Source organism: Phyllobates terribilis, unplaced genomic scaffold, assembly GCF_046119375.1.
Source record: "Phyllobates terribilis strain yellow unplaced genomic scaffold, ASM4611937v1 Scaffold_1__5_contigs__length_1240528914, whole genome shotgun sequence".
Classification (NCBI taxonomy): domain Eukaryota; kingdom Metazoa; phylum Chordata; class Amphibia; order Anura; family Dendrobatidae; genus Phyllobates; species Phyllobates terribilis.
The window spans coordinates 343666071-343738159 of record NW_027362761.1 but is presented as its reverse complement, the minus strand read 5'-3'; the positions used below and the strand labels follow the sequence as shown (position 1 = coordinate 343738159).

At 45.4% G+C, this 72089-nt stretch overlaps 1 protein-coding gene across 1 annotated transcript; it reads right to left on the bottom strand.

Moving 5' to 3' along the window:
• Positions 1-27751: 27751 nt before the first annotated feature.
• On the bottom strand, positions 27752-57972 carry SLC15A4 (solute carrier family 15 member 4). Its single transcript, XM_073676142.1, has 8 exons — positions 57288-57972; positions 43505-43791; positions 42280-42442; positions 41764-41835; positions 39933-40101; positions 39276-39431; positions 36937-37095; positions 27752-30142 (listed from the first exon to the last, which is right to left on the bottom strand). Exons 1-8 carry the CDS (start codon positions 57858-57860, stop codon positions 30009-30011), a joined length of 1713 nt encoding a protein of 570 aa, XP_073532243.1. The 5' UTR covers positions 57861-57972; the 3' UTR covers positions 27752-30008.
• Positions 57973-72089: the final 14117 nt, after the last annotated feature.

The following is a 72089-nucleotide window of genomic DNA, read 5'->3' as shown; positions in this document are numbered from 1 at the left end:
TTAATCCTCCACTAAGTATGACAAATCTAACCCAAGCTGGGGTACAGAAACGCCTCAGTAACATTAAAATAAACAAATCACCAGGACCTGATGGCATACACCCACGGGTACTAAGGGAACTAAGTAATGTGATAGACAGACCGTTATATCTTATATTTAAGGACTCTGTTGAGACTGGGTCTGAACCACTTGATTGGCGACAGGCGAATGTAGCGCCAATATTCAAAAAGGGAGCAAAAAGTAACACCGGAAACTATCGGCCGGTGAGTCTGACGTCCGTTGTGGGCAAAATTTTTGAAGGCTTTATTAATGAGGCAATCATGGAGCATCTTGATGCTAATAATCTATTAACCCCGAACCAACATGGATTCATGAGGAATCGCTCCTGCCAAACAAACCTGATTGACTTCTACGAGGAGGTTAGCTCTAGAGTAGATCAGGGGGAACCAGTGGATGTCATGTATCTTGACTTCTCAAAAGCGTTCGATAGCGTGCCACATAATAGGTTGGTATACAAAATGAGAATGATGGGGCTGGGGGAAAATGTCTGCAAGTGGGTAGCTAACTGGCTAAAGGATAGAAGGCAGAGGGTGGTTATAAATGGAATATACTCAGATTGGGTAAGCGTCACTAGTGGGGTACCACAGGGGTCTGTACGAGGCCCAATGTTATTTAATATCTTTATTAACGACATAGTCAACGGGATAAATAGTAAAATATCAATATTTGCAGATGACACAAAGTTATGTAAAACAATTAATACAAAAGAGGATAGTGAAGACCTACAGAGGGATTTGGATAAGCTGGGTAGGTGGAGCATTAAATGGCAAAAGAGGTTTAACGAGGAGAAATGTAAGGTCATACATATGGGAAGGAAAAATGGAAGTCACCAGTACTCACTGAATGGGAAATCATTGGGGAATTCAGAGATGGAGAAGGACTTGGGCATCTTGATTGATAGCAAACTAAATTGGAGTGCCCAAAGTCAGGCCGCTGCTGTAAGGGCAAACAGGGTAATGGGATGTATCAGAAGAGGTATAGCTGCAAAGGATGAGAACATTGTTCTTCCACTGTACAAAGCACTGGTCAGACCACACTTGGAATACTGTGCTCAGTTATGGGCCCCAATATATAGAAAGGATATAAATGAGCTTGAAAAGGTACAAAGGAGGGCAACAAAATTAATAAGGGGAATGGAGGGACTGCAATACCCAGAGAGGTTGGCAAAACTAGGACTATTCAGCCTGGAAAAGAGAAGGTTGAGGGGGGACATAATAAATGTGTACAAATATGTTAGGGGACAGTATAGAGACCTTGCCCGGGATTTGTTCAAAAGGAGGGATATTACGGTAACAAGAGGGCATTCACTAAGACTGGAAGAGAAAAGGTTTCAGCACCAGCATAGGAAGGGGTTCTTTACGGTAAGAGCAGTGAGAATATGGAATTCACTGAGTGAGGAGACGGTAATGTCGGATTCACTAAACCAGTTCAAGCGGGGACTGGATGCTTTTCTAGATACCAGGCAGATTTCTGCATATACTTAAAAATAGAATAAAATAGTAGGTTGATACAGGGATTTATTCTGACTGCTGGTTTCAGAGTCGGGAGGGAATTTTTCCTCAGGTGAAGATTGGCTAAATCATTTGGGGTTTTTGCCCTCCTCTGGATCAACTTTAGCAATTACAGAACTAACAGGTCGAACTTGATGGACGCAAGTCTTTATTCGGCTTTACTAACTATATATATAGTGTTGCCATGGCAACGATCATATCATAGTTTTGTCATGGCAACAATAGTGTCATAGTGTCATCTGTTGCCATGGCGACAATGTTGTCATAGTGTCAAGTGTTGCCATGGCGATGATGGTGTCATAGTGTTAAGTGTTGTTATGGTGATGATGATGTCATAGTATTGAGTGTTATCGACAATTATGTCATAGTGTTGTCATGATGACGACAATAATGTCAGTGTTGTCATGACAACAATGATTTCATAGTGTTGTTTGTTGACATGGCGACAATGATGTCATGGTGTTGTGATGGCGCCGATGATGGCATAGTGTTGTCATGGCAACGATGATATCAGAGTGTTGTGTATTCATGGCGACGATAATGTCATAGTGTTTTCATGGTGATTTTGACGTCATGGTGTTGTGTGTTGCCATGGAGACGATGTTGTGTTGTCATGGCAATGATGATGTCATGGTGCCGTCATGGCGAAGATGATGTCATAGTGTTGTGTGTTCATGAGGACGATGATGTCATAGTGTTTTCATCGCAACAATGAGGTCATGGTGTGGGTTGCCATGGCGATAATGGTGTCATTGTGTTGTGACGGCGACAATGATGTCATAGTGTTATGTGTGTCATGGCGCCAATGATGTCAAAGTGTTGTCATGGCAATGATGATGTCATACTGTTGTCATGGAACAATGAAGTCATGGTGTTGTCATGGTAATGATGATGTCATAGTGTTTTAATGGCAACTATGATGTCATAGTGTTTTCATGGCGACAATGATGTCCTGGTGCTGTCATAGCGAAGACAATGTCATGGAGTTGTCTGCTGTCATGGCGACAATGATGTCATAGTTTTGAATGTTTCCATGCTGATGATGTCAGTGTTGTCATGGCAACGATGATGTCATAATGTTGTGTGTTGTCATGGCAATGATATTGTTCTAGTGTTTTGATGGCAACGATTATTTCATAGGGCCGTATGTTGTCATGGTGACGATGATGTCATAGTGGCATGTTTTTTCCTGGCGACAATCATGTCATAGTGTTGTCATGACAATGATGATGATGTCATAGTTTTGTCATGGCGACGATGATGTGATTAGTGTCTTGTATTATCATAGTGACGATGAGGTCATAGTGTTGTTATGGTGATGATGATATCATAGTGTTGTCATGGTGACGATTGTGTCACAGTGTAGTTTGTCATGATGATTGTGTCATAGTGTTGTCATGGCAATGATGTTGCTATAGTGTTGTTATGGCAATAATTAGATCATAGCGTTGTCATGTCGACTATGATGTCTTAGTGCCATGTGTTGTCATGGTGACAATGATATCAAAGCTTTGAGTGTTGTCATGGCGATGCATATGCCATTGTGTTATCATGGTGACGAATATGTCAAAGTGTCGTGTGTTGTTAAGGTGAGAATGATTTCATAATGCTGTCATGGTGACGATGATGTCAAAGTGTCATGTGTTGTCATGGCAATGATTATGTCAAAGTGTTGTCATGGCGACGATGATGTCATAGTATTGTCATGTCGACGATGATGTCATAGTGTTGTCTGTGGGCATGGTGACAATGATGTCATAGTGTTGTCATGCGATGATGATGTCATAGTGTCATATGTTGTCATGGCGACGATGATGTCATAGTGTTGTCATGGCGATAATGATGTCATAGTGTTGTGTTGTCATGGTGACAATGATGTCATAGTATTGTGATGGCTATGATGATGTCATAGTGCCATGTGTTGTCAAGACAACAGTTATGTCATAGTGTCAAGTGTTATGGCGATGATTTCATAGTGCTGTCATGGTTGACGATGATGTCATAGTGTTATTTGTTGTCATTGCTACGATTATGTCATACTGTTGACATGGCAATAAGGATGTCATAGTGTCAAAGGTTGTCATGGCAATTATATCATAGTGTTGTCATGATGTCATAGTGTTGTCATAGTAAAGATGATGTCATAGTGTTGTGTGGTCATGGCGACAATGATATCATTGTGTTTTCATGGCGATGATTATGTCATAGTATTGTGCGTTGACATGGCGACAATGATGTTATAGTGTTGTGATGGCTATGATGATGTCATAGTGCCATGTGTTGTCAAGGCAACAGTTATGTCACAGTGTTATGTGTTGTTGTGACAAAGATGATGTCATAGTGATGTCATGGCAACGAAGATGTCAGCGATGTATGTTGTCATGTCGATGATGATGTCATCATATTCTCATGGCAACAATGATGTCCTAGTGCTGTCATGGCGATGATGTCATAGTGTTGTCATGGTGATGATGATGCCATAGTGTTGTCATGGTGACGATGAAGCCATATTGTTGTGTATTGTGATGGTGCCGATGATGTTATAGTGTCTTGTGTTGCCATGTTGACGATAACATCATTGTGTTGTCCTAGCAAAGATGATGTCATAGTGCTGTGTGTTGTCAAGGAGACAGTAATTTCATAGTGTCAAGTGTCATTAGTGTTGTTATGGCAATGATGATGTCATAGTGTTGTAATAGCAACAATGATATTATAGTGTTGTCATGGCGACGGTGATGTGATAGTGTTGTGTGTTCATGGCGACGATGATGTTATAGTAATTGTTCATGGCGACAATTTTGTCATAGAGATGTCATGGTGACGAAGATGTCATAGTGATGTGTGTTCTCATGTCGCCAATGATGTCATAGTGTTGTCATGGCGATGATGATGTTATAGTGTTTTCATGGCGACAATTAGGTCATAGTGTCGAGCGTTGTAATGGAAACAATAATGTCACAGTGTTGCCACGGCCACAATGATGTCATAGTGTGTGTTGTTATGGCGACAATGATGTCATAGTGTTGTGTGTTGTCTAGGCCACAATGATATCATAGTGTTGTCAAGGCGAAGATTATGTCATAGTGTTGTCATGTCAACAATGATGTCATGGTGTCATAGGGAAGATGATGTCATGGTGTTGAGTGTTGTAAAGGCAACAATTATATCATAGTGTTGTGTTTTGCCATGCCGACAATAGTCATAGTGTTGTCATGGCAAAGATAATGTCATTGTGACGTGTTTTGTTATTATGGCGATTATGTTATAGTGTTCTGATGGCAACGATGATGTCTTAGCCCCTTGTGTTGTCATGGCGTCAATGTTGTCTTAGTGTCAAGTGTTGTCATGGCTACAATTATATCACAGTGTTTTTATGGCGAAAATGATGTGTGTTGTCATGGCGTCTATGATGTCATAGTGTCAAGTGTTGTCATGGCGACAATGATGGCATAGTGTCGTGTGTTGTCATGACATGGTGACATGGTGACGATGTTGTTATGGCAATAGTCATAGTGATGTCATAGGGTTGTATGCTGTCATGGTGACGATAATGTCATAGTGTTCTGATGGCAATGATGATGTCAGTGTCGTGTGTTGTCATGGCGAAAAAGATATTGTGTTGTCATAGCGAAGATGATATGATAGTGTTGAGTGTTGTGAAGATGACGATGACATAATGTTGTCATGGCGATGATGATGTCAGTGTCAGGTGTTGCCATGGCGAAGATGATGTCATAGTGTCGTGTGTTGTCATGGAACCGATGATGTCATAGAACCGATGATGTCATAGTATTGTCATGGCAAAGATGATGCCATAGTGTCGTGTGTTGTCTTGGTGACGATGTCATAGTTTTGTTTTCTTTGCAAAGGTGATGTCATAGTGTCATGAAGAGGATGATATCATATTGTAATGGCAATGATGATGTCATAGTGTTGTCATGGTGACTATTGTGTCATAGAGCTGTCATGGCGGCTGATGCCATAGTGTTGTATGATGTCATGGTGACAATTATGTGATAGTGTTGTGATGGCGACAACACCATGGCAACAATGATGTCATAGTGTCGTGTATTGTCATGGCAACAATGATGTCATAGTGTCGTGTATTGTCATGGCAGCAATGATGTCATAGTGTCGTGCATTGTCATAGCGATGATGATGTCATTGTGTTGTGTGTTAGGGGGACGGTTGCAAATACTTTATTAAATAGGAACGCAACCGACCCCGGGGTCCGCGATGCAGCCTGGTGGACTGCTGCCGAACTCTTCCCGGGTGAGAAGAGAAGACAACCAACTAAAGATAACCCTTCCGTGTTAACTTCACACCAGACAGGGTATAGCGGTACGCTCTATCTCCGTTGACTGCACGGAGGGAGAGCGACTGGCGACGCACCTAACAAAAATCTTAGCCCTTCGTGTTAAAGCACACAGAAGGGTAAGACGGTTCGCACAATCTCCAAGAACCGCAGGGAGACGTGCAACCGTGGGAACAGCAGTAGCCCTGTCTTTGATACAGGCGCTACGCTATGGGGATTGGCGCTAAAGCGGTTCACACTATTCTCCAAGAACCGCAGGGAGACTTGTGACCGGACTAGGAGCAGTAGCCCTGTCTGCGATACAGGCGCTACGCTAAGGAGAAGACGCTAGTGTGCGGGAGTGATTTCCGCCAGGTACTCGTGCACTCAGACGGCGTGCCACCGGACTGAGCCGACCTGCTCAATATGGCTCTTAGAAGAGCTCAGGAGAGATGCGTGCACAACCAAACAGCTAGCTCAAATGATCTGAGCGCGCCACCATGTTTGTGGGCGGACCTTTTAAAAACTAAGCCCTGCCCCACTGTCGCACCATTGGTAACGTCGCCTGTTACCAATCAGGCGGTGCCAGGTCACCGGGTCAGCTGGTTCCTGAACCACCAATCATGATGCGCCATGTCACGGGCATGCTCAGTGCGATGCATTTTAGACTTAGGCTGCGGTGGCCTAGTCTCTCTCCACAACCTGTGCTTCATGTTGCTAGGCACAAATACATGAGATACCACTTATACCTCTCGTGCATTGGCTAGGCGTTGGGACCGACGGTGATGCTGAGCAGCATCAGCCCTGGCTGAACCAGAATGGGAGACCACAGAATCCACTGATGATTTAGAACCCATTTCTGATCCAGCAAGCACCCGGCGCCTAACATTATCCCCCCTTCTAACCTCCCCCTCCACTTGACGCTCATATTCCTCAATGAGCAGGGGGGCATGAATGTGGTCCACAGGCTCCCAGGAGCAATCCTCAGATCCATGACCCCTCCATTGTACGAGGTAAAAATTTTTCCCCCGAACTATCTTAGACCCCACAATCGTCTGTACCTCAAAATCATCACCTCTGGTGTCTGGAGCAGATTGGGGTTCCGAAAATTTGGTCAGACGAACCGGCTTGAGAAGCGACACATGAAAGGTGTCGGGAATCCTCATGTGTCGAGGTAATTGTAACCGGTACACTAAGGGGTTTATTTGGGCCAGGATTCTGAAAGGACCAATAAAACGGGGAGCAAACTTAGCGGATTCCCCGCGTACTCTAATGTTGCGAGCCACGAGCCACACTCTGTCGCCCGGGGAGAATACGGGGGCTGGACGACGATGAGCGTCAGCCAACTCTCTCATCCGATTCTTGGAAGCCAAAATAGCCTCCTGGGTATGATCCCAAACCTCCCGCGCCTCCTGAGCCCAATCTCTGACCCCAGGTTCCACAGAGGAAACCGGCATAGGAACAGGGACTCGCGGATGTTGGCCATTATTTAGGAGAAACGGAGTCTGACCCGTGGAATCCGCCACTGCGTTGTTTAAGGCAAACTCTGCCCAGGGAAGCAATATCGACCAGTCATTCTGGTTGGCCGAAACAAAATGGCGCAAGTATGTCACCAGCGTCTGGTTAGTGCATTCCACCAGACCATTGGTCTCTGGGTGATAAGCAGTGGAAAGATTTAGTTCAATGTCGAGCAAATTACACAATTCTCTCCAAAACCGGGAGGAAAACTGTGGTCCCCGATCACAGACAATCCTATCAGGCATCCCGTGGAGACGGAAAACGTGATGAATGAACAATGATGCCAGAACCCGGGAGGAAGGAACCCTAGGCAGAGGGACCAGGTGAACCATCTTAGAGAAATGGTCAGACACCACCTATATAGTCGTGTTTCCCCGGGACTTAGGCAACTCCACAATAAAATCCATCCCAACCAGCTCCCAAGGTCTATCCGCCACAGGTAACGGATGAAGAAGACCAGCTGGCCTCTGACGGGATGGTTTATTTCTCGCACAGGAGACACATGCTTGGACATACTCCTTAACGTCCTGGGCTAACCGAGGCCACCAATATGAGCGTTGGAGAAGCTCTGTGGTACGCTTGACCCCAAAATGACCTCCGATCTTAGAGGCATGTGCCCAGGACAGTACCTCGTTCTGTAAATTTGGTGGAACAAACGTCCTCCCAGGAGGAACCTGGTTCAGGGACACTGGAGCCAGCGTCCGCATACACTCTGGCGGAACAATGAGCCTTGGCTCGTCCTCATCCTCAGCCATATCCATGGACCGGGACAAAGCGTCCGCCCGAGGGTTCTTCTCTCCTTTTAAGAAATGAATGGAGAAATTGAACCAAGAAAAGAAAAGAGACCACCTGGCCTGCCTCGGGTTAAGACGCTGCGCCGACTGTAGGTATAACAGATTTTTTTGATCGGAATATACCACGAACGGATGCTTAGCTCCCTCCAAGAGGTACCTCCATTCAGAAAAAGCCATTTTAATGGCCAGCAATTCTTTGTCACCAATAGTATAATTCCTCTCTGCTGGAGAGAAGGTCTTGGAGAAGAAAAAACATGGTCTTGTCCGACCCTGTTCATTCTTTTGGGAGAGAACCGCTCCTGCTCCGACAGAAGAGGCATCAACTTCCAGGAAGAATGGCTTCTCCACATCCGGGCGATGGAGAATGGGAGCTCTAGCAAAGTAGGATTTAATCTCCCAGAACGCCTCGGATGTCTCCTGAGACCAGTTCTTGGGATTGGCACCCTTTCGGGTTAAAGCGGCTAAGGGAGCCACCAGGGTGGAAAAATGTGGTATGAACTGCCGGTAGTAGTTAATAAAGCCCATGAAGCGTTGTACCGCTTTAAGAGAATGGGGCTCCAGCCAGTTCTGTACCGCCATCAACTTTTGTGGATCCATAGCCAATCCCTTACTGGAAATGATGTAGCCCAGGAACGGTAACGACTCTCGTTCAAATTGACACTTCTCCAGCTTACAGTACAAGGAATTTGCTCGCAAACGCTCGAAAACCCTGCGAACATCCTCTCGGTGTGTGGAGAGGTCCGGGGAAAAAATAAGAATATCATCAAGATAGACTACCACGGAAGATAGCAGCAAATCCCGAAAGATATCGTTGACAAAATCTTGAAAAACCGCGGGGGCATTGCATAATCCGAAAGGCATGACGAGATACTCGTAATGGCCATCACGAGTGTTAAAGGCTGTTTTCCACTCGTCACCCTCACGGATTCGCACCAGATTATATGCCCCTCGCAGGTCCAGTTTAGTGAAAATACGAGCCCCTCGCAACCTGTCAAACAGCTCAGAAATAAGGGGCAGAGGATATTTATTCTTGATGGTGATGGCATTTAATCCTCTGTAATCAATGCAGGGACGCAAATCACCCCCTTTTTTCTGAACGAAGAAAAACCCCGCTCCCGCAGGAGAGACCGATTTTCTGATAAACCCCCGAGCCAGATTCTCTTTGATATAATCAGACATGGCCTGGGTCTCGGACAGAGGGTAGACCCTACCGCGAGGAGGCTCAGTACCGGGGACCAGGTCAATAGGACAGTCATACGGTCGGTGGGGAGGTAAAGTCTCAGCAGCCTTTTTTAGAAAAGACATCAGCAAATCTCCGGTATTGCACAGGCAGAGCGGACAAGTCGGAAGGAGGCTCAGAGATGGCTCCTCGGGCAGCTGTAACCATACACTGGGGCACACAGTCTTTACCCCAGGACGAAATTCTCCCTGTACACCAGTCAATGTGTAGAGAGTGATGGCGTAGCCAAGGAAGGCCCAATAACACCTCATCTAATCCCCCGGGGATAATAAGGAAGGAGATAACCTCCAGGTGACCCTGAGGAAATGACATGGTGAGAGGGACAGACTGGTGGATAATTTGTGTATCCAGCAGGGACCCATTGACCACCCTGATGTTCATTGGCCTAGGCAGTAATTCCATAGGAATGGCATGTCTCTGGGCAAATGCTGCAGACAAAAAGTTGCCATCAGCTCCAGAATCCACCCACGCCTTGGCTGTGACCACGGTTCTTCCGAAGAACAACGTCACCTCATAAAGTAATTTGGAGGACGAGACCCCTGAATCTAACACACCCCCTCCAACGGCGGTTAGACACTCATTTCCCGACTGCTTGGAGACCTTATTAACGGGGTACTCCAGGGGATGTGTGAGTCGGGAACGAGGGGACTTAGACTTAGTCCGGGATATGTCCATAGCCTCAGGCTCCGGATTGGAAACCGCGGGTTTGGAGATAGGCCTAGAGAAAGCGGGTGCTAACCGAAACCGAGGTCTGGAAAGCTCCAGCTCTAACTTGCGTTCTGCATGACGCAGATCAATTCGGTTAGCAAGTGTAATTAACTCTTCCAGAGAGGTTGGGATCTCTCTGGTAGCTAGAGCATCTTTAATGTGCCCAGCCAGCCCCCTCCAAAACACCGGGATCAGCGACCGCTCCGGCCAATCCAGTTCAGCCGCGAAGGTTCTGAACTGAATGGCATAGTGGCTGGCGGTGACCGAACCCTGGGTCAACGCAAGCAGCTTAAGAGCCGTATCATGCGTGACCTGAGGCCCCAGAAAGACGCTTTTTAAGGTCCTAAGAAAAAGACCTGCATTAGCCACAACCGTGTCATTCCGCTCCCACAGTGGAGTACCCACTCCAGAGCCCTGTGGGAGAGCAACGAGATAACATAACCCACTTTGGCTCTCTCGGAACTAAATCGTGCCTCCATCATCTCCAAGTGAATGGACCATAAATTTATAAAACCCCTGCAAAATTTACTGTCCCCAGAAAATTTCTCCGGGAGAGCAAAGCGGCGTAATGGGGCACTTGCAGCGGTGGCAGACGAGTTTATCATGTTGGCTGCTAGAGAAGCCGCCTGGGTAGCTACTGCAGTGGTATCAGCAACCGGGATCGTTTGTTCCAGAGACCTGAGTCTGGTCTCCAGTTGCTGTATATAAAGCTGCAGCTGCTGGTTGTCAGCCATGTTCGGCAAGACCCGGGCGCTCAGATACTGTTAGGGGGACGGTTGCAAACACTTTATTAAATAGGAACGCAACCGACCCCGGGGTCCGCGATGCAGCCTGGTGGACTGCTGCCGAACTCTTCCCGGGTGAGAAGAGAAGACAACCAACTAAAGATAACCCTTCCGTGTTAACTTCACACCAGACAGGGTATAGCGGTACGCTCTATCTTCGTTGACTGCACGGAGGGAGAGCGACCGGCGACGCACCTAACAAAAATCTTAGCCCTTCGTGTTAAAGCACACAGAAGGGTAAGACGGTTCACACAATCTCCAAGAACCGCAGGGAGACGTGCGACCGTGGGAACAGCAGTAGCCCTGTCTTTGATACAGGCGCTACGCTATGGGGATTGGCGCTAGAGCGGTTCACACTATTCTCCAAGAACCGCAGGGAGACTTGTGACCGGACTAGGAGCAGTAGCCCTGTCTGTGATACAGGCGCTAAGCTAAGGAGAAGACGCTAGTGTGTGGGAGTGATTTCCGCCAGGTACTCGTGCACTCAGCCGGCGTGCCACCGGACTGAGCCGACCCGCTCAATAAGGATCTTAGAAGAGCTCAGGAGAGATGCGTGCACAACCAAACAGCTAGCTCAAATGATCTGAGCGCGCCACCATGTTTGTGGGCGGACCTTTTAAAAACTAAGCCCTGCCCCACTGTCGCACCATTGGTAACGTCGCCTGTTACCAATCAGGCGGTGCCAGGTCACCGGGTCAGCTGGTTCCTGAACCACCAATCACGATGCGTCATGTCACGGGCATGCTCAGTGCGATGCATTTTAGACTTAAGCTGCGGTGGCCTAGTCTCTCTCCGCAACCTGTGCTTCATGTTGCTAGGCACAAATATATGAGATACCACTTGTACCTCTCGTGCATTGGCTAGGCATTGGGACTGATGGTGATGCTGAGCAGCATCAGCCCTGGCTGAACCAGAATGGGAGACCACAGAATCCACTGATGATTCGGAACCCATTTCTGATCCAGCAAGCGCCTAACAGTTGTGTATTGTCATGGTGACTATGATGTTGTGTAGTAATGGTGACGATAATGTCAGTGTCTTGTGTTGTCATGGCGATGATGATATCATGGTCATAGTGCTGTCATAGCAACATTTATGTCATAGTGTTGTGTGTTGTCATAGCGAAGATGATATGATAGTGTTGAGTGTCATGACGATGACATAATGTTGTCATGATGATGTCAGTGTCAGGTGTTGCCATGGCGAAGATGATGTTATAGTGTCGTGTGTTGTCATGGAACCGATGATGTCATAGTATTGTCATGGCAAAGATGATGCCATAGTGTCGTGTGTTGTCTTGGTGATGATGTCATAGTTTTGTCTTCTTTGCAAAGGTGATGTCATAGTGTCATGAAGAGGATGATATCATATTGTAATGGCAATGATGATGTCATAGTGTTGTCATGGTGACTATTGTGTCATAGAGCTGTCATGGCGGCTGATGCCATAGTGTTGTATGATGTCATGGTGACAATTATGTGATAGTGTTGTGATGGCGACAACACCATGGCAACAATGATGTCATAGTGTCGTGTATTGTCATGGCAGCAATGATGTCAGTGTCGTGCATTGTCATGGCGATGATGATGTCATTGTGTTGTGTATTGTCATGGTAACACTATGACATCATCGTCACCATGACAACACAAGGCACTGACATTATCGTCGCCATTACTACACATTATGACATCAATGTCGTGTAGTAATGGCGACGATAATGTCAGTGCCTTGTGTTGTCATGGCGAAAATGATGTCATAGTGTTACCATGGCGAAGATTAAATCATAGTGTCAAGAGTTGTCATGGCGACGATGATATCAGAGTGTCTTGTGTTGTCATGGCAAAGATAATGTCATATTGTTGTCATGGCAACGATGATGTCATATTTTTATCATGGCAATAAATATGTCAGCGTCATGTGTTGTCATGATGACGATGATGTCATAATATTGTGATTGCAACAATAATGTCAGTGTTCTGTGTGTCATGGCAAAATTGGGTCATAGTGTTGTCATGGTGAAGATGATGTCATAGTGTTGTCATGGTGACAATGATGTCATCTTGTTGTGATTGTGATGATGTCATAGTGTCGTGTGTTGTCATTATGACAATGAGGTCCTAGTGTCGTTGGTTGTCATAGTGACGATGATGTCATAGTGTTGTCATAACGACGATTATGTCGGAATGTTGTCATGTCAACAATGATGTAATAGTGCCGAGTATTGTCATGGCAACGATGATGTCATAATGTTGTGTGTTGTCATAGCGACAATGATGTCATAGTGTTGTCATGGTGACAATGCTGTAGTAGTGTTGTTATGGCAAAGATTAATGTCATAGTGTTGTGTGTAGTCATGAGACAATGTTATAGTGTCATTGTGACAATGATGTCAGTGTCGTGTGTTATCTTGGCGAAGATGACGTCATAGTGTTGTCATGGTAATTATGATGTCATAGTGCTATACTGGTAACAATTATGTCATGTGTTGTCATGGTGAAGATGATGTTATAATGTTATCGTAGCGACTATGATGTCAAAGTGTAGTGTGTTGTCATGGCGATAATTAAGTCAGTGTATTGTTATGGTGATGATGTTAGTGTTGTCATGGCGACAAGGATGTCATCATGTGAAGAGTTGTCATGGCGATTTATGATGTCATATTGTCAAATTTTTTCATGGCAACGATGATGTCATATTTTTATCATGGTGAAAATTATGTCAGTGTCATATGTTGTTATGGAGACGATGATGTCATAATGTTCTAATTGACATTATTATGTCATAGTGTTGTCATTGCGAAGATGATGCCATAGTGTTGTAATGTCAACAATGATGTCTTAGAGTCGTGTGTTGTCATGGCAATGTAATAGTGTTTCCATGGTGACAATGATGATGTCATGGTGTTGTGATTGTGATGATGATCTCATAGTGTCGTGCATTGTCATTGTGATGATGATGTCATAGTGTCATGTGTGGTCATGGTGACGATGATGTCCGAATGTTGCCATGTCAACAATGATGTAATAGTGCAGAGTGTTATCATGGCAATGATGAGGTCATATTGTCGAGTGTTGTCATGGCGATGATGATGTCATAGTGTTGTTATAGAGACCATGATGTTATAGTGTTGTCATGGTGACAATTATGTAATAGTGTAGTCATGGCGATGATGATGTCATAGTGTTTTCATGGAAATGATGATGTCATAGTGTTGTGTGTTGTCATGGTGATGATGATGTCATTGTGTCATGCGTTGTCTTGGCGAAGATGACATCATAGTTTTGTCATGGTGATCATAATGTCATTGTGCTGTCGTAGTGACAATGATGTCATAGTGTCATGTGTTGTCACGGCAAAGATTATGTCATAGTGTTATCATAGCGACTATGATGTCAAAGTGTCATGTATTGTCATTGCGACAATGATGTCATAGTATCGTATATTTTCATGATGATGATGTTATAGTGTTGTCAAGGTGAGAATTATGTCACAGTGCTGTAATTGGCAACAATGATATAGTGACATCATGGAGAGAATGATGTCATAGTAATGTCATGGCGATGATGATGTATAATATTTTTATGTCAGTCCTGGCCAGCTCTGTCATCTTTTAGGAAAGTGAGTTGAGTTGGGGCAAAAAGGGGCTTGGCAAAGCCAACCCAAGAAATTCATAATTTACACCAGAAAACTGACGTACATTACGCCAAAAATGTATGCCATCTCCTGACTGACGAAACATTTCTGGCGGAGGTTCACTGTAGTTGTAAAATGCTCCTCTTAATGAATTTATCGCCTCTTACTCTGTCTCTCAGTTCATTAACATTAGCGTGCAAAATTACCGTCTTGAAGCACCACTTCAGTGTTTTTTTTTTCTGCACCGCTGAAGTGCTGCTTTAAATGTAAGTCTGTCTCATACTTATCTTTCAGCGTTTTCATCTGTTTTCGCCACCGCTCCCCTCGGTCTCTGGCGAAAAGTGACCCACCACCAGCTCCAGTGTTTCATGGAGTGGCATGAAGGTCGCTTTTCAATACAAGTCTATGAGAGCCTCGTTCTGGCTCACATAGACTTGTATTTAGAGCTTGTAACGTAGCTTATGACTTCTGGCCAGTCAGAAGCTACCGTCTCAAGATGGCGCCGTGGGACTGGAGCGGTGCCGAAAAATGGGGAAGACGCCGGTGGGTGAGTATATGACCGGGGGCAGAGGGCTGACATTTAAAGTGCCACTCCAGTGCTGAAAAAAACAACAACAACGTTGGAGTGGTGCTTTAATGAATCAGGTCCATTGACTCAACATTGAATCACTGAAAATTGGATGCAATAAGGATGGAACACTGAAGTTTAATGGAATAACAAATTTAATAAAATAGATCTCATATCCATCCTACCATGGACTTTTCTGCTAAATTCAGCAGCTATATGGATGAATGTACATACTCGCTCGAAATAGAACAGACATAGCGTCCCATATCTAGCAATGGTAATTCGAAGACGTCTTCAATATATCATTGTGCCTGCCCATCACTAGCAAACAGCATCTCTATTCTTAGCAACATTAATCACGTAACCCATTCCCAATCAACATCTATAATGAATACTTAAAGATGTGCCCCGGACTGCTAGAATCAATTGGCACTAGTGATGAGCGAGTATGTTCTATTAACCCTTTCGCCGAGTATGCTCGGGCCGAGCTCCGAGTATTTACTGCTGCTCGGTGATATGTTTGGATCTCTCCCGTGTGCATGATTTGCAATTGTTTGACAGCTTTATTACATGTGAGGAATGTGTAAGAAATAGACATTCCTCACATGTATTAAAGCTGTCAAAACAGTCGCAAATCATGCACACAGGAGAGATCCAAACATATCACCGAGCAGCTGTAACTACTCGGTGCTCGGCCCGAGCATACTCGGCGAAAGGGTTAACAAAACGTACTCACTCATCACTAATTGGCACCCCTGTATCTGACAACACATGTTTTTGTTTGCTTTGTTGTTTCGGCACAATTGATATAATTGTTATCACAGAGTTTCATCGATGTGTATTTAATTAATTATATAATTGGGTTGAGCGGATTAATTTGTAGGTCTCTGGCTAGAAGTCAGGTCAGTGGTACCTGGTGACTAAACAGGAGGCCTGAGAATTCCTTACCTTTGGCACGCCGCACAGATGACATTGCGCCAACTCTGACAAATCAAATGCTTCCCCGGGAATGCTAGAAGGCAAGACATTTGCAGGCCTCCTCTTTAGCCGCCAGGTGCCACTTACGTGCCGCTGGACTGGAGTCACAAGAATCAATCTGCTTATCTTTAATACCTAATATGTATTGTTGTAAATTAAGTTTTGATATTCGGGATATGTATAACATAAAATATGTTATTTCGCTGTATCCAACTCAGGTGATTGGTTAATTGACAAAACTATTTTCTATATAAGAATTTTAACTGCATATTTGTATGTCAGCTTCAAAAAGACTATAGAGTTTGAAACGATTTTCTTTTACTTATATGGAGAAATAAGAGGATTTTTACATTTCGGAAACTTACTAAACTTACTGGAAAGCGCTGTCTTCAAATGGTAAACTGACTCTTGGACTAGCCATCCTAGTTGCATCATCTCTGGACAATATTTTAAAGTATGTTTTCTCAGCATTTCAGAGTGAAATACGTACTACTGCAATAACAGAGTTGGGCTCTGATTCATGCTGCCTTTGGTTTTGGCAGCATGAATCAGCTGATCTCTTTAACTACTTCCAGACCGCCCATAGACTATATAAGTCTGAGTGGTCCTTATTATACTCTGCAGTGATGCTCAAAAACTTTGCTGAATTGCACAGCAGCTGTGCGAGATCATGTAGCTGCATGAACGGTGAGCTAGCTGTCAGTCACAGAAGGCAGATATGGTTTATTGAAGTCTTTGCCTTCTTAATCGCTGTATGCAGTAATAGGAAGCACTGACATTTCTTCCTCCTCCGAACCCAGTCATTATGTGATTGCCGGGTGTAGGTAGGAAGCAGGAGCAGCTGGGTTCTAGGAAACTCAATTAGGTCTGCCATGTCCAAGGATGCTGAATTTGCCCTATACCTTGGGTTAATATACTGAACCAGCCCCAAATACAGAGAAACTCAGATAAAGAAAAAATATTTAAATGCCCCCGAAATAACTTTTGTGAACTCATAAGTTCCCAATGTGGGAAATAAATGAAAAATAATAAAATAAAAAACAGGAAAAATAAACAAATTTTCACTGCCAATTCAAATTGCTGCTACTAGCCCCGGATCCATCAAAAAAAAAAAAAAAAAAGTTCAATATATAAAAATAATTGTTTTAAAATGTATATATGGGGGATCCTGCGCTGGTAGAGTTAGGCTTTAGTATAGAGATTGAATAAATATATTGGTACAAATATTAAAAAAGAGGGTAAATTTCACACACAGTATGAAGCAGTATAGGACCTGCAGTCAGCGCCTTGCAGCAGGGTAGGAGGACCAGCATGACGTAGGTGCACGTGACAGGGCGCACATAACTCGTACCGGTATGGGGACTTGGACAGACCAAAAACCCAATGTGTTTCAGGAACTGTGGTTCCCTTCTTCAGGGTTAGTCTGTGTATGTGGATAGGTCCCTTTTATACATGTGCCCACCCAATGTTAAATAGGAGGGGGCTGAGCTTCAGGCTTCAGTACAATGGATGCCTTAAATACAGCTCAATGATGTTGTAGATAGTCATTACTTGGATACAGAGTTTAATCCTCATTAAACACAAACCGTTCTATCCAATTCTGACAACCTGTGGTTGGTTGTTCCTCCTTGCAGCAGGTACAATCAGGCTAACCTACCAGCGCCTTCATATATTTATCTGTAAATTTTAAAATGTGTATTAGTGGTCCTTTGTGGTCATAAGAAATTAAGTTTGAAAATAACAGAAAAATTAGCCCCCACATATCACAACTTTTTTTTTTTTTTTTTTTTTACAGCTTTTTAAACTGCATGTACGAAAAAGCCAGAAAATGTGCCTAATCAAGAAAGGTGGTTAAATGGCCTGGTCTTGAACTGGTTAACGCAATGATGTATATGTGAAGCTCAAGATTATTGGCAGAGGTGAAGGTGACACTGGCAAAGACAGCAGCAGTGGCATAAAAGGGGATGGCAGTATGGAAGTTGACAGAGTGCTGAACAGAATCTGGAAACTTGAATGAAAAATTGATCTTAGTTATCAGGTGTGAAGCTCGGATGCCTCCAGGGTTACTTATGGCTTCCCATGAATTGTACTTACCTCCATTTATTACAAAAATACTTTTCTAATAATATCCATTACAGAATCACACTGGACATATTTTGAGGAAATGTTTTAGAACAAGTAATGGAGACTGGTGAAAGTGAGGAAATTTAATATGCTTCACATCAAAGTTTTATGAATTCTTTATTTTAGAAGTGCAGGTCCAGGGTGATATACAATGCAATTTTAAACTAATTAAACTAGGCTTAAATATTTTAGACATTTTAAATATTTGGTCAATGAGGGGAATAATGGCTGCAGACTATAAACTAAATACAAGGATTTACTTCAGCTAAAGTCTTCAAATGATAATGGCTAATGTTATATTCCTCAATAAAACTGGAAGTCATATATTCACGATCTGTCCCTGGCAAATTGCAAATGGTATAATGTAGGAAGTAGGGTTGAGCGAGTATGTTCTGTCAGAGTATGCTCGGGCCGAGCTCCGAGTATTTATAGCTGCTCGGTGATATGGTTGAATCACTCCCGTGTGCATGATTTGCAACTGTTTGGCAGCTTTATTACATGTGAGGAATGTGTAAGAAATAGATCGTGAAGCAGTTAAAAGAAGTGACAAAAGACTGAACCTTGCCAGTTATATCATATGTGCATTGCAGTGTAATCCTTTTTTTGTGGTGCTTTTTCATGATCTACTGCAGTACTCTACACATCGGGTAAGTGACATAGCAAATCAGAAGAACTATACTACATTTCTAATTGTAGGTTCTTCCTATTACATATTGGGATAGGACCTTGGAGATGGGAATACCCCTTTAACTGCCCCTTTCATTTAATATCATCTCTGTAGGCTGATTCTCAGGGAGATCAATGTCCGGTCCATAGTATGGAACAGCTCATTTACATAAGACATCGGATCTCATATGAAGGTGTCATTTTATTCAGCTTCCTATGACCAACATGCCCATATAGACATCTTAAGAGGGTTGATCCTATTGACAGATTCTTTTACAACAGACGTCAATGGGAAGGCTACAGAAGCACTTGGACTTTTTTTTGTTTTGAAAGAGTTTTGACTCAAAAAAATGCTAGCATCTTAACTTATAAGCAGGGATAGAGAACCTCAGGCCTGTGATAACCCTTTCTCTGGCTCAAAGGCAGATTCCCAGGGACCACAGTGCACGGACCGGTAACTGCATTATGACAGCTGCCGATTCTTTATTTTCTTCCTGCTCTACGAGCATGCACTAGTGAACGTTGTGTACAATGAAAAATTACGTCCAGATAATAGCTGGTGCCAACATCAAGACATACTCTGCGGCCAGATTGCCCAACTCCTACAAGATATCTATATAGAATTAGTTTCTTTTATGTGATATATACAGCAGTCTCGGTGTTTATGTGATGTAAATACTGCAGATCTGCCACTGCTTGAGTTCCATAAATGTAACATGAGCAGTGATGAATAACCCTTTGTGAAAAGACCTGTAATGTAATATACATGTGTTGTTCGGTACAACTTCAGTTTGTTGGAAAACCCCTTAATTTTAATTAATAGCTCTTGGAATAATAATTTCCACAATTGGATGCATTTATCGTATTTTTCGAAGACGCACCTAGGTTTTAGAGGAGGAAAATAGGAAAAAAAATTAAGCAAAAAATAAAATATGTGGTCATGATGCCCTGTTATGGGGGAGGGGGTCTGCTGCCGACACTGGTAGAGGGGTATCTCTCTCTTCCCCCTCTGTAGGGAGCAGGGAATATTCATTTTCTTTAGTAGAGGGTACAGTGTAGGCTGCAGCAGGCAGCTGCTGCCTCCTGTGCTCCGCTGATCCCCCGCTGCTGCTCCCCCACACGGCCATACAATAATATAGTATTCGGACTATAAGACGCACCCCCCACTTTCCTCCAAAATTTGAGTAAAAAAGTGCATCTTCTAGTCCGAAAAATACGGTAAATAAAATGTTCCTGTGCTGAGATAATCTTATAAATGTGCCCCTGCTGTGTACTGTGTAATGGCTGTGTCTGACCGTACAGGAACATGGTCTGATCATACCACAGCTCCTGGGCAGGGGAGGATGCCAAAGACTATAGACATTACAGCGGATTCTGAGGTAAAACATTTCAGTACCTGTTTTTAAGCAATGTTTTGCTTAAACAAATTACTTTTTTGCTTCCCCTCTACCCAGGAGCTGTGGTATGATCAGACCATGTCTCTGTACAGTCAGACACAGCAAGGGCACATTTATAAGATTATCTCAGCACAGGAACATTTTATTTAAACACATCCAATTGTGGAAATTATTCCAAGATCTATTGATTAAAATGAACTTTTGTTCATGAGAAAACCCCTTTAAGTTTTGAAAAGAATTAGCAGCAGTATCACAAAAAGTTACTGGTGCTCCAGATTGACGCAAACCTGGAAAAGCAGTTATGAGTAGCAACATCATCCATACCACCTAACATCACAGCCGCACCAAATAGAAGCCGCTCCAGCCATCACTGACTCACACCTAATCAAATGTTTGACCAAACCTAGCAAAGTGATCATTTCGAACGGCCCGAGGCATGGTATAAATATCCCAATGGCCCCTGGCAGATAAAGGGAGCCTAACAGGTGATACATGCTGCCTACGGTTTGGGCAGCATGCATTAGCCACTGGTTGTAGGATCACAGCCATGAATGTATGTTTATCTCTGAAGTGTTGCAGCATTTCAGAAAAAAAACAAAACAACTTTTAAAATAGGTCCTGGGGGCCGAGCTGCAGTGTGCACTAGTCATATAGACAGATCCCCCACCTGCTGACAGTGACTGGCAAGCATCTGCCTACACGCACAGATAGGTAGAGGTTTGTCAGTAGGCAAAGAGAAGCTGCCAAGGAGCCGCCTGCAAGACTAGTCACCAGTGCTGCTTGATTCTCCGGCAGCTATTAAAAGCATGTTTTTCTCTGCAACGTTTCAGAGCCAATGATACAAGCCTGTTATCTTACAGCCAGTGGCTGACACATGCTTCCCAGTATGCATCAGCTGACAGCTTCCATTTAAGGATTTATGGGAGGGGGGGGGTAAGAAACAACATACCACAGTGAATATACTCCAAATGTCTGTATACACTTCCTGTCCAGCAAACAAGTAGCAGATTAGTGGCTTAATGCTGCTGATCAGGAGCAGTTTAATAGCCTGTTTATGTAGGCAGGCCACATTTTAGGTGCCCACTGAGTGATCCGTGGGTCATTGTGAAACGAGTGCTCTGAGGACACTCCTTCACAATAATTGTGTAGTGTAAATGCACGCGCTACATAGACACTTGGCCAAAGATTGCTGATACATCGCAGTGTAATGCAAGTGAATGAGTGTTGCATTTTGATTCCCAGGGTCCAGAGACAGGTTGCAAAGTGGTCACAAAAAATCCAAATGGTTCCTGGTTTCCTAGGAAAAAACTATACAACCAACACCATTCCCCTCCATCACACTGCAAAACAGCACCATAGAGTTACCTTTAGCACCTGCCAAAAGGAAAACTGCTGCACCCCATATTGTAGAAAGTCATAAGTTACTTACCGGTAACGGGATTTTCCGGAGACCATGACAGCACCACGAGAGAGGGGATCCGCCCACCAAGGACAGGAAACCTAGAGGCTTAAAAAGGGGGCGGCCCTCCCTCTCGCCTCAGTTTGGATTACAGAGCAATGAGAGGACCGCCAGGTTAGTAGACATAACAAAACAATCATAAAAATAACATTTTTATACAACATCACTAAGTAAGAAAAGGTTGTAATTAATAGATGAGGAGTGCTCCCATATGGTGAAGGGAGGGAATATAAGGGTGCTGTCATGGTCTCCGAAAAATCCCATTACCGGTAAGTAACTTATGACTTTAATCAGTCGACCATGACAGCACCACGAGAGAATTGCAGAGATGAAAAAAGTCTAGGGAGGGACCACAGCCTGGAGCACTCTTCTCCCAAATGTGAGGTTGGATGAAACACCCAAATCCAGTCTATAGTGCCTATAGAAGATAGATGGAGAAGACCAGGTAGCAGCCTTACATATGTCTTCCATCGAGACACCAGTTTTCTCCACCCACGAGGTCGCCACTGCTCGGGTAGAGTGAGCCTTCAACCTCTGTGGCGCTAACTCACCGCTGGAGACATAGGCTAGAGTAATAGCCTCCCTGATCCACCTAGCTAATGGTAGATTTAGTAACCTTAAGCCCCTTCCTCAGCCCTTGGAAGGAGATAAATAAGGAACTCTCTTTCCTGAAGGCCTGGGTGACCGACAGGTACTTAATCACACATCTTCTAACATCTAAGGAATGGAATTCTGCTTCTTTTTGGTTTCTTGGATTAGGACAGAACGAGGGAAGCATTATTTCCTGGAGTCTATGGAAACGGGAAGCTACTTTAGCGAGATATGCCGGGTCCGTTCTAAGAATTATTCTATCGTCCAGGATTTGAGTGAAAGGTGGGGATGAAGACAGAGCCTGGATATCACTAACCCTTCTAGCTGATGTTAGAGCTATTAGAAGCGCTGTTTTAAGGGAGATGGACTTAAGAGATGCCGACTATTGGTTCAAAAGGTGAACCGGTTAATGCTTTTAGAACTAAATTTAGATCCCAGGGTACTAAATTGCTTTTGATAACCGGTCTGGATCTCAACACCGCTCTGATAAAGCGAGAAATCCAGTAATTCCCTGCCAAGTCACAGTTATATAGAGCACCTAAGGCTGAGACTTGGACCTTAAGGGTGCTTGTCGCCAACCCCATCTCGAGGCCCTTCTGTAAAAATCCTAAAATTTTACTAATTGGAGCTCCCGTACCAACTGTAGAACCAGAGAAAGATTAAAAATTTTTTTTCCAAGTTCTAGTGTAAATCCTGGACGTGACAGGTTTTCTACTATGCATTAGTGTAGTCACTAGATCTCGGGAGAATCCTTTGCGTTTTAACAAGGACCTCTCAAGTTCCCCACCGTCAAGTGGAGGCCAGGAGCTTGAGCATGGAGTATCGGACCCTGGCTGAGGAGATCCGGGATTTCTGATAGGACCCAAGGATCAGAGATGGACATGTTCCTCAGGCATGAGAACCAGGGCCTCCTGGGCCAAAAGGGGGCGACCAGAAGGACCCTCGCCTTGTCCTCTCTGATCTTTCTTAGAACCATGGCCTTCCGAAATCCAGGTGGCTCAAAAGGCTGGTACCGATTTGGAGGAAGGACCCTTCTCAGCCGGGGGATCATCCTTGGAGGCTGCAGATTCATCCATCCTGCTGGAGCCGTGATGACTGGACTTAGACGCCGAACCTCGTTTTCCTGAGGACCGGACATAACCAGAAACACGTGGGCGATGCACCTTTTGGGGCTCCCCAAACTGCCGCTGAGATGGTGGGGATGGCGGCTGCTCAACTTGCTGCTGCAGTAGCTGCTGCTGCTGTTCACTATCAAACTCCATGATCGGGAGAATGAAGCTGGGAAGCCCTGAACAGTGGTGCCTGGCCAGTTAAATAGGCCTTGATCCACCCCTCCGCCACCAGATTTCAATCAAATTCCTCTTCCCCCCCCAGTACCTTTACAAAGAGGGACTATGAGGTACAGACACCCTATAAAAGCACTACAAGGCACAGGGGCACCCTGAAGCACTGAGAGATACTATGAGGCCCCATTAGGTACTAAAAGGCACTGAATCGCTATGAGGTACTAACAGGCGCTATACGGCACTATGAATGCACCATAAAGGGACTATGATATGCTATGAGTCACTATAATATGTTATGCTATGAAGAGCCATAAGGAGCTATGAAGCGCTATGAGGCACTATGCCATGAGGCACTATAAAGCACTATGAGACACTAACATGCGTTATGAGGCACTGTGAAGCGCTATGCGGCACGAGGCACTATTAGGTGACATGAAAAGCTGTGCCGTGAGGCACCATGCTATAACACGCCAAGATGTGCTATGAAGCACTATGATGTGCCATGAGGCGCTGTGAGGCACTATGATGTGCTATAAAGCGCTATGCTATGATGCACTATGATGTGCCATGAGGCGCTATGCTATGAGGCACTATAATGTGCCATGAGGCACTAGGATGTGCCATGAGGCGCTGTGAGGCACTAGGATGTGCTATAAAGCGCTATGCCATGATGCACTATGATGTGCCATGAGGTGAGGCACTATGATGTGCTATGAAGCACTATGCTATGATGCACTATGATGTGCTATAAAGCGCTATGCGATGAGGCACTAGGATGTGCCATGAGGCGCTGTGAGGCACTAGGATGTGCTATAAAGCGCTATGCCATGATGCACTATGATGTGCCATGAGGTGAGGCACTATGATGTGCTATGAAGCACTATGCTATGATGCACTATGATGTGCTATAAAGCGCTATGCGATGAGGCACTATGATGTGCTATAAAGCGCTATGCTATGACGCACTATGATGTGCAATGAGGTAAATCTCAATTGTCAGACTAGCCCCACCCAAAGGAGCCAACTGATGAGACGCAGCTGGACAGCAGACCTTCACAGAGACCATGTGCCGTATTAACACCATGTGCCGTCCTATGGATGGAGTAAACAGACTGGAGGACAACAGTAAAACCTCTGAGTGTTACTTAACATTTACTGAGCAGATTGAGGCTCATTTTTGTGGTAAATTCTGAAGGCCAATCATGAGGCTCTGGCGGCCCAGACATGTGGCTAACTTTAGCCTAGAGGTCGAAGGTCCAGCTTCCATCATGAAGCCAATTTTAAAGCACGATGCCCTTGGCCCAGATGGGGTCTTACAGAGCGCACACACATCCATTGAGTTTTGCGCTAACATCCTTCAGCCTTTCCTAGTAACCATAACAAGGAAAGGGCCCCATAAACAAGGTAAACATTCACAAAGATTACTCACCACCAGCTGTACGGATTCGGAGGCAGGAACGAGTCACAGGCCTGTTCCTCTCCCTCCGTCCATGCCTGAGCAATACTGGGGTGGTAAATCCCAGGCAGGGGCGCCTCCAATAGTGCGCCGATCAAAGCAGGAGCTGCTGCCCCCAGGCAGGGGCGCAGCTCAACAGATGCTCCCATTGATGTGCAGAGCTGGAGCTGCTGATTCCAGACAGGGGCGCAGGTCCACAGCAGCTTCTCCACTTATGCATGGAAATGGAGCTATCGACTTTTTTTCCCCTCCTCCTTTTCAGGGACGCATGCGTCGCTGTTAATACCGCACTAACAAACAGATGCCGGTAACCCGACTTCCGGTCACATGATGTCCTCGAGGCGTGGGAACGTCCTCAGGCTGCGACTTACAGGAGGACGGAAGTGCGCGCCCGCGCAAGGATGCCTCATACACCGCCGGCGCTCCCAGGTAGGTCCTGCCCATAGCGATTGCCTGCTACCTCTGAACGGGGCGCCGCTCTCCCGCGGCCCGCTCTTGGTCGGGGCGGAGGTTCGTAGACGGCCTCAGACCCAGCGCGCCGACCTCCGCCAGGTGTCGATGGGGACAACACCTCACGCAACTCGCATCTCCAGGGCAATGGAGGGCTTGCCACCCCAGATAGGGGTGCAGCTCCCCTGCATATCCGGTGCAAAAACATGCTGTGCCTCTCCCAGATAGGGGTGCACTTGCATAGGCAGAACACTGGAGCTGCAGATCCCAGATAGGGGCGCTGCTCGACAGCCGTCGCCATCCAGATCTTCCACGAGCCTGCAATAGGTTCCCTCCATCAAGGACAGGAAACCAAACTGAGGCGAGAGGGAGGGCCGTCCCCTTTTAAGCCTGTAGGTTTCCTGTCCTTGGTGGGCAGATCCCCTCTCTCGTGGTGCTGTCATGGTCGACCGATAAATTAAGGATGTCCCATGCAAGAAGAGGAGAGTTAAGAACACACAATCGGCTGAGAAAGTGCCCAAAACTTGTCCAGTTGGCCAACTTGCCGACTAGAAGGCATGATGAATAGTTGCAGGATTATAATTAAAGGGGTAATATAGTCTAAAAGATTGTGACTGTACAACTTTGGGCACCTAAAACATTACCAGAATTCTTAGGACTTTAATTACTTTTATTGGAAGAAAATCTATAAGTGGAGAAACAAAAAAAAAAAAAAAATTTATATAGAGCAAAAACCTTCCTCCTCTGCACTATGTGCAGTAATTGCTAACAGCGCTTACACAGGAAAGGATGTGATTAGTCCCAATTTGCCAGAATCACTGGTGCGCAGTTTAGAAACTAGGAAGAGATTAAGCAAAAGCTTAGCACAACAAAATGTGCCTTTTACCTGGAATTGAAGAGTAGAATTAATCTTTATAAAACTTTCATACTGACTTGTACATGGACCTCAGCCAAAAACAGAGGAAAAGGATAAATCCCATGTTTAAAGGATTTACAGATAAGGTCATAAAGACATTTCTAAACAAGTGCTGCATAAATATATGTACATTAGTCTAAATAGAAGGGGAAGGCATCTTAAAATTTGGACGACAAGTTTACATAATAAATTAAACCTGCTCAAGAAGAGCATTTATCTAGTGGGATTTCTACATGTAGCCCATGTATCAGGTATTACATAAAGCCTCAACGATAGCTTGTGATTGTTCATAGAGGTTTTACTGTATGGGAGAAATCTTGTAAAGAAGTGTTTGGCCCAGAGACACATGGCATGAGAATACAGAGCGGGCAGGGAGCTCTGCACCACACAATTTACACTCGGGATTCCAAGTCCACGTGCAAGTGCTAATAAACCTCACACTGCTGATCTCTCCAGTTATCCCCCCCCCACCCAATCCAATTTGTAAAGGATTCAGGAAGGGGGAAAAAAAAAAAAAAAAGGGAATGGCCAAATACAAATAAAAATAGTTTTATTTCCTTTAGACAAAACATTTTAAAAATCCACCATTTCAAAAAGGCACAATCATTCAGGTATATACAATGCAATTGTATTCTATGCAATAAAATAGAATTTCTCAGTTCTGCCATAAAGCTGTGTTGTAGTAATTCTGTGGTTCTTCCTATAACTAGCGGGGGACATCATGTCATGGATCCCTGGCGGGTCTATACGATGTGCCGGTATCTCACGGAGCTAAACCGCATCATTGTGATCACTTGCTGCTACAGTATGCTCTCCAGATTAAAGTTGGTCACTAAACAACTTTGATTTATTGATCTGTGCAGATTACAATTGTCTCCTATAGATTATATGGTTTCTTTACAGAAAGACATTTCCTTTAATGCTGGCATGGCCAAAGATCACCATGTCTTACTGCTACATTGCAGTACAGTGCGAGTGAATGTGGTCACACAGCAAAAAAGCCAAGTTGTTCCACCTGTCAGATTTAGGTCGCCGTGTCCTGCAAGTTGCAACACGACCACAGGCACTCTGCATTATGCCGTGATGTAGAATCGACATACGGGTGGTGCTGCCAAAGTCTGCGGTGTCTCAGCCAATATCGCTGCGTAGCCCCAGCCTTGTACAGAAACATTTCATTAGTTAAGGTTTCTTGCAGTGACTGCGATGACAAGACTAAACATGGATTGTACCCAGCTCAGTAGGGACTGTGCATTTACTCAACCGTCAGGCAGCTTTCAGCCCCTAATCCATCACCGCTGCTGTCCCGCCCTTTATATAAAAGGCACAATTGTACAACTATTAACTGTATAACACGCCAGATTTAATAGAGACGTTCTATCATTCATGCTGTATTTGCACCACTGACCTGCTAGGCATAGGGCTGGTGCCAATCCCATTAATAGGATGAAGCAAGGCATCCCAGGCGTGCGCACACTTAAGGGATACTGCCATCTACAAGGGCCCATCCCAATATGTAGTAGGTGTAATATTAGCAAATACCTCCAATTAGAAAGTTAGTATAGTTCTCTATGTCACTTATTCCCTGTACAGGGCATTGCAGTAGCTTAGGCATCCATGGCTACGATCACTAACAACTAACTGTCATTATAGGAGTGGTGGTAATCATGGACACCTAAACTACTGCAATGCCCTGCACATGGGGTAAGTGACATAGTGAATCAGAAGAACTATACTACATTCTAATTGTAGGCATTTGCTATTATACCCACTACATATTGTGATAAGTTAAAGGGGTATTCCCATCTCCTATTTTAACTGGACAATACCTTCTCACACATCAATGGAATAGGTGATAACTTGCAGATTGTGAGGGTCCCACACATTGGCAGACTGGGGGAATTTTAATCCCCGTTATAAAGTGGCATTGCAGGTGGACACTCCACTGCAGAGCCATTCATTCCACATAGGATGTGAGAAAGCCAAGCACAACACTTGGTAGCCCCGTAGGGAATGAATGGTGCAGTGGTCGAGCATGTGCACCACCGCCCTATTCTAGAGAGTATGGAAGTGCCACACTGACCACTGACTACTGGGATCTACACTCAGACCCCCACTGATCAACAAATCACCTATCCCATGAACAATTGATAGAAGGGTTGTCCAGTGAAAACAAGTTAAGGCCAAAGCAAGTACCCTTTATCTGCGAAATTTGAAAGAACAATTAAACGGAATTACAAGTAGTTGGCAAAAGCGAAGAGTACCAAGGAGGCCAAGGTAAGTACACCATGGCTTCATTGTGAATGCCAGGGAGACCCAGCTTCAGGGTGGTACATGAATGAGACCAGTAACTAGTAAAGATCATCCAAGAACCTGATGCTTCAGCTCAAAAGAGCAGAATAATGCAGTGGGGATGTCTGAGGAGTGTGAACCCGTCTGAAGCTGAGGAGGCTCCTTAGTGGTGTTCTGAATAGTTTTACTCCATGTGAGATAGCGGATCAGGGCTTATGGTGATATTTGGCATAATTTATAGTCATTTCTGTATCAATTGATTCCTCAGAATGTAGCTTTTTTTCATTTTTTGGGGTATCTAAATCAAAGATGCATAGAAGCTACATGTGAGATGTGACAAGAGATCACAAGGCAGATTATAGAGGGTCTGCCGCTTATGCAGAACCAGCACCAGTCTTGTTCATGGCAGTGTATTGGATTGCAATTTAGTCAAAATGTCATTTTTTTATTTTTAGAAAAACAGACTTTATACTTTATTCTAACCATGGACAGCCCCTTAAAGGCTAGTTTTAAAACCCATCTTATATGAACCGATAAATACCTAACACTTAAGTCTTCCCCACAGCAGGTAAACCTTGCCCAATACCACAATTGTATGGAGCGGTGGGTGCAGAATATGGGGATCTGACACCAATTTTAGGGAGAAGTTCCAAGAATAAATAGAGGAAGACACCTATATACACCAACATCTCAACCTTACTGTGTCCAGTATTGTGGCCCAGCCTCATTCCAGTAAGCAAACCTTAGCTGCAATACCACACACAACCCATGGCCCAGAGTGGCACCATTTATGGAAGAGTGTAAACCAGTTTTCTAGTCTTATTCGACTCTTAACCATAAAGACCATCACCAAGTTACAAGTATAAGAACATAATAAAAAGGGAGCTTCACCTGAAAGGAGGTGATCATAATGTGCACATCAATACACCCAATGTGGTTAGTATTAGATCAACATCACCATTTAACTTTTCCATTACGCTATGAGACATCAGGTCCATGAGTAGGCCACTAAAAGCATCAAACTAGGCATGTAAATGTCAATGCAACTCAGCTGTCAATCCAATGACCGTACAGCTACCTGCAGGAGTACCAACATTCAGTGCATCATTGAGGCCAAGATCAGACCTGCAGAATACGAGTAGTGCAAAGTAAGCAGACTTGTCAAAAGAGCACTTGAAGTTGTGTACATTGCAGATGGGCATCACGTTAGGATAGATTTGTGGGCACTGGTTACAGCGGAGCCGTCCATACTACAAGCGTCCCACTACAGCTCCAAGTATTCCTGCTAGAGTTTTCCACTCGCTTTAGTCTGTTGCCGCTCATATTTCACAGAAATTATAAGAAAAATCAGGAGGGTTACAGCCTGGATGGCAGCCAGGAGGAAGAAATAATAGTTCAAATGACAGTCATTGATGTTCCCTGCAGAAAAAAAAAAAAATGATAAATTAGATTTTATCATGGGTGTGTATATAAGGGCAAAACACAATGTCAATCAGGTAACCTTACACAGTCGATATGAAGTTCTACCAGGCTTACTTACCCATTTTCTGCCTTAAAAGGAGCCCATCAGTTGATTCATGCGGCCGAAGTCACAGGCAGTATCAGAGCCTGACTGCACTATTGCTGCCTGGTATGTCTCACTGATACGCTCTGGCATTACAGATAAAATGCCTAGAAGATCCGGTGCGGAACCATAGCTGGAGACCACACTAGTCCGGCAGTGCTCCAGCTCCGCTTTAGGTAATGGACAGGCACGTCCCAAGTGGGTGGAGACACGTCAGTCACATGGAGAGGACACTAGTCCAGCACTGCCCCTGGCTTTTCCCAAAGACACACACACACACACACACAGCGGCACTAGAAACCGGACGGAGGCAGAGTCTGAGTAGTCTTGCTACTGGTGCCCCTAACTGGATCTTTTACCTATATTTTCACTGAGCTGCCAGAGCATTTCAGGGGAAAAAAAAAAAAAAAAAAGTGTACCTGGCTGTAATCATGGAGGTTCCCTTTATACTTAAAGTGGCAAAACCTTACAGGTAGCGAAAGATCCTAGTTACTTACTGGTAACGGAATTTTACAGAGCCCATGACAGCACCACCTGAGAGAGGGTATCCACCCACCTAGGACAGGAACCTACTGAATAAAGAGGCAGTACCCCTCTCCCACATCAGTTTTTGTTTGAGCATGAGAGGCCTCCAAAAATAGGTTAGTACATAACCACCTAAACATTTCTTAATAAAAACACCCTAAGAAGTGCACACCATAAGTGATAAAGGGGAGGGAATTAATAGGGTGCTGTCATGGGCTCTGTAAAATCCAGTTACCGGAAAGTAACTAGGATCTTTTCCCCTTCTCCCATGACAGCACCACCTGAGAGATTTAGAGAGATCAGACACCAGAGGGAGGGATCACCACTTGCAACACCTTCCTCCCAAAGGACAGATCAGTAGAAGAGGAAAGGTTAAACGGTAATGCTTGTAAAATGTAGCGGGGGATGACCAAGTTGCCACCTTATGTGTCGATGGGCACATCCGCCTTCTCAGCCCAGGAAGCAGCTACAGCTCTGGTGAAGTGGGCCTTCAGGTTCTCTGGAACTGGCAGATTGCTAAAAGAGTACGCTAAGCCAATGGTGTCCCTGACCCACCTAGCTATGGTCCCCCTAGTAACCTTAAGCCCTTTCCTAACCCCCTGAAATGAGATGAATAAGGAATCACTTTTCCTCCAGGCCTTTGTCACCTCCAAATACTGGACTAATACTCTCTTAACATCTAAGGTGTGAAGCTTTTGTGCCCCAGAATCTCTAGGGTCAGGATAGAAGGAAGGGAGAGTAAATTACTTGTGTCCTATGGAATTTGGAGGCTACTTTTGGAAGATAGGTGTGTATGGATAGAGTAATCTTAAGACTGGACCCGGCCTGAGTGAACGGATGGTTAACTGACAGCGCGTGCAGATCACTAACCCTACGTGCTGACGTTACAGCTACCAGCATGGCTGTTTTAAGGTGAGAATTTTCTCCGAAACTTCCTCTAAGGGCTCAAAGGGAGGCTTGGTTAGCGCTTCTAGAACCAGATTAAGGTCCCAAGGAGGCATCCTTGGATTAGGAATGGGTCTAGATCTACTGCAAGCTTTAATGAATCTGATGATCCACCTATTCGCCGCTAAGTCGCAATTATATAGTGCCCCCAGAGCTGATACTTGTACCTTAATGGTACTGGTGGCTAACCCCATGCTTAAGACTTTCTGAAGGAATTCCAGGATGGCCCCAATAGGAACCCTCCCTTTGGCAGACTGACCCGAGGTAAGACAGAAATTTAGCCCGGGTTCTGCCATAGATCCTAGTCATCACTGGCTTCCTACTTGCCAGTAGAGTAGTAACTAGACCTGGAGAAAACCCCTCCTGCGTTAGTAGTGAACTTTCAAAATCCAGGCCGTCAAATGCAGGCTCGATCTTTGGGGATGGAAGACTGGGCCCTGCCTGAGGAGATCAGGGGTGTCCGGAAGAACCCATGGATCCGCTTGGGACATTCTCCTCATCCAAGTGAACCATGGTCTCTTGGGCCAAAAAGGGGCGATCAATATAGCCCTCGCCTCTTCTTCTCAGATCTTCCTTAGGATAGTAGGGATCAGCATTAGAGGGGGAAAGGTATAGGCCAGGGTAAAGTCCCAAGGAATTTGCAGCGCATCCACCGCAAACGGCTTCTCCTTTTGATTCAGGGAGCAAAAGATTTTGGTTTTCCGATTGTGTTTGTTTGCAAACAGATCTATCTGAGGTTGTCCCCATCGGCCAACAATCTGCTGGAATACCACTGGATTCAATTCCCATTCTCCTTGTTTCAAGATGTGTCGACTTAGAAAGTCGGCTTTTAAGTTCTCCTCTCCTCTTATATGTAGCGCCGAGAGCATGAATAGATGACGCTCCGCAAAATGAAGGATCTGATCCGCTACTAACATCAGAGGAAGGGATCTTGTACCCCCCTGATTGATGTAGGCAACTGTCGTTCGGTTGTCCGACATTATCCAGATGTGTTGACCCTGAAGAAGAGAACTGAACTCTAATAGCGCATTTCTGACTGCCAACAGCTCCCTCATGTTGGAGGAGAGACCTGTTTCGCTGTCCGACCAGAGGCATTGTATTGAATGATCTCTCAGGTGAGCTACCCAGCCTTCTGCATTTGAGTCTGTCGTAATTGTATCAGACACCTGGAAAGACCAAGAAACCCCCAGAGATAGATTTACCGGATCCATCCACCAGTCCAGCGAGTGAATTACTAAACTTGAAAGGGATATTCTTCCATCCAGGCGACCCCCGAGCCGTTTGTCTGCTGTCAGGATCTCCTGCTGAAGTCTGGAATGGAACTGGGCCCACTGAACTGCTGGGATACAAGATGTCATCGTACCCAATAGAGACATTGCATTTCCCAAGGTCATGGATGATTGTTGATTACACGTGATATGAGGGAACTGATCTTCAGTTTCTTGTCCTCTGGCAGAAGACAAATCTGGTTTTCCAAGTCCAAAATGAGACCCAGGAATGATTGAACCTTTTTTGGTTCTAGTCTCGATTTTTCTAAATTTAACATCCAACCCAGGCCATTTAGACTGGCCATGACTTCCACCAGAGCCAGTGCGCAGAGTTGTTTTGATCTGCCCAACACTAAAAAAATCGTCCAGTTAAGGGATGACTAGGATATCTTTCTCCCTTAGATGCACTGTGACTTCCAGGATAACCTTTGTGAAAACCCTTGGAGCCATGGAGATGCCAAAGGGAAGAGCTGCAAACTGAAAATACCTTATGTGCTTGCTGAACAGTACAGCTACCCTCAGAAACGGTTGGTGTGCAGGAAAGATTGGGACATTGTAGTAAGCGTCCTTCAAGTTGAGGACGCACATAACATTCTGGAAACATTTTTTATGGCCGATTTTATTGATTCCATCTTGAATGGCCTGTAAATCAAATGGTCGTTCAGCTTCTTCAAGTTGACAGTGGTTCTGAAGGGGCCATCCGGAAGAGAGTTGAGTAAAACCCTCTCCTTTGCTCGGGTTCTGGCGTTTCCGCTAGAACCCCCTTTACAACCAGAGCAAGTACTTCCTGCTGCAGGGCCATCTGCTCCCTTAGGCCTCTGGGGGCTGAAATCCTGACGGTGTCTCTGGAAATGTTTTTGAACTCCAACTTCAGCCCCCTCCTGATTATCCCTAAAATCCAAGCACTGGACGAGATTTTTTCCCAGGCAGGAAGGAAGTGAGACAACCTTCCTCCTACCTGGGGAGGTCCGTCACTTAAGGGCTTTCTTATTCTCGGAGGATGGACCCCCAAACATGAAGCCTCTGTTATTCGGCTTCCTGTCTCTCCAACCACTTTGGTCTCTGGGAAACTTGCTCCGATTATATTTCCTCTTCCGAAAGGAGCTCTCATATATGGGGAACAGGTACAGTAGGAAACCCATGTTTCTTGTCCACGGCCTTATCCAGGATGTCATCTAAGGCCTTCCCGAAAAGAAAGTCCCCTTCGCAAGGGATTGTGAAGAGTTTAGATTTTGACTGCACATCCCCTGGCCAGCTCTTGAGCCATAATGCCCTACGGGCTGCATTAGAAAGATTTGCTGACCTGGCAGCCATCCTAACTGAATCTGCCGATGCATCAGCAAAGAATGCAAAAGAGGAAGACCCGATAGAATTTTCTCTCGAGACATTCCCTTTGATCTGGTCCTCTAACAGCTGAAGCCAGATCATAGACCTGGCGGTGCAGGTGGCTGCCACTGCCAGTTTCAGAGCCCCTGCTGAGGACTCCCAGGCCTGATTTAGAAGAGACTCCGCCTTTTTATCAAGTGGATCTTTTAGGATCCCCAAATCCTCAAAGGGCAGTGTGGATCTTTAAGGACTTCACGATGGCCACATCAATTTTAGGGGTTTTGTCCCACTTAACTGCATCCTCCTCTTCAAAAGGGTATTGCCGCTTGGAAGAAGGCAGTTAGCATTTCCTCTCTGTTTTTTTCCACTCCCTATCTATAAGAGTCTTGATCCTCTCATTAACTGGGAATGTGAGAGTCTCCTCTTCTGATCTAAGCCCCCGAACATTACGTCCTGAACTGTTCTGGGAGCTTTGGCATCGGCAATACCCATAGTCACTAATAGCCTTGACCAATTTTTCAGTATTGTCCACCAAAAAACATGGCCTACCCCCTCCATCATCATCATCCGAAGACTCTGATGAAGACGATGGAGAGGTCAGAGGGGGGGGGAAGGATATTCCCTCGTGAAACAGGACTCTGATTCCTCAGAGTACGAGGAAACCAGTTTCTGCTTCCTCCTCTTGAGAGGTCAAGTTCTTTAAGGAATACCTGACCTCCGTCTGGATTAAGGTTTTTAAATCCATAGAAAAACTAGGGGACTCCTCTGCTATAGTTTTCTGGATACAATCAGAGCAAGGGTTCTTAGCTTAGGAGCTGGGAAGGCTAACTTTACATAATGCACACTCTTTATTCTTATTCTTGGAACTATTCTTTTTTGGTTCCTAAACCAGAAAGAAATGAAAGGAGAGAAAAGAGAAAACAAAGAGCAGAGCACATTACTAAAGTGAACTTTCACGAAGCTCACTCCCCACACTGCCGTTCAGACTAGGGTACCGTAGGCGGTGGTTGCCGTTCACATGAATGCTCCATCTGGCAGAGGTGGATTCACGAGATTTCTTCTGACCGGTTCTGCCGGCACTCATACGACCCCCACTGCTGTGGCTCTGATGGGAAGACTCCCGTTGCTCCGGTTGTCTCACATTTTGCTTAAGCTGTTTACGCTGCTTAGGCGCCTGCTGCTGTTCCTACTGTGGCAGTGACAGATGCTGCCCAGGTGACTGCGGCTCCTCACTCATGATGGGGATGCAGACACCGCCATCTTGACTGCTTCCCATCCTTTTAAAGCATAAGGGGGCTCCACCTCCTTTGGGACCCTCCCCTTCCGGCAGCAGTGTGCTCTCTCTTTCTGTCATTTAATTTTATCTTATACTTTTTTTTTTTTTTTTTTTGTGCAACATGCCAGCTGGCGCGCTACGCTGCAGGATCCCTCCTGTGCGTGCGCAGACCCAGAGGCTCCCGGCACGCTTGCAAACGGGGATGTCCCTGGAAATCGCACCCCGCGCAAGCGCAGACCCGGGCTTCCGGTGCACTTGCGCTAGGGCGCGACACGACCCTGCGCAGCCCGGAAGGCCTGCCTGCCGGCGCGCCCAGCCACGGCCACAGTGCTTGCGCAGACCCGGCCGCAGGACCCAGCACACGCGGGAGAGGACCCCGGAAGGCGCCCCCTCCCCCCCCTGCAGACCCGGGTACCAGCAAGATGGGGCTGGGAACAAAGGACCCATCTGCTGCTTCTTCAAGGCTTCCAGGCTGCATCGATCCCGGAATCCAACTCCAGATCCCACGAACAGATAGGCGAGGCACCACCTAGAGAGGCTCCCATCAAGGACAGGAACCAAAACGGATGCGGAAGAGAGGTACCGCCTTTTTATTCAGTAGGTTCCTGTCCTTGGTGGGTGGATACCCTCTCAGGTGGTGCAGTCATGGGAGAAGGGGGAAAAACCTAGAAGCAAGACTAGGCCACTAATTTCAGCCTGCGATATTAAAGGGAACCCATGACCAGGTTATTACTTACCCAACTGAGGGCAGCATATAGTGGGGACTTCAGCAAAGTGATAAACTTACTGGGCTCTTTGCTGTAATTTTGACATCACCGTTTTAGCTCCTGCTCCTCTCCATGAGTTCTGTATAACCCTGACTGAACCAATGACTGGCAGCTATATATCTGCACAGCGTGGGTAGGAAACTGGCAATCTGTGGTAGGGGCAGGCCCATGTATAGCTCAAGAATATTGAGGCTACATAGCAGGAGCTCAGATGTGAGCTACAGCAGAAAATGCAGTGTGCCATCAAACTACAGCAAACAGCCCAGCAGTGACCCTATACGATGGAGCAGCAAAAACTGGTGACCAATTCCCTTTAGATTGCAAGAATTGACAGGCTTCACTTGGGAAAATATGTGTCATGGCATTTTAAAGTCATGGATAAAGCAACTCAGACTGGTACGTGATGTAAACTTTACATTTACAGTAGTATCCAAACTGAGAATTCATAAATGGTCAAAGTATACACAGATCCACTGAAAGGAGAGTTGCATAGCGCCACCCCACCACTATGCATACAAGTGAGCCAATGGTTAGGGACTAACCTAGGTCGGTATGACTGCTCATCCATCCAATTGAACGCAACGAGACCAAGGCAAGAAGCCCAGAACCTACAAATGATCCGATACCAGAAAAGAAAAAGAAGAGTCCCATTATGGCGCTCTGCATGGTTTTAGGTGCCGCTGAGTAAGCAAACTCCAGACCTGATGAGAAAGAAACAGAACATTAATAGATAATAGCAGATTTAGCTGGACACATGCAAGATAATCACATTACTATGCAAGCCCCATTAAAAAGGGTCCAGTAAACATTAGACAGTACTGCAAGTTCTGCAGCTAAAGTAATTTGTAAATGTAGAAATATGAACAGAAGACACTGTTTCAGAGGTCCATTCCCTGAAAGGCTAGAAAAACAGCTGCACCAAAATATTAGGTGTGAATCAGGCCCAATTTTGGTTAATAGAGAATGACCACATACAGTCACTTGCATGTTGGGGCAAGGATAATGTTACCCATTATAGGCAACTCTGGGACTCAGAGGACCTGAACTTAATTATTTAATAATGCCTCAAACAAAAATGAACAATTAAAGGCAATTGGCATCCATTTATTATAGATAAATGCTGGGCACAGCAGTTGTAGGCATTGTATCTCGGTTACTAAAAGGGGTTCTGATTTCCATGAGCAGAAAGCAATATGGGCAAGCATTTCAACTTAGTTCATCTCCATGGGGAAGAAACAATACTACACACTTATTCTGGCATTTGTTGTTGTTAAAGAAATTAAACCACTGGAATACTACTACACAATATGGACTGATGTAGAATTGTCAGGTGATCGATATTGTACCCAAGGGCAGTCTACCAAGTGTTCAAGACATTTAGACTATAACTATAACTAGCAGTGACCACTTACTGTATGTGAATAAACTATAATGGACACCAACCTGTATGATTATGTATAATATATACACTAATTTAGATTACATACAGCACTGTGCAAACTTTTTGGACAGGTGTGGAAGCAGCGCTACAAATGAAAAAAAAAAAAAAAATAGAAGTATTAATCGAGACATATATAGATATACATCTCACACACAAAGTATTTGGTGTGGTCTCGCTTTGCCTTCAGAACCGCATCAATTCTTCACTTCTGGCACAGTGATTGAAGTACTCAGCAGGGAGGTTCTCTAAACATCTTGGATAACTAACCACAGATCTTCTGTGGATGTAGCCTTTGCAAATCCTTCAATCTCCTAGACTTGGGCTCTTTAGTATTAGTGTCACTTCCAAGACCCCTTGTTTTCACCTCACAGGTCGTACACCATGGAGAGACTGCACACCGCAACACGCAGCAACAAGGCTTCTCCCAGGCAAAGATTAATGCTTTGATGCCATTTTGAAAGCCGGGGTGGTCACACCAAAGAGCAAAATTGATGAGATTCCCAATTGATAAACTTATCTTTTTGAAAGCATTTTTAGATTTTTCATCCACACCTGCCTAAAACTTTAGCACAGTACTGTATATATCACACAGCTGCACATTTGGACATGGATTATGAAAAAGGGGATGTTCTCACTCCGGGTAAATAAATTGAAAACTTTTGGTGTAATTCGCAGCATTTGATTTCTACAGGGCTGGGCATCTGGTTTCACTTCCCTGTGCACAGAGGAATAAAGGCTTCACTGATCACACGTCACTGTACGAGTCTGAGCAGTCAGACGTGATCTGTATTAAGCCGCGCAGGCTTGAGTTTCTGTATTTATGTCAGCAATGTGGTGTATGAAGCACTGCAGTACCGCTCACATCCTGCAGGCGGCAGCACAGCACAAGGTCTGCATTACACCTACAAAAACCTCAACCTTAACTCCTACTTATAAGGCATAAAGTAAATGTAACAATACACTGCCAAACTGCAATAACCAAGGAGTCTTAAGGGGCACGTATGCCCAACATAGCTCATCTGACCAACAGCTACTCCACTCAACTCGTATGTACACCTCAGTTATAGCAGGTTTAATAGGCATCAGTATACCGTAGACCTGGAGGCCATGGTGAGATGTGTCCTCTGTCAAACTCAAGTGCCAAAGTCAGCACTAGCATTTAAGGAGTTAATCTGTGGGTAACCCGAGCCCTCACTAGCCACTGAAATTTCAGCAGGAGCCTGGCCATGTATAATCAGCCAAGATCCAGCAATTGCCCACACGGGTCCACATGTACGACCCATGAGAGAGACCTCATGGAGCACTTACTGACAAGTGATCATGACTGACATACAAGTCACACAAGTTAAGGAGACTAATGAATGTGAGGAACTATGGAAATAAAGTCCAGGTAGTGAGTAGACGTCTCATCACATACCTTCAGCTAAGAACACGACTTACCGGCTATACTGGCAAAGATTTCACTGACGCCAATGAGCAGATACTGCGGCAGCTGCCACCATACGGGGAGATCAGCGGCAAAGTAAGTGACATTGTTAATTATCTGGGTGTGTTTATGATCTTTGACAATAGTCAATCTTTTACTTTCCAAAATACCTGGATATGAGAAAGAAGAGCACAATTATACAAGGTCCTGAAAGTTCATTTTAGTTAGCGACTAGGGCCATCCTCATCTGGGTGTTTGAGGTAGAGGACAGGGGGACAGAGAGGAGACAGACCACTAGTCTGCACAGAGGCACCATTACACCATGGAAGTCTCCCGGGGAAACTTCCTTTTCAATCACAACAAATAGAGAAATAAAAAAAAAAAAAAGATTTAGATATCTGTCTATCAATGAAAGCCAATGGCCATACACCACTTCAGTCACATTCAGACAAGTCTTTGGTGACTTCAAGTCTAGAGACGGAAGAAACCGGTATTTTACGTTGTAAGAGGTGAAGCCAAAGGCCCCTGAACAGCAGGTTTATATTTCTCTACTGTGTGAAAGCCTACAAATAGTTTTCTACATATGGACCAACATATGCCTGCATTGGGGGGAGATCAGGGGCAGATGTAGAAGCACATCAGCTTATCACACCGTCTCCACGATCACTTACCTGCTGCTAGAACAGAGCAAGTTACAAAGAACATGCCAACTGCAATCCTCTTTAGCGATGAGGGTAATAAGCCCCTTCTTTTCAGGACTGGGTCCACCACCTTGTCCTTCAGTGGTATCAGGATCAAAATGAGCACAGCATCAAACATGGTGAGCCAGGCAGCTGGGAACTGAGATACAAAGGGTCGTGAAGGATGAGAAGTCCAGGATGTGAACAAAAGATGGGCAGCGAAAGTCAAGACTGTCCATCACGAACGGCCCACTAGACTCCCAAGCACAGAAATACGGGACTTGTATTAAAAAGACACAAGTCATACTAAATCTGCTCCGCTCCTCCTGCTTTATAACATGCCACGTGTAGATAGAACCTGTAGCCATCGCACCACCTACACAAAGTAATAAAGGGCCTAAGATTAGTAGAAGATGCCCCTTCCTTCTGTCAGGGGCAGTGATTTAGACCCCGTAGCCCAGGGTTCCCCAACTCCAGTCCTCAAGGCCCACCAACAGGTCATGTTTTCAGGATTTCCTTAGTATTACACAGGTGATAATTGCATCACCTGCACAGGCAATAATTCCATCACCTGTGCAATACTAAGGAAATCCTGAAAACATGACCTGTTGGTGGGCCTTGAGGACTGGAGTTGGGGAACCCTGCCGTAGCCTACGTCTTGCCCAGCTTACAGAGGTATTCCAATTTCGTATGGTGGCATCCACATCCACCACTGATTTATGTAATATCCTGACTATGGGACACCAGATCAGGTCTATGCATCACGTCATCAGGATCCCTTCAGTGCAGCTCTGGTTTTAGTTCTGTATTTTCTCACCACAGAAGATAGTGAGGAAACAAAATCCATCTATGTCCCCTCCCCCCATATTCATTCACACCATGGCCTTCTGGTGGGACAGGCAGGAGAGAGGGCCCGGTTGTAATGACTGGTCACATTCTAGAATCCTGCAGAAGTGAAGAGACTAACCAAAGAAGACATTTCATAACGAGCAACAAAATATTCATGATGGTGCCAGACATTTGTGCCATCACTAGGATCTCATTGTGTATACAGGAGCAGGACCGCAGCACAAACCATTAGTCACCCCCACCCCATTGTTTATTATGGGTGTCATTGGGGTAGGACCTCATAGAACAAACTGATGACCTACCAAAAAAATGGCCACATCAGATAGGGGCTGGTGGAATGTGAAAGTGTTCTGTATACAGAGGAGAACAAGCTGCTGCCATTTAGGAGACCTCAGACAGATGACGATCAGCCAAGCCTACTGAATTTGGAGGATAACTTTACCCATGTATATGGGGATCCTCAAAGGGTTTGTCTGGTGCCCCTTAATACTGCAGTGGTGGTACACCATCGGCAGCCATCATTCACTAGATAAGATCATGTGGACGGTACTCCCAACAGGACGGGAGCAGCACCAGATCAGGTTAAGATCTTAATATTGTTAATTTCCAATGATGCCGACTATCCAGCCTTCATATGTACCTTAAGATATTGGATAACAATCCCAATATGAGAACACGCACCCTGACTTAAGAGGTTTTCCTAGAAGCAGTTATTCCTTATTTAGCAGTTGCATTGTCAATATGATTGCTGGACATAGCCGAGAGCTGTACTCTGCCTACTCGGCAGTCCTATTACTGAATGGAGCGGGGCAGAGCGCGCACACTTCCGATCCATTCAGACAGCGCTCTACAGAGCACCCTTCTCAGCATCACTAGGGTCCCTGTAATCAGTACCCCCAGCAATCTGTCCCCAATTCTATGGATAATCTGCTAGTGATGGAAAACACCTTGAAAGAAAATATACAAATCTTACCGTGTGATTTTCACTATTAAATATCTGTGGAATTCTCAAATGTAGACTCTGAAGAACATATGTGGTTTGCATCTGTAATAGGAATACAACATGGTCAGTATTTGGATAGGTAAATGAAAATGTGCAAGCCCTTAATGTTACCAGGTTTAAGAAAAAAAAATTAAATCAGTGTACAGTATATATTCTGTCCTACATATGTAAAGAGCTCTGTTTTCGGTCAGTGAATAGAAAAATCCTTGTGTACATGCAGAAGCTGAAAACCTGTCCTGATCAAGGGCTGTGCATGTAATAAATTCTCAGACTATGGATAACAAGATAGCTAGCAAGATTAGAGAAGCACATTCCAGAATTCTACCTGTAAGTCAGCGTTATAACACGGTAGAATCTACAACTGGCCTGAAGAATTAGCCCGGCACAGTGACAGACTACACAGCCAATTAGGGCATTATATGATAGATTATATATTAGAGGTGAGGGCAGGATGTGACATGCTGGCGCAGGGATGGCAGTACATACCTGAAAATACACAGTCCAGTAAGGAATAAGTGCCAAGAAAACTGGTATTATCTTCACAAGGGCTTTCACATCTTCTACTTTATCTTCACTGAATGGTCCACCACGTGAAGCCTTGGCCATGTCCAAAATGCCTGGGCTTTGCCTTTGTGATCCATTGCTTTGCCTGATCATTTACATAAAGAAATAGCATTAGAGATTGGTTCTCAAAAGATAAAAAAAAAAAAAAAACAGACCCAAAGTTGTTTTTAAACTTAAATCTTATTACAAAATTTAAAACCAAAAATGTTTTAAGAAATTTGGACAATTCATCTTCTGCAGCCTCTATACCTCAGTACATAGCAAGCTGCAGAACGCTGTTCAGTGTATTTGGCTATTGTGCTCATCTGATCACAGGCTTTACAACAAAGTCAAAGAAGTGCGGATAAGGGTCGGAGACCCTGATGTTAGACAAGCTCACTGACTGATGCACTGTTACTCAACTTGCTGTGTAACGCAAGAGAAATGCAGCAAAAGCCAAATCAGACCAAATTTTTAGAAAACCCTTGTGTTTCAGTGTATAGCAGACTGAATCAGCCGGTGAGCTCCTCTGACGATACAACACACACACACAGGCTGAAGAAGCCGAGAAGGTAAAAAAAAATAAATAAAAATTCTTTGAGCCTATTGAAAAATTGCATGGATTAACCAAACCCCTCTGCCCACCATCCAGATAATGGACACCAAATTTCATTACAAGGCAGACTCCTCAGAGCACTGCTGCTTCTGTTATAGCCTTACTAGAATTATACATATGCATTACTGACCTTCACATCTATACAAGTTTAAGAGGGGTTAAATCATATTTGGGACATGATTCAGCAGTCACTGACTTCAAAAGTGATCTGCATACATGTGGTAACATGCAGACTAGACGCTTTCAGCTTCTTGCAACAGAAGTTATTGAAAGAAGCTGGCCGAGTCTAGTCAGCAGGTGACTGCGCTGGCAATACTGTGGAATAGTGTCATGGTGCAGCTGTCTGCCGCCACAGAATGACTGCAGACTTTGGTCCAAAAGCTGGACAAGCCCTTTAGAGGGGTAGATTTGTCTTCTACTCAGGTCCCGCTTAGTGTGCATGCAGATTATATACTTGGGCACATGCTTCTCCATATAGCTGTATTCACATTGAGTAACCCCTTCCACACATACATCTGTACTAGCAGTGACACAGACTAGTCTTCCACTCACAGTCTCTGGCTTGCTGGCTTCCTTCTACAGCAGGTGTAGCCCAGGATCCTGAACATGTCAGTAAAGGTACTGCCGTCAGCAGGCTTGGTAACAAAGACAGTCTTCCCGCACATGAACACCAAGAAGGAAATCCCAATGCAGACGGTGGGAATTATATATCCAGTGAGAAAGCCGATGTTCTGCTGCACGTACGCGATCCCACCAAGAGATATGATGGCCCCCAGGTTAATGCTCCAGTAGAACCAATTGAAAAATCTACGAGTTGCTTCTGGTCCACGGTCTTTGACCTAAGAAAAAAGAAGCATACCATAATAAATTATACACACACACACGTGATTTTTTTTTTTGTACATGAAAGACAACAAAACAAGGAAGCAGTGGAATTAATTCAGAACAATTACTTGTCACTTGACAGGTTCTCTTTAAAGTCTCCATGTGACTGTAGATCTCCGAATTCAGTATTCAGAATATTCTGCAGACACTGATGACCTGTCAGGAAAAGCAATGCACAACATATTCACCCCCTTTAAGGGGGTGAAAAATTCTACGAAAATGCATAAAGTTGACACGATGTCGGTCTGAAACTTCTTCAAATCTAAAGGGAAAAATAAGCAATGTGTTCATGAGACTAGAAAGCGCACTCACTTCCAGGGATGTAAAGCCTTGTGGTACTTTTAGATACAAAAAAAACAGGGGGAAACGACGCAGCAAAAAAACACGACATGTGGACATTGCTTTACAGTGTGCCCCATCAGAACTCTCCCACATTGCCGGTGAGAGCAGACTGTCATGTGACTGAAAATAAGCAATTTGCATATTGAGAGAGGCAAAGCACATCTAGTTGGCATGTGACTGCATGTATGCAGACCCTTAATATGACCGCCCATTCACATCGGCAATACGTTACCCCCTTTAACCTTCAACAGACCACTCACTCAAAAACTGATCAGCTCATGATTTTTGTATAAATTTGCAGTCTATCAAGATCAATTCTTGCTCTATTATGAGTCCAGTTGGCAGTTACAACCCTTGAGCGACCACCATGTCTGTACGACTGGATACAGAGATATCCGTCTCCATATTGTGCATTGGGACAAAGTCAGGTTCTTCATTTGCCCTCAGATGGATTTATAAAATCCAGCACCTCACCATGCAGTTGCCTTTACTAACATTTGGGAAAGAATGGGTTGATCTGAAGAGCTCACCGAATTGGAACATGGTTCTGTAATATTGGAAAGTGGAAGAACTCCGGAATCACGGCAGCTCAGCCATGAAGCAGATACCATGTAAGGCTGCATAATGGGGTCACCAAGTGCTGAGGTGCATGGTGCAGAAGACTAGACAATGCTCTGCTGACCTCAAACCTCCTCAGGCACCAACAAGTGGTAAAATGGTGAGCCGGGAGCTTCATGGTATAGGTTTCCATGTCCGATCAGCTACATGAAAGTCTTACATCAAGCACAATGCCAAGTATTAGACGGACTGGTGTAGAGGATACAGAGACTGGTCTAGCGTTCAGGTACTGGAGTAGGGACCACCACAGCTCATCAAGAATCAGACGATCTGTGGGGTCCCTGCACTGCCCCATTTTGTCAGAGCTGGGAGAAAATTGCATGAAAGCACTTATCAGGAGCCTTTACACTGGAATTCTGGTGTGAACGCTTTGATAAACTGGACCCGTAGTATGAGAATGCCGAGCTGTGCCCAGAGGGAGAGCGCTGAGGGATTTATGGCTCCTTCCCCCTCACTTGGAAAAGCAGCACATGTGGCCACCAAAGCATGCTGAAGAGCCCTCTACCCCACTATATTAAAGGGCATGTCCACGTTCAGTAAAGTGTGAAAAGAACATAAAATGAACTCATGTACTCGCACCTCCCGCTCCCATGCCTAGTGGGGCCAAGTATCTGTTAAGTTTATTCCCCAAAGTGTGTAAAAGCAGGGCAGTGGAGTCAGTCAGTATAAAATGGACTGACAATATATAAAATAAATTGGGTGCAGTAGTTCAATGCAGTTTGTGAGGAATATTTTTTCATAAGAATTTGGGAAGTTATGAAATGTCCTATAAATGTCTGTCCTATTCCTGATCTAAGGGTCTAGACTTTTACTGTAGCACAGATTCATCTCAGCTAAATTTATCACTTAAACATGAGCCATGTATGAGGGAGTCGGAGTCTGTCATGGAAATTGAAGAGTCGGAGGTTTGGCTTACCGACTCCATAGCCCTGTGTAAAAGTACACAACACTTTACTGATGTGTACAAGCCCTTTAAAGCAAACCCGTCAGCAGGATTTTGCCATGTAAACTACAAGCATGGTCATGTTGGGGTTGCTGCACTGATTAATGTGATACCTGAGGTGAAGAAATCCGTCTTGTGGCTTGTGTGTAATCAGTGTTTGCAGTTTTGAGTTAATGATATGCCCATGCTCTGGGGTGGGACAGTAGACCAGGGCTGTGGAGTCGGAGTCAGAGTCGGTAGAAATGTACCGACTCCAGCTTTTAAAAAAAATGTATTAATATTTCATAATTGAACTTTCATATGAATTTTATAAATGTTACTCAAATATATATGTTCTATCAAACTATGAACAACAGTGATAAGCAGTTCTGCTGGAGATAGAGACATTTCTTACTTCTTGTGTGTCACTGTTTTCCACTGCCCTTATCTAATCTTATACTTGGTTAACCTCATGCTGCCCCAACCCCCCTACTTACAATGTAAGAAACTGAAAGTGAAAAGGTGTTGCAAATTCTTAGTAGTAAAGCTCCTCCTCTAGACTAGGTGTTTACAAGGTGTGCGTCTTCCAAGCATCTCACAGCTGCTACTCAGAAGAGGAAGACTGGAAGAAGTATTATCCTTTCAACAAACTTTGCATCAGTTAACGGAGTACATGAGGAATAACAGTATTACTGACCACTATATCAGTTGTACGACCTGGCAATAATTTTGTACAATTGTTTTTAGGAAAAACAATTGTCATTTGGATTGTGAATGCAGAATTAAAAACCTTAGAATGTCACATTAAATCAGCTGTATTTGAACATTTCACCATCACTCAAGATAGAAAACATTATGTCTGTCAGTGTGACAAATGATCCAGACGAAAACAAATGCTGTGAAGCCAAGATCAGTGCATATTCAGGCAAAGATAAAAATGCTCCTACCAGAGCTTCTAATCTAAAGGACCATTTACAGCGCTTTCATCCAGAAGTACTGAAAGCAGTGGATGAGAAAGACTGCATCCAAACCAATGAACCAGTGCCCAGCTCTTCCAGCCAAACAAAGGAGCAGAGAACTTTGCAGCCATCAGTTGCAAGATATTTTGTCAGTGACAAAGTTACTGTGACAATGACAGTAGATACATTTAAAAAACAGATCATAGAGCTTGTTGTAAAGGATAGTGTGCCTATTTCATTATTTTCACGACCAGCTTTTATGTGTCTGAATGGGGAAATGGCCCGCAAGCTTGGTGTTTCTCTGGAGAGAGAGAGTGTATTAGAAAATTAGTAATCGAAGAAGCTTTTAAACAAAAGGAAGAACTTAAAAAAACTCAAGGGACGCTTTCTGTTTCTTAAAATGGATGCCTGCACACGTCACAGAGTGAACTATTTTGCCATCAATGTCCGATTTGTTTGTGACAAAAATGAAATAGTTACCAAGACATTGGCAGTAAAAGACACCAAAGCTCATCACACCAGTGAGTTTCTCCAGGTCTTGGTGGAAAAGGTTCTGCAAGACTAGAACTTAAAAAAGAGCAAGTTCTTTCGGTTGTAACTGACAATGCTTCAAATATAAGTACTATTAAGCTAATGAATGAGAGTAATGATGGTGACCAGCAGCTAGAAGAACATTCTGGGTCCACAGACACAAATGTTTGAAATAGAGGAACACAGTATTGTAACTGAGGAGCAAACTGAAGTTGCTTCAGATGAACAGCAACATGAGAGTTTAGATGATCTTGTTGAAACTGTCAATACGTTCTTTCATTCATCACATGCGCTGTGTTGTGCATACGCTACAGCTGGCTATAAGAGACAGTCTGCAAGAAGGACATGCTGCTGCACTGATTGGCAAGGTGAGAAAATTGGCTACTGTTGCCAGAACCCCTAAAGTTGACTCAATTTTGAAGAGACTTGCTGGAAAGGGGGCAATTATTGATCAAGCCACACGATGGGGCAGTACTTACTTAATGATTCAGCGCTTGGTTGAACTGAAAACCTCTCTTGTAGACATGGCTAACCCTCGACTGACTCTAAATGAAAGTCAGTGGAATCAGGTGACTGAGCTGGAAAAATTGCTAGAGCACCCATTTACAGTGACTAAAAAATTACAAGCAGAGGACTTAACTCCAGGTATTTTCTTAAATGAGTGGAAGAACCTGATGTTTCGCCTGTCCCAAAGAGGAGGGTTAATTGCAAGTGGCATTGCTACATCAATGAAACGGAGAGAGGAGCTACTATTACAAAATAACATTCTTTTGGCAGCTGTTTATGTAGACCCAATGCATCGGATTCTTCTAGATGATCAACAGCTAACTAAAGGAAAAGAAGCTCTGTTTGAAATAGCAGTAAGGATGAAAGGGTTGCAGAACAGTCAGGAGGAACAAGAAGAATTTGGTCGTCCTGCCACATCTTCACCCTCATCATCAACTGATGAAGAATTTAATTTCGAAAAATATTTGGATCACAAGGACCGTGCAAAGCGTTCCCGCATAGAAGAAGAGTCATCCCCATCAAAGAACACCGCCAGTACATTTCAGCAGAATTTTTCATGTGCACTAAAAGAAATTGAGAAATTTAACCGTTCATCAAAAATAACAGTGAAACAAGCGATTCCTCTGTATCCTGACATTGTCAGAGATGTTGCCCGAGTGGTTACTGCTTTGCCACCAACCCAAGTTAGTGTAGAGAGGTTGTTCTCTGCTCTCAAAATAATTAGATCAGATTTGAGGGCATCCATGAAGGAGGATCTGACAGAGGCAATACTTTTTCTGAGGACAAATTTATAGATTTCTTCTTATTAACTGCATAACAGCGTTTATTGCATATTTACTTACAAGAGTTTATAAAAGTTTATAAAAGTTATTTGCTATATTCTAATAAATATAGTTTTTGCTCTAAGTGGTCTGATTACTTATATGATGGTGAGAAACTGAATAAGCACGATGTTAATATTTTACAACAGTAAATTTATTGTTACGAATTGGCCATTTATGAAGGAGTCGGAGTCGGAACCTGATAAAATCCAGGAGTCTGAGTTGCAACTGTGGCTTACCGACTCCACAGCCCTGCTGTAGACAGGGTCTTATCCTAATGCTCTAGGCCTGATCAGCAAGATGAGACCTGCCCGCAGGCAGCCCCTCTCTCTGGCAGTCTGTATGATGAGGAACATACTTATGCTTCAGGGTGGCCTGCGGGCAGGTCTCATCTTGCTGATCTGGCCTAGAGCACCAGGATAAGACCCTGCCCACCGTCCCACCCAAGAGCACGAGCATATCATTAACTCAAAACGGCAAACACTGATTACACAACACGGATTTCACCACCTCAGGTATATTAATCAGTGCAGCAAACCCAACATGACACTGCCTGTAGTTTACTTAGCAAAATCCTGATGGGTCCACTAAGAATGGGAGAACTAAGAATTAGTGATCTGACAGTAGATACGATCGCATGCAACTTCTGTGTGAGAAATTGTAGTTGTGTATTAGACAGGGGTGTAATTGATCTGAAGTAAGATGTCCATGTACAAGTCAGATTACAGGATGAATCAGACTTGACACAAGTCTCCTGACCCAAACAGGACAGCCTCACATGCACCATATCCGCCAACCATCCTGGATCCAGCAGGACAGTCTGCAATTCGGGGAGCTGGCCCATTGTCTCGCTGGAAGTAGGGATGTGTCATGTGTCAGGACAAACTGCTGAATATAAGGATGGAGCAGGGAACCATCAGATCCTCCTCCAGTCTATGTAGAATGAGGGGCCCGCCATATTAAAATGGGGGATACATGGTCACACAGACCCTATAAAGAGTATTTTATTATAGCTCATTTATAAGGTTATATATTAACAGTTGTGTTCAGCTTATTCTTGTAGGTGAATATAAATATGAGTCAGCTGTGCAGCAGGTGTGAACTGGTTCTTGGCAGCTTACGCTGCACGGTCTTTTGAAGAGTTCCGATTGGTTGAATCAAGAGCGGGAGTTTGCTCTTATATTTAAATAATAGCTCCAGTCAGCTGCTGGCATTCGCCATCAGATCAAGAAAGAAGACAGATGGAGAGCCTTATTGAACAGCTGCTGAGGAGAGAGAGGGAAGCCGGCAGGGAAGACTGGCTGAAGAGATGCCTTAAGGAGCAACATCTTCAATCAATTGCTGAAGTAGAGAAGACAGAGTGGGTTTCAGTAAGAAGTAAGTCCTGAAGAGAATTCTGCAGCGGCGGTTTAGGACGAGCATCAGAGCCATCTAAACTTGAAAAGGAGGCACCGTAACGCGTACTCACCGCCACCGAACGCCAGGAAAAAGACTGGATCCAGAAGAAAGTCACCGCCTATCGCAAGCTCGAAGGCTGAGTAACATCATCGCGGACGTCATAAGGCGGCGTCCGTTACCCAAGCAAAGAGCGTCTGAACTGGCGGTGATCCTTGAGACCGGACGCATCAGAGCGAGTTGCGGTAAGCGCCATTTTGTCAGTGCAGGCCGCTAGGGGACGCGCAAGAAGAGTAAATTAAATCAGTGTCCAGTGCGACGCCAGCGATATATCATTTGAGGAAGAAGCAGCAGCAAGATCTAAAGAAGACTAGCGGCATCGGTGCTCACCATTACAGGAGGTTATGAGCGCTGAAGAAGACGTCACAGCTACCCCAAGACCAGATAGATGCCGTGAAGCAGAAAGGAGGGGTGAGAAATTTTATGTGCCATTGTCTGTCCCTCCTTCTAATATTAATGTAGACTTTTTTTTTTTAAAAAGACCGTTAAAGAAATGGTTTTTGACATGTTTAAAGAGCCAGAGTTTTTATCTAATATTAGGTCTGATGTTTCTTTGGATAGGTCTAGCAAATCAGTTCCTAAAAGATCTGATGTGTCTGAGACTTGTCTCAAAGAAGGATTAGTTTGTGAAATCGCTCCTTTAGGGTTTAAATTTAAGTTAAGGAGCGTATTTGGAATTTAAAATACAGAGACATTTTTTCATTGCTCCCTTTAAGAGATTATTTTCCTAAGCAGGATAAAAAGGGATGGAAAAATCTGAAAGTGATCATAAGAAAAAAGGGGTTATTAAATCTTTCAACAATTGGGTTCAGGTTTTTTCCATTTACACTTCTGTTTTTAGGCGAAAAGAAATCTCATTTGTGTTCGGACTTATCCCAACGTATGTATATTGTATTGGAGGTATACCGCACTTTTGACGGTATGGCCTGGTACAATTATGACATGTTTAGACAAACTTTTAGTTCATAATTCACCAAAATGTAAAACACGTAGGGCTGTGGATTAACATTGTTACTACAGAGGAGCAGTTTTTCCAGGACAGCAGTTCCTGTAATGACTAAGAGGTTTTTGCTTCATTTACAATGAGCAGCCTTACAAATGGCAAGCCAACTGTAGATTTTGGAATGAGTGCTCCTTCGGGGGTGGGGGGGGGGTATGCACCCCATGTCAAAATGTTTCAAAAAGAATGAACAATCCTATCAGCAGCAACAAGGATCAAAAGAACTTTAAAAGAGCGCAAGCCAGTGATGCTGGAAAGAATGTGTCCATGGCTCGAGCTGTACCCAAACCAGGACAAGGCCGATTCGTTTTTTGAAGGATTCAAGAACAGGTTTTATGTACCCGAGTTTTGTGGTAAAGGGTGCTGCTGGGTAGAAAATTTGTCTTCCGTAAAAAATGTGGTTGAAGAAAAGATAAGGAAAGAAATTGAGATGGGGCTAATATCAGGGTCCCGGTCCCACCCCCCCCCCCCCGTCCCGGTCGTTTCTTTAGCAGAAGAAAAGACGTTTTCTCCTTGTAATTGATTGGAATTTTTGGTTATCACAATTGACTTCTTGAAAATAGAATGTAGATTACCTTTAGTTAAAGTAAGTAGATTGCTTGGCTTATTGAAAAGTATATTACAAAAGATAAAACGTTTAAAGAGCTTCAGTCTGTATTAAGATTGATGAATTTTTCTCTTCGTATCATCCCTATGGGTATGGTTTTTAGAAGGATGTATGCCACGAAAGGAATTAAGTCTCCAAAATGTCATACTCATTCAACAAAAGCTATAAAAGAAGATATGGCTGTTTGGAACAAATTTTTAGAAGTTTGTAATGGACGTAGTGGTTGGCAGTTTGATTTTGCTTCTTCAGACGGGCTGAATTTTGTTTGCAGAAGCTGTTAATTATGGTTAGAGAGTGTTTTTTGATAGTCAATTGATCAACGGCTGAATGGCCTCTTAGCTGACGTTTGTTTTAAAGACTTTGAAGCCTGCTTATTTAGAGCAATTTTTCTATAGGCCCTTTTCGCTGCGTTAAGAATTGGTGAGCTGCTTGTGAGTGTAAGAAGAGATTTTCTGGTTTAATGTTTGAAGAGGCGATTTATAAATTTAAAAAAAAGTATGCTAGTGTATATAAAAAGATCAAAAACAGATCGGAAGGGGGAAAGGAAGCTGGATTAGGGTACATAGTTCAAAGAATGCTAATTTATGCCCGGTTTTTAACCTCATAAAATGGTTACACATTAGACCAGCTCATAAAGGTTCTTTATTTATACAAGTTGATCTTATTCAGATTATGAAATTTCAATTCAATGCTTAAAAAGGTTTGAAACTAGGTTTGGAAAAAATGAAGATATCCTCTCCAGTTTGAATGAATGCACAATTAAAAAGATAGGTAGATGGGAATCTAACTGGTCCAAGATTTATGCAAGACCAGAATTAATTGTTAAACTTTAATCTTCATCTCTCAGGTACAACGGTTATCTGGATCCTGGGTCATTCGTATGTTCATTGGGTCCAGAAGAGGGCATTCAAGAGGTCTTATTCTGAAAACTTATCTTTTGATCTTGTAAAATTTCAATGTTTTTGGTATTGTGTTAGAGGTCTAAAGGTGGGAAAATGTTCCTAATGAAATTTAAAAAGTATCTTTGTTATGGCCAAATCCACATTTAATAATTCATGCAGGTGGAAACGGCATAGGTACTATAAGCTAAAAATTTTGCACCTCCTTTGGTTACTGCATAGAGATGTTTCTTTAATTAAATGTTGGTTTCCCAATGCTTGTTTAGTTTATTCAGACATAGTTCCAAGATTAGTTTGGTCAAGTTTAGATAGCAAGTTTTTTGAGAAAATGAGGAAGAGACTGAATAGATCGATGGAAAAAATTTACGAATTTGCGAGTAGGTTTATCTTACAGGCATTCTGATTTTGAGGTATTCGCGCCAGGTTTATTCAGGAGAGATTTAGTACATTTGTCAGACATAGGTCTGGATATTTTTAATTTGGGTTTGCAAAATGCTATGGAGAAATGGCTGTGATGTTTTTGTTGGGGGGGGGGGGGGGGGGTGGCAGATCTTTTAGTCCTGGCTGGTGGATAATCGCCCAGCTTTTGCTGGGTGGAGTTGGTCTTTGTTTATGGTTGTTCTATGGTTTTATGAGAATTTTATAGTATTAAAATTTATGGATGATATTAAAACCATTTATGGCATTTATCTATTCATATTAATTTAAAGCAAGTCTTAATAAAAACATCACGACCTATTTATTCCACAAATTTAGTGTGTCACGTGTTTTTATTATATTGGTAAAGAATTTCTGGGAAAATCAATGGGTCTTGTGCCATCATGATGACCCCTTGGTGCCAGGAGTCCATTGTGAGAGTACAGATGTTTAGTTGTGATTGTTGCCATGTGACATTCTCACATGACTGGATGTCCTGCTAGGACCTTTAAGTTAAGCTTCTCCAAGGCTGAATAGTGGAGATGAGCAGCAGTACACTGGGTGCGTGTGCACATTGTGGGGGCAGCATACTGTGTGTATGAGGGGGCACTCTACTGTATGGAAACACTAATAGGTTTCACTAGGAGCAATATTTCTGTGTGGCCGCATATAAAGGAGGTTGAGGGTAGGGTACTTGGTGTAAAATAAAAATTGCCACAGTATGTGTCCTTTATTATCTTTCAAAGTTGGGAGGTTTTTATATGCCCATGAGGCTACCAAGTTTAGGAGACCCATGCTGCACCAGTCAGTGCTCACACTGAAACATGGATAGTGCATTTCAGCCCAAAGCTGTTGAATTTGGGTCAAGAGTCCAGCAGTCAGTCTGGAAATCATGGTCTGTGCTGGAACAGCGATATAAGATGTTCAAAGGAGCTTAAGACAGCCGTATAAGGCTGAATTAGTTTCGGCCCACGTACTATCAAATGTTGAGTGATGGGCTGTGAAAAAAATCCCAGCATGCTGAAGTCTTGTCTGATTTACAGGCCAGACAAGTGCATGGAGATACACAGGTCCTGCACCCATCTGCTAGGTGGTCAGTCAGATGGAGGTACACAGTCAACTTCTAAGCTTGTAGACGTGACTGGCCCAAGGTTTACAACGACCACCTGAGCATATAAGAAAGTAACAGGATACTCATCCCCTGACCAACATTAACCTGGAACAATCAGAATTACCTTCTAACAACTAGTGATGACCCTTTAATAACTAGTTATGCATCACAATATGGCTTCTATGAATTTTTTTTTTTTTTGCACAGATTGTGGTTCACGACCAACTCATGGCTCAAGGAAGAAAAGTATGGGGACCACCACTTTAATCTGATTTAGATAGGGCATTGGACTGATGGGGCCAAGAAACACCAAGCACAGGCCATGAAACTTTCCTACTTGTTACTGGGGAACGCATTAAAAGGGCTTAACATACACTAGGGCCCCAGACAAGGCCGATGGAACCAAGTGGGAGACCATTTCTTGCCACATTCTAAAGACATATAGATAGGGAATCTAGAATGTGAGACCCAATGGGGACAGTGCCGATAAGGTGTCTGAATTGTAAAGAAAGCACTGCAGAATATGTTGGCGCTATAAAGGAAATTACACACACTTCTGAGCCTGCTTCATGCACCCAACTTGAAGTGTGTGAAATGCATTTTATTTATTTTATTTTTTTTTAAAATACCATTTAGTATTCCCTATGAGTAATCTGTTCCTTCCTACACAGCACCGTGAGGTCCCAGACTGTCATGACAACACAAAACCAGTCTGTGTGGTGAAGTTCACGGTGAAGGGGCAAGGGGAACTTCATTTTTAGTTGGCGCTGAAATAGAGAAGTGACTGTCTGCAGTATGTTGTGTTAGGTGCGACTCTGTAGTGTCAGCCTCTGCTACTTAGCCTGCAGGACACAATGAGGGAAACCTTCTGGACCCATAAAAAGGACCTAACAAAGCGGTCACCAGTCATGTAATAATGACAAATCATGGTGAGAATGAATTAAACCTTATTATGAAGTGGTAGCTACAGCTCCACTCACCAACATGCAAACCACACAACTTGCAATCAATAGCATCTTCAGAAATGTCCATGGTGGAGAAGCTGTTCACCTAGGCTGCAGCAGTAGAAGAGCAATCCACCACTGGACGCCAAAGGAGCAAGAATCATGGAGGGAAAACACGTCTCTACAGGATAGTTGGCGAGCATTGAGCACGCTTCCGGCAGAACACAGCTTTCGGTGGAGGAGGGGGAATAGTGCAAGACCCCCAAATCCTTGGGACGTCAATACCAAGTCATGTGGTATGTGACAACACAGCTCAGGACCGGGCACCTTCAAATATTATAAATTACAAGTCTCCACAGAGAACCCATCAAATACAGTCCTGAATGAAAGCTGAGGTGAATGGTGGCAGCTGTTGTCCTGCACCGCCAGGTGGCCACCAGCACCATTGTACCGGAGGAAGTTATAAAAGGGTTATTGTGCTATACCAACAGTCTCTTCACTCCCAGGAATGACGAGGGTCCCACAAGTCAGACCCCCACTGATCATAAAGACTAATGGTTATACACTTAATCAATTTTTATTGATTTCACTCACTTATATAGTGCCATTAATGCCACAGTGCTTTAAAGACATTGAATATTTTCTGGGCAAAAAGTAAAGTAGCTGGTAATAAGGAATATAGGAGACGCTACTATAATAAAATGGAGAATAAAGGATCATGATGAAGTTCTCCCGTTCAGATCATGAGATTAACCTCATACAGACAGAGAGAGAGAGAGAGACACAGAGAGACAGAGACAGAGACAGGATCCCCTCTTAGAACATCCCCCTCCCACAGAGCGGAAAGACCCATCTCTAGGTGTATTTATGTGTGACAAATGCATCAATCCCTTTAGAAAATTAATTTTTTTGAAAATATCACCAGCTGTAAAAACCCAGATGGGGCCCCAGTGCATACAGATGGGGGCCCCCCACACACACACACACACGCTTCCCCCCCCCCGCATACAGATGGGGCCCCAGTGCATACAGATAGGGGGCCCCCCTGCGCACACCCCCCCCCCCCCATATACAGATAGGGGGCCCCCCTGCGCACACCCCCCCCCCCCATATACAGATAGGGGGCCCCCCTGCGCACACACCCCCCCCCCCATATACAGATAGGGGGCCCCCCTGCGCACACACCCCCCCCCCATATACAGATAGGGGGCCCCCCTGCGCACCCCCCCCCCATATACAGATAGGGGGCCCCCCTGCGCACACACCCCCCCCATATACAGATAGGGGGCCCCCCTGCGCACCCACCCCCCCCATATACAGATAGGGGGCCCCCCTGCGCACCCACCCCCCCCCCCATATACAGATAGGGGGCCCCCCTGCGCACCCACCCCCCCATATACAGATAGGGGGCCCCCCTGCGCACCCCCCCCCCATATACAGATAGGGGGCCCCCCTGCGCACCCCCCCCCCCATATACAGATAGGGGGCCCCCCTGCGCACACACCCCCCCCATATACAGATAGGGGGCCCCCCTGCGCACACCCCCCCCCCATATACAGATAGGGGGCCCCCCTGCGCACACACCCCCCCCATATACAGATAGGGGGCCCCCCTGCGCACACGCCCCCCCCATATACAGATAGGGGGCCCCCCTGCGCACACCTCCCCCCCATATACAGATAGGGGGCCCCCCTGCGCACACCCCCCCCCCCATATACAGATAGGGGGCCCCCCTGCGCACACGCCCCCCCCATATAGATAGGGGGCCCCCCTGCGCACACGCCCCCCCCCATATACAGATAGGGGGCCCCCCTGCGCACACCCCCCCCCATATACAGATAGGGGGCCCCCCTGCGCACACCCCCCCCCATATACAGATAGGGGGCCCCCCTGCGCACACCCCCCCCATATACAGATAGGGGGCCCCCCTGCGCACACACCCCCCCCCATATACAGATAGGGGGCCCCCCTGCGCACACCCCCCCCCCCCATATACAGATAGGGGGCCCCCCTGCGCACACACCCCCCCCCCCCCCCATATACAGATAGGGGGCCCCCCTGCGCACACCCCCCCCCCCCCCATATACAGATAGGGGGCCCCCCTGCGCACACCCCCCCCCCCATATACAGATAGGGGGCCCCCCTGCGCACACGCCCCCCCCCATAAACAGATAGGGGGCCCCCCTGCGCACACGCCCCCCCCCATATACAGATAGGGGGCCCCCCTGCGCACACGCCCCCCCCCATATACAGATAAGAGGCCCCCCTGCGCACACGCCCCCTATACTGTGGCACAGACGTGGCTGGCATGACGTACCTGGTCTGCCCCGAATGGAGTGATGTTGGCCTTGACAGCGCCCACCCCCAGCGCCACGACCACCAGGCCGATGAATAAGGGGGTGCCGCAGTACTGGGGCGTCCGCTCGTGGCACGGGACGTGGGAGCCGTTCTCGGTGCCGTTGGGGCTCGTGCAGTTCTCCACCGGAATCATGGCGATGTCCCCGCAGAAGCTCGCCCGGGTGTCGGGGTACACGATCAGCGGGAAGAGCAGCATGCCCAGCAGGTACAGCACCATGCTGAGGAGGATGGTGCAGAAGCGGCCGACCAGGGCGTCCGCCAGCCACCCGGCGAACGGCGACACCAGGTAGGTGATGCCCATGAACAGCAGCAGCGCCTCGCTGGCCTGCGTGCCCTCCCAGTTGTACAGGGAGCCATTGAGGAACAGCACCAGGTTGGAGGTGATCCCATAGAAGGCCACTCTCTCCAGCATCTCAGACAGCAGCACCGCAGCACAGGCTAGACGGCGGCCCGAGAACACCGAGCCCGGGGCGGGCGGAGCAGCCTCAGCACGGCCGCCCAGCAGGGGGCTCCGCTCACTAGCGTCTTCCATGCCAATGGTCAGCACTCAGCTACCATGGACCGGGAGCGCAGAACAGCTCCACACGCAGGAAGTGTGCGGCTCCCACGTCACGAAGTAACCGTAACCCCGCCTACTTCTCAATTAACCCTCCAATCATAGCACTGGCCCCTGCCACCTGCCACATGACTGCACACTACGCTCCGTATACACGCGCACTCGTGACTTTAGCCACACCCCTTGCATCACAGTCCTGGAATGTAATTGGCTGAGGTCGCTCTTGCCCTCCCTCTGTGAGGCCGCTCATTGGTTGTTATCAGCGGAGGTCATGTGATGTTATTAGGATGCTCCTGAAAGTACACAAGAGATCACGTGACTGAGGACCAGGTGTTGTGCGGAGATTACACAGCAGTGCACTGCAGGGATTGCTGCCTCCTGTGTAGTGCGGCCAGACATGTCCAGTAAACAGGGCGAGACGTAACTGAAGGACAGGACACGAGATCAGCTCCTTCTATACAACACCATGAGGGACAATCCAGGAGGTGCGCCCCAGCCACACCCAATCCACACCCAGCTGTCATGTCTTTCCACCCTGGCAGGAGGAGATGTCAGCGGTGGGGGGTGGGGGGCGCAGTGAGGGACATTCAGCAGATGCCCGAAACTGCAGGGCGTAGACCCAAATACAGGACTGTCCACTGTATCCGAGACTGTTACGCTGTATCCAGGACCGACCCGCTGTATCCGGAACCATTCCGCTGTATCCGGGACCGTTCCGCTGTGTCCGGGACCGTCCCGCTGTATCCGAGACCGTTCCACTGTATCTGGCACTGTCCGGTTTATGCGAGACCGCCCCCTTGTATCCGAGACCATCCCGCTGTATCTGAGACCGTCCCGCTCTATCCGGGACCATCCTGCTGTATCCGGCACTGTCCGCTGTATCCGGGACTGTCCTACTGTTTCCGGGACCGTCCTGCTGTATCCGGGACCCTCCCGCTGTATCCGAGACCATCCCGCTGTATCCGGGACTGTCCCGCTGTATCAGAGACTGTCTCGCTGTATCCGGGACCATCCCGCTGTGTCCGTAACTTCCGCTGTATCCAGGACCGTCCCGCTGTATCCGAGACCATCCCGCTGTATCCGGGACTGTCCCTCTGTATCCAAGACTGTCCCGCTCTACCGGGACCATCCCCCTGTGTCCTTAACGTTCACTGTATCCTGCACTGTCCGCTGTATCCAAGACCGTCCCGCTGTATCTGAGACCGTCCCGCTCTATCCGGGACCATCCCGCTGTGTCCGTAACGTCCGCTGTATCCGGCACTGTCCGCTGTATCCGGGACTGTCCCGCTCTATCCGAGACCATCCTGCTGTATCCGAGACCGTTCCGCTGTATCTGGCACTGTCCGGTTTATCCGAGACCGCCCCCTTGTATCCGAGACCATCCCGCTGTATCTGAGACCGTCCCGCTCTATCCGGGACCATCCTGCTGTATCCGGCACTGTCCGCTGTATCCGGGACTGTCCCACTGTTTCCGGGACCGTCCTGCTGTATCCGGGACCCTCCCGCTGTATCCGAGACCATCCCGCTGTATCCGGGACTGTCCCGCTGTATCAGAGACTGTCTCGCTGTATCCGGGACCATCCCGCTGTGTCCGTAACTTCCGCTGTATCCAGGACCGTCCCGCTGTATCCGAGACCATCCCGCTGTATCCGGGACTGTCCCTCTGTATCCAAGACTGTCCCGCTCTACCGGGACCATCCCCCTGTGTCCTTAACGTTCACTGTATCCTGCACTGTCCGCTGTATCCAAGACCGTCCCGCTGTATCTGAGACCGTCCCGCTCTATCCGGGACCATCCCGCTGTGTCCGTAACGTCCGCTGTATCCGGCACTGTCCGCTGTATCCGGGACTGTCCCGCTCTATCCGAGACCATCCTGCTGTATCCGAGACCGTTCCGCTGTATCTGGCACTGTCCGGTTTATCCGAGACCGCCCCCTTGTATCCGAGACAATCCCCCTGTATCTGAGACCGTCCCGCTCTATCCGGGACCATCCTGCTGTGTCTGTATGTCCGCTGTATCCGGCACTGTCCGCTGTATCCGGGACTGTCCCGCTGTATCCGAGACCATCCCACTGTATCCGGGACCGTCCCGCTGTATCCGAGACCGTTCCGCTGTATCTGGCACTGTCCGGTTTATCCGAGACCGCCCCCTTGTATCCGAGACCATCCCGCTGTATCTGAGACCGTCCCGCTCTTTCCGGGACCATCCCGCTGTGTCCGTAACGTCCGCTGTATCCGGCTCTGTCCGCTGTATCCGGGGCTGTTTCCGGGACCGTCCTGCTGTATCCGGGACCCTCCCGCTGTATCCGAGACCATCCCGCTGTATCCGGGACTGTCCCGCTGTATCAGAGACTGTCCCGCTCTATCCGGGACCATCCCGCTGTGTCCGTAACGTCCGCTGTATCCAGGACCGTCCCGCTGTATCCGAGACCATCCCGCTGTACCCGGGACTGTCCCTCTGTATCCAAGACCGTCCCGCTCTACCGGGACCATCCCCCTGTGTCCTTAACGTTCACTGTATCCTGCACTGTCCGCTGTATCTGGGACCGTCCCGCTGTATCTGGGACCTTCCCGCTGTATCTGGGACCGTCCCTTTGTATCCCAGACCGTCCCTCTGTATCTGGGATTGTCCTGCTGTATCTAAGACCGTCCAGCTGTATCCTTGTCCGTCCCGCTGTATCCAAGTCCGTCCCGCTGTATCCAGCACTGTTCCTCTGTATCCGGCACTGTCCCTCTGTATTCAGCACTGTCCCTCTCATCGTTACATTTTTATTACATTTTTATGGGTTTAATGGAGACAAAAATCAGTCACAACATTTTCTTATATCATTTACTGATCCCTGTAAATAATCTGATCGCTCTGTTGTGCTCTTTTAGGCCACGGCCTCACTATCAGTATTTGGTCAGTGTTCGGTCAGTTTTCTTTCTCAGGAGTGGGAAGCAAAACCAGTTGAGGAACAATCAGAGAAAAGGTATAATAGAAACAAGTCACCAATTCTGCATTTATCACCCACTCCTGGTTTTGTCCTCCACTCCTGAGAAAAAATACTGACCAAATACTGATAGTGGGGCGGTGGCCTTATACTTGAGATAGAGGGCGTTCCCCCGAAACGGAGCCTAAGTCAGTGCATTTGGAACTGGCTGCTTCTGTGTCAGCCACATATCTTGGGAGTCTGGATCTCGTATTGGAGGTATTTGTGCCAAAAGAAAATGGTTACAATTGCCAAACAAGGATTAAAGGGGTTGTCCAGTCAGAAGTGATAAGTATGCAGTCACTCTGTGTGACTGCAGACTTATGAATCCCCCCAGCACATGCACTAGCCGATTTCAGACCCGGGAACGGAGGGTATGTATGAACAGGGCTGCCACCAGGAATTTTGGGGCCCCATACTGGATCATGTAGTCATGCGTATCTTATGCGATTAATGTGCGGATGGTACCCGGGTGTGGAGAAGAGAAGACTCTCCTCCAGACGCGGGTACCATAGTACCTGTAAGTTAAAAAAGAATTAAAATAAAAAATAACCTTATACTCACCGTAAGATGGCCCCCGCTCTGCTCCCAGCGTCGCTGCTGGCTCAGTGGCGGGTACCGGTAATGTAAAAGGACCTTCCATGACATGACCTGTCACATGACCGCTGATGTCATGGAAGGTCCTTTTACATTACTGGTACCCGCCACGGAGCCAGCAGTGACGCCGGGAGCAGAGCGGGGGCCATCTTACGGTGAGTATAAGGTTATTTTTTATTTTAATTCTTTTTTCACTTTTTTTTTTTAAATCCGGAGCATTTCTGCATCGTGGGCACATAGCCTATTACCACAGTGCAGCACTAAATACTCGTAGCTGTGCCTAATACCACAGTGCTGCACTAAATACAATAGCAGCACAAATGCCACAGTGCAGCGTTAAAAGCTCTTTAAGTAGAACCTAATACTACAGTATAGCATTTTATACTCCGGTAGCAATGCCTAATACCATAGGGAGCACTAAATTCTCATCCAGCAGTGCCTAATACCACAGTGCAAGACTAAATACTCCTGTAGCAGCTCTTAATACCATAATGCGGCACTAAATACTCCTCTAGTAGTAACTAATAACTTAGTGCAGCACTAAACATTTCTCTAGCAGCTCCTAATACCACAGTGCAGCACTTTTTTATGTCTCTAGCAGCGCATAATACCAATAGGCCCCGGTGCAAGCTATGAACCGCCCCCCCATCCTGATTTTATATGTACAGTGGTGTGAAAAAGTGTTTGCCCCCTTCCTGATTTCTTATTCTTTTGCATGTTTGTCACACTGAAATGTTTCAGATCACAAAACAAATGTAAATATTAGACAAAGATAACACAAGTGAACATAAAATGCAGGTTTTAACTGAAGGTCTTTATTATTAAGGGAAAATGAAATCCAAACCTACAGAGCCCTGTGTGAAAAAGTGATTGCCGCCTAACCCTAATAACTGGTTGGGCCACCCTTAGCATCAACAACTGCAATCAAGCGTTTGCGATAACTGGCAGTGAGTTTTTTACAACGCTCTTGAGGAATTTTGGCCCACTCATCTTTGCAAAATTGTTGTAATACAACCACATTAGAGGGTTTCCGAGCATGAATCACCTTTTTAAGGTCATGCCACAGAATTTCAATCGGATTAAGGTCAGGACTTTAACTAGGCCACTCCAAAGTCTTAATTTTGTTTTTCTCAAGCCATTCAGAGGTGGACTTGCTGTTGTGTTTTGGATCATTGTGCTGCTGCATAACCCAAGTGCGCTTCAGCTTGAGGTCACGAACAGATGGCCAGACATTCTCCATCAGGATGTTTTGGAAGACAGCAGAATTCATGGTTCCATTTACCTCAGCAAGTCTTCCAGGTCTGGAAGCATCTAAACAGCACCAAACCATCACACTACTACCACTATATTTTATTGTTGGTATGATGTTCCTTTTCTGAAATGCTGTGTTACTTCTACGCCAGATGTCATGGGACATACACCTTCCAAAAAGTTCAACTTTTGTCTCGTCAGTCCACAGAGTATTCTCCCAAAAGTCTTGGTGATCATCTGGAAAAACTGGAACGAGCCTTTATGTTCTTTTTGCTCAGCAGTGGTTTTCGTCTTGAAACTCTGCCATGAATGCCATTTTTGCCCAGTCTTTTTCTTATGGTGGAGTCATGAACATTGACCTTAACTGAGGCAAGTGAGGCCTACATTTCTCTGGATGTTATTGTGGGGTCTTTTGTGACCTCTTGGGTGAGTCATTGCTGCGCTCTTGGGGTAATTTTGGTAGCCATCCACTCCTGTGAAGGTTCACCACTGTTCCATGTTTTCGCCATTTGTGGATAATAGCTCTTACTGTTGTTCGCTGGAGTCCTAAAGCTTTAGAAATGGCTTTATAACCTTTTCCATACAGATAGATCTCAATTACTTCGTTTCTCATTTGTTCCTGAATTTCTTTGGATCGCAGCATGATGTCTAGCTTTTGGGGCTCTTTTGGTTTACTTCACTTTGTCAGGAAGGTCCTATTTAAGTGATTTCTTGATTAAGAACAGGTGTGGCAGTAATTAGGCCTGTGTGGCTAGGGAAATTGAACTCGGCTTCCCAAAGATGTGATAAACTACAGTAAATGTATGTTTCAGCAGAGGGTGGGGGCAATCACTTTTTCACACAGGGCCCTGTAAGTTTGGCTTTCTTTTTCTCTTAAAAATAAAGACATTCATTTAAAAACTGCACTCTTTGTTTACTTGTGTTATGTTTGTCTAATATTTAAATTCGTTTTGAGATCTGAAACATTTAAGTGTGACAAACATGCAAAAGAATAAGAAATCAGGAGGGCGCAAACAATTTTTCATACCACTACTTATATATATATATATATATATATATATATATATATATATATATATATACAGTGGGGGGAAATAAGTATTTGATCCCTTGCTGTTTTTGTAAGTTTGCCCACTGACAAAGACTTAGGCTATGTGCCCACGTTGCATTTATGAAGCAGAAAATTTCTGCTTCATTTCTGCAAGTCCTCTCCCGGAAAAACGCATGCGGAATTCCGCGCGCGTTTATCACGCGTTTTCCACATGCGGAATTGCCTTGCGTTTTTTATGCATTGGACAAAGGCAATTCTGCATGCGGAAACGCAAAATTAAATGACATGCTGCGGATTTTTGAACGCAGCATAAACGCTGCGGAAAAATCCGCAGCATGTGCATAGAACTTGCGGAATCCCATTGGGGACCATGGGGTGCGGGTTACCAAGCGTTTTACAAGCGTTTCCGCTGCGGAAATTCCGCATCAAAAACGCTTGAAAAACGCTACGTGGGCACACAGCCTTAAACAGTCTATAATTTTAAGGGTAGGTTAAAAGGGTTGTCCAGTACTATTCAAAATAGCCCAATGTATTTTTATGATGAAAAGAAGCTTCTTTCTAATTACCTTCCGCTGCTGTTTCTGCCTGTGAGCGGCGCTATTGCGGGCCGCTTACAGGCAGCACGTGGCCCCCCACTGATGTCACGTCAAGTGAGGTGTGACTCAGCGCTGGGGTCCCCGTGGTGGCTGCTGGGTTGCGGGCGGGGTTACCCCACTCGTCACACCCAGCATCCACCGCGCTCTTTCCCAATGAATGAGGAGAGGGAGAGCACACGGTGGATGCCGGGTGTGACACGTGGGGGGGTAACCCCGCCCACAACCCAGCAGCCACCGTGGAATGCAGAAGAGGGACCCCCGGCTGCATCCAGAATCATGACGTGATGTGACATCAGCGGATGTCAGAGCCGGCTGCAGCCGGGGGTCACGTGATGCCTGTGAACGGCCAGTGATAGCTCCGCTCACAGGTAGAAACAGCAGAGGGAGGTAATTAGAAAGAAGCTTCTATTCAGCATAAAAACACATTGGGTTATTTTGAATAGTAGTGGACAACCCCTTTAATTTTAACATTGAGAGATAGAATATCCCAAAAATATCAAGAAAATCACATTGTATAAATTAGATATTTTTTTTGCATTTTGCAGTGAGAAATAAGTAATTGATCCCTCTTGCAAACAACACTTAATACTTGGTGGCAAAACCCTTGTTGGCAAGCTCAGCAGTCAGACGTGGTTTGTAGTTGATGATGAGGGTTGCGCACATGTCAGGAGGAATTTTGGTCCACTCCTCTTTGCAGATCGTCTCTAAATCATTAAGATTTTGAGACTGTCGCTTGGCAACTCGGAGCTTCAACTCGCTCCATAAGTTTTCTTTGGGATTAAGGTCTGGAGAATGGCTAGGCCACTCCATGACCTTACTGTGCTTCTTTTTGAGCCACTCCTTTGTTGCCTTGGCTGTATGCTTTGGGTCATTGTCTTGCTGGAAGACCCAGCCACAACCCATCTTCAATGCTCTTACTGAGGGAAGGAGGTTGTTGGCCAAAATTTCGCGATACATGACCCCATCCATCTTCCCTTCAGTACGGTGCAGTCGTCTTTTCCCCTTTGCAGAAAAGCACCCCCAAAGTATAATGTTTCCCCTACCATGCTTCACGGTTGGGACAATGTTCTTAGGGTTGTACTCATCCTTCTTCTTCCTCCAAACACGGCGAGTTGAGTTAATGCCAAAGAGCTCAATTTTTGTCTCATCTAACCACAGCACCTGCTCCCAATAACTCACAGAATCATCCAGGTGTTCATTGGCAAACTTCAGACCGGCCTGCACATGTGCCTTCTTGAGCAGGGGAACCTTGCGGGCACTGCAGGCTTTTAAACCTTTAAGGAGCAATGTGTTACCAATGGTTTTCTTGGTGACTGTGGTCCCAGCTGCCTTGAGATCATAAACAAGTACCCACCGTGTAGTTTTAGGCTGATCTCTCACCTTCCTCATGATCAAGGATACCCCACGAGGTGAGATTTTGCATGGTGCCCCAGATCGATGTCGATTGACAGTCATTTTGTATTTCTTCCATTTTCTTACTATTGCACCAACAGTTGTCTCCTTCTCACCCAGCGTCTTACTTATGGTTTTGTAGGCCATTCCAGCTTTGGGCAAGTCTATGATCTTGTTCCTGACATCCTTAGAAAGCTCTTTGGTCTTGCCCATGTTGTAGAGGTTAGAGTCTGACTGATTAATTGAGTCTGTGGACAGGAGTCTTTTATACAGGTGACTATGTAAGACAGCTGTCTTTAATGCAGATAACGAGTTGATTAGGAGCGTCTAACTGGTCTGTAGGAGCCAGAACTCATAATGGTTTGTAGGGGATCAAATACTTATTTCTCACTGCAAAATTCAAAAAAAATTATCTAATTTTTACAATGTGATTTTCTTGATTTTTTTTTGGATATTCTATCTCTCAATGTTAAAATTAGCCTACCCTTAAAATTATAGACTGCTCATGTCTTTGTCAGTGGGCAAACTTACAAAAACAGCAAGGGATCAAATACTTATTTCCCCCACTGTATATCTTTTATCCTGGTATATATGTCCCTCATCTTGGTTGCTATTTACTGTATATTCCCCATACTGGTATATGCCCCTTATCCTGGGCCCCATCCTGATATATATATACCCCATCCTGGTATATGTCCCCCGTTTTGCCACTGTTCTTTAATGTATAGAGAAAAATAAACCATTATACTCGCCAGGGGCGTACATAGAAGTCATGGGGCCGCATAGCAGAAGTATAATGCACTTCCCATAGTCCTCCATTTAGTATAATGCGCTCCATAGTCCTCCATAGAGTATAATGTACCCCCCTAGTCCTCCATATAATATAATTGTAGCATACCTGGCGGCGTTCTTGCATGGTGTTCCATCTCTCATCATGCAAGATCGCAAACTTCATCTCCCGCCCAGCTTCCTGGTCTGGCTTCTTTCCTTGTGCTCTGCTCTGCTCCACTTTGGCTGCATAGGGCGACGCCCGCTGAACTTCCTGTTTCTTGTACCTGCTGCGGACACGCCCCTGTTGCACCTTCAGCCTATCTTTGGGTATTTATACCACCTTCTTCCTCAAGATGGCGCCTGAGCATTGTTTCTTGTCAGTTGGCTTTTTGTCTCTGACATGCCAGGTCCTATCCTGTTTTCCAGTTCTGTGTCTGAACTGTGGTCTGTTCTTGTGAACACGCTTCTTGCCTGTTCTTTCGCCTTCTAGGGGCTGTATTCCTAGATCTGCCTGTCTGTGCCTTGCGGTATCTGTTCCCGTCTGAACAGAGTCCTGTTTGTGTCCCTGCCTTGCGGTATCTGTTCCCGTCTGAACAGAGTCCTGTTTGTGTTCCTGCCTTGCGGTATCTGTTCCCGTCTGAACAGAGTCCTGTTTGTGTTCCTGCCTTGCTGTCTCTGTTCCCGTTCCTCTGTTCCCTCTTGTCTATGCCTCGTTTCTACTTTAACCTTGTCTCCCTTTTCCCTCTATGTCTGTTTTCTGCGTCTTTCTGCAGAGTCTGAACCCGCTCCTAAATTCCTTCTCGTCGTCTCTGTACCTCTGTTGTGAATTTAGTGTACGCTCACTACTTTAATGTAAGTACTGTGCGTGCTTCTGGTTCTGCCTTTCCTTCTCCGTCTGTTCTTTGTGAACAGAGTCCTATCCCCTTGCCTTGTTTACCGCTCTGCGGTGTCCGCTCTGCTCCTGCTTAGCTTGCCGCTCTTGCGGTTTCTGCTCTGCTCCTGCCTTGTTTACCGCTCTGCGGTGTCCGCTCTGCTCCTGCTTAGCTTGCCGCTCTTGCGGTTTCTGCTCTGCTCCTGCCTTGTTTACCGCTCTGCGGTGTCTGCTCTGCTCCTGCTTAGCTTGCCGCTCTTGCGGTTTCTGCTCTGCTCCTGCCTTGTTTACCGCTCTGCGGTGTCCGCTCTGCTTCTGCTTAGCTTGCCGCTCTTGCGGTTTCTGCTCTGCTCCTGCCTTGTTTACCGCTCTGCGGTGTCCGCTCTGCTCCTGCTTAGCTTGCCGCTCTTGCGGTTTCTGCTCTGCTCCTGCCTTGTTTACCGCTCTGCGGTGTCCGCTCTGCTCCTGCTTAGCTTGCCGCTCTTGCGGTTTCTACTCTGCTCCTGCCTTGTTTACCGCTCTGCGGTGTCCGCTCTGCTCCTGCTTAGCTTGCCGCTCTTGCGGTTTCTGCTCTGCTCCTGCCTTGTTTACCGCTCTGCGGTGTCCGCTCTGCTCCTGCTTAGCTTGCCGCTCTTGCGGTTTTCACTCTGCTCTTGCCTTGCTTGCCGCTCCTGCGGTTTCTGCTCTGCTCTTATCTTGCTTACTGCTTCTGCGGTTTCCGCCCTGCCCTGCTTCTGCCCGCTGCTCCGGCAGTCCTGTCCTGCCCTGCTTGTGCTCGCTGCTCCTGCAGCCCCGTCCTGCTCTGTTCTTGCCCACCGCTTCGGGCGTTCCCTCTCTGCTGTGGTTGTCTACCGCATCTGCGGTTCTGTGACCCAGTCTGTACTGGGTCTTAACCTCTCTGTGCTCCAGCCCGTCCTTTCGGCCAGTACCTCCCTGCCTGCATACTCGCCTGTATCCACCCATCTGCATACCTGCCGTGTTTGCTTACATCCACCAGTCTGTGCCAGCCTAACCTGCCTGTTCCAGTAATCCCAGTGTGGGTCAACCCCCGTGTCCGGAGTTTGACCTGGAGTAGCACCTGGTCCCTCTGCCCGGTTTCTCCCTGGTGCACTGGCGTTGTATGCCGTCGTGCCACCTTGGTCGGATCGGCCAGATACTTAGTCACGCCCCTCCAGGCACTCTCCGGTCCATGGTCCAGTGGAACCACAACACCCGCACACGCCATTCAGTCCGGGCGTGTGCATAACAATAATACACCCCTCATAATCTGCCGTATAGTATAATGCACCCTCCATAATCCTCCATTGTCAAGGATCTATCACAAATATCACAGGCATAGAAGGTCACTCAGTACCACCCACTGTGATCTGTTTTTTATTTTTAGATTCTGTCTCTCACAGGTGAAGTGTACCTACGATAAAAATGATAGACCTCTCTATTCTTTGTAGGTGGGAAAACTTGCAAAATCGGCAGAGTATCAAATACTTATTTTCACCACTGTATATACCGGCATACAGTCACGGCTAGCTCCGCGATAACCCCAGACTACTCGCCGCCACCACCAGTCGTTTTTTTTCGTACAAAATACAGGCTGATTGGACGCCTGGTAGGTAGCGTATGGCTTCAAGAGAACAAAAGGAACAGAACTATTACATTTTATATTTAATCCAAAGGGAGGCAGTGTTTATGAAAGATATACAAAACATTTTACAAAGGGGGCAAAACAATACAGCATATATCGTTGCATAAAATAAAAGGGATAAAACAAAAGAAACTTACTACACCAATCACCGATATGATTCGGCCTAACGAAGAAGAACGCTTTGTTTGAAGAATGTCCAGCGGATGGGAATCATGCATACAACTAAATGTATCTCTTTATAGGAACCCAGATCATAATTCGGCTTGCTTTCTTATCAGCTTCTGTGTTCCACCCACACACCCCCCCATGATGACCTCATGTGGGCAGGGTTGTGGGCTGTCCTCAGCCCTTCAGGATTTTATGAAATCCCAATTTATGTGATTAATTCCTCACCGGATGAATGCAGAAGTTCGAGATTGACGCCATATTTTTCATCTGGATTTTTTCTTTACTTAGATAGTAAACATGGCATATAGTTACATAGTTACATATAGTTACATAGTTTATAAGGCCGAAAAAAGACAAGCGTCCATCTAGTTCAGCCTATTTCTTGTGCACTGCAGCTATTCCGCAGCGTTGCTGCGGCATAGCTGTTGTTAGTTATCTGTCTACTGTGGATTTGTGGCTTATTGGCAGGGGTTACAGTTATGAAAAATTATGTGTCTTCTTCCCCTGTTAGCACCGGTGCTGAAAATGTATGTTTCATCAATATAGTATTTATACAAATTTCGACATTCAATATTTCCTTTTGGAGATATTAAGTCTAAGTGAAGCTGTGCTGATGACATGAATGTGTATACTGGGTGACAATAGCTCTTTCTAAATGGTGTGAGGTGTCTGCTTTAATCCTCTCAAAACTTAAAAGGCCTTTTTCTGTCTTAACTATTTGTCAAATCTGTAACTCTTTGTCCATACACAGTGGACATCCTCGTTAGTATGCCAGGGTCTATTGTAAATCTCAGTCTTTCTTACAAAAGACATCTTTTTTCTGTCATCCGGCTTCAAAAGGACTCCATACATTTTAACTAAGATGGTTCATCTCTAAGAGTGTCAGCTGCTTGTCTTACTGGAAATCTGTGTGATAAGAAAAAGGAGGGAGGGGGGTGAGTGACTTTAGAGATTTTTAATATTTTCTATGACATCCATGTATAATGCACCCCCATATTCCTCTATATAGTATAATGCACGTCCATATATAATACGCAGACCATAGTCCTCCATATTAGTATAATGCACAGCCCATAGTCATCCATGTAGTATAATGCACAGCCCATAGTCATCCATGTAGTATAATGTACAGCCCATAGTCATCCATGTAGTATAATGCACAGCCCATAGTCATCCATGTAGTAGTATTGTGGAGGTTTCACCAATTTAAGATACACCAGATAACTGCTCTCCTCCAAATTAAAGATGTCCGAGTGCATACAAAGAAGCTAGTTAACCAGATTTGCTAATCTGGTTGAAAAACTTCACTCAGAGACTGAACTACGCAAAATGGCATACTTTATTACGTAGACATGGGATTATATAGTATTCTACTTCTAGGTAGATTAGTAAAATTCATTGCTCTTTCTGATAACTCTGCACACTGCAATTTGCTCATCCATGTATCTCTTGGTCTCAGTAACGCCTTAGGAATTCCGATGGGAGGGGTGAGTTCGTCTCTCAGCGCCATCTTTGCCAACTCGACATGAATCTCTGTTATCAGCCATGCACATGCATACGTCATTCCCAGGAAATCATTTAGTTGTTCACGTCTACAATAAAAACAGAAGCTGTTGGTTATATATTCATTAACTATTAACATAATCCATGTGCATATACACATTTGCATACATACATATGCATAGATTATTCCATCATCTCTATATTAATTCACACTGATTAGGTAATCTATTAAAAGAAACTAATTGATTTTCTATAATATATATATTTTACATTGACAGACCCCCCTAAAATCAATTATTTGCTTTTAATATCCTTTTGCTAAAAATCAGAGGGAGAGAAAGAATTGACCCTATGTTAAGCCTATTCTGGAACCCTACGATGTGACGGGTGCCCCGTCCCTTTTAGACGGACCCACCGACGTTCCTAAATCTAACTCAAACGACGACCTACAGGAAAGGGATGGAGACCCTAAAAGATCTAGTGACTGGGTAATCGAGGGCCACCCCTAACACAGAAATATGGATATTAACTTTATAAACCCATTTACTTCCGGTAATCTCTCTGGTACAACACCTTTGTTCTAAGGGGAACTGTTTGTTCATAGGCCTCTTCATTAGATTCTTCGGACAAGACGCTGACAGGTACTGCTGCATCTACTGTTTTGGCAATTAACCTCTTCACAGGGGAATCACACAGATCAGCAATACACTAATTAGAATTACCACACTTAGTAAAATAATTCCCCCTTGGATTAACCAACTCTTCCAATCTCCCATCCAAGAAAAATATTTATCCCAGGGATCAGTCACACCTGAATTCCTTTCCAGTTCTTCACTTAAATCTGTCAATTTTTTGAGAGCTTTAGTAACTTTCCCTGTGGGGCCGGTATTGTCCGGGATATAAGTACAACAATGCTCACCTATCATTTTGCATCCATTACATATCCAGAGCTATTCTGTTTTGGAGGCCATGTTAGATGTGGGTGCTAGTTGGTCAGCTATCCCTTGTAAGGCATCTTTAATGTAATTGACAAATCTTTGTTGGTTATAATATATGTAATTTATCCAATCTACGTTCTTGTTAACGGTTATTATGGGTATTATGGACTCAAATCCCGCCTTCACTTGGTCTCGGGCCTTGAATTCATCTGGCACCCCCCTAAGCACTTCAAGAACATCAATATATATATGTGGGTCAAAACTGCCTTTGGGGTTAACTTCTCTTGGCCTTGTATGTACCTGCAAACGCAGCCTTTATTTCCTCTTTGGATTCCTGGGACTCAGATATAAGGTAAACAGACATTATTGCTTTAGTTAAGGCACATTCCCCAGTCTATTTGCCCTCCAGTCTAATCCTAATCTTCATGTCACCACATTCAAGGAAGTGTTGTAC

Bases quoted from the DNA above. Each gene is read 5' to 3' on its own strand.
- SLC15A4 (XM_073676142.1), bottom strand. From the start codon at position 57,860: ATGGAAGACGCTAGTGAGCGGAGCCCCCTGCTGGGCGGCCGTGCTGAG. The intron at 43,792-57,287 runs GTACGTCATGCC...CTTTTTTCTTAG, and splicing joins CTCCATTCGGGGCAGACCAG to GTCAAAGACCGTGGACCAGA. The intron at 30,143-36,936 runs GTTAGTCCCTAA...TTTTTTCTGCAG, and splicing joins GAGCAGTCATACCGACCTAG to GGAACATCAATGACTGTCAT.